General features: G+C 44.5%; 1 long non-coding RNA gene and 1 other non-coding gene across 3 annotated transcripts; both read right to left on the bottom strand.

Annotated features, from left to right (window-relative positions):
- Positions 1-24,712: 24,712 nt before the first annotated feature.
- On the bottom strand, positions 24,713-63,084 carry LOC123598512. 2 transcript variants are annotated; one of them, XR_006712658.1, is made up of 3 exons: positions 62,902-63,084; positions 58,824-58,974; positions 24,713-24,905 (listed from the first exon to the last, which is right to left on the bottom strand). It is a non-coding gene; the product is annotated as an uncharacterized LOC123598512 (long non-coding RNA). The 2 variants fall into 2 exon arrangements; XR_006712659.1 differs by lacking the exon at positions 24,713-24,905 and adding an exon at positions 49,401-49,557.
- LOC123600118 lies at positions 54,385-54,491 on the bottom strand. The gene has a single exon (XR_006713497.1). It is a non-coding gene; the product is annotated as a U6 spliceosomal RNA (small nuclear RNA).
- Positions 63,085-72,089: the final 9,005 nt, after the last annotated feature.

Here is a 72,089-nt window from a genome sequence, read left to right as displayed (position 1 = left end):
CAATCAATGCTCAACCAATGTGAAATGAATGCAATCTTCTTGGGAAGAGAAAAGCTATATAGGCACCAGTGAAAAGTCCATGCTAGGCAGGGCAAGTGTGGCACGCAGGGGGAGAACCCCAGGTGGTGAGTCAACCCACTTGGCTCTGATCCCAGCTCAGCCATTAACAGCTATGTAAACTTGGACAGGTTGCTTCCTCTCTCTGGACCTCGCCAGTCCAGGCACCCAAGCTTCCATGTCTGTCAAATCAAGGCCGGTAAAAGATTTTTGGACACTCTTCCCAAAAAAGGTTCACAGATGGGAGGGGTCCCTAAAGGTCACAAAGATGAGCACACTGCCTTCTGGTAGTTCCATTCTGAACTACACCCTTTGGAGGTAGGGTGTCCCCTCGAGATTCTGTCTCCTGGTTCCTTTGCCACCAGGAACTGAAGGGTCTCGGGTAGAGGAAACCTCTTAGCAAAGATCTGCCCCTATAGGCTTCTCTCCATATCTTACCTTGTACATCTTAAGAAAGAGGAGCACGTTTTCTGGTCTCTAAATCCTGAATAAATTTTTTCCCGCCATTTTGAAAATCAGGACATCCGCCCATCCCAAGTTTGGAAACACTTAAGATTCTATAATCTATCTGCAATTGTAGTCATCCCTTGGGACATAATTCAGCTGCCTCTGGGATTGTGGCTCATCTGGCCATATTACGTGTTCACTTACAGCTCTTCACCTCTCTTAGACCTCGGGCTCTGCCGTAACTGATTGTTCCACATTTTTCCTACGTGGAAAAATGGATGAGATGAACAAAAGAACAAAATGAACTAGAACGGAAAAGGAGTTGTTCTGGATTCTTTCTACCATCCATTAACATCTCACCAGAGATCCCAAGAAGTGGGCGGGGCCGGCAACCCCTTTGATCTTTCTTTTGTTCTGATCATAGTCTTAAAAGCAGCTCTTTTGTTCTTGTTCTCAGCACCGGCTGAGAGCTTCATCTCCTTTAACAATTTCAGAACTCTGACGCTCTTCTTAAAGATAAAATAGCCAGTTAGTTTATCAGCAAAATGAGTTTATTCAGGAAAAGCAAGGGAGTTGCAATTCGGGACAAGCAAACTATGGCGAACCTTAGCAAGTCTGAAGAGACAGAAAAGGTCAGCTTTTATTAGGTTTTAGGAAGAAATTACGGAAGTTCGTATTAAACAAATGTTCACTGGGGAAGAACAAGAGTTCAAGGTTGAGGTGGCTTCTCATGGGCTGCAAGCGTGCTTACTGAGTTGTTGCTGGCAGGGAGGGATCTCTTAAAAGCAGGAGGTGAAATTCCTATGTGAAGAATGTCCTCCCTTGTCAAGATAATCCTGATCTTCCTCCTTTCTGAAGTTCAGCAGATTGCCATGAGTGGTACCTGCGTGACAGCTCCCCCTTCAGGGCTCCCTGAATCCTTTTGAAAAGAGGTTTCTTTTATTCCCTCACTGCTAACCTTGGATTAGTCACTGCCTTCCGGTCTCCAGGATGTGCTTTTGGAAAGCTGAATTCAAGGAGAGCTCTGAAGGCAACTACATTATTGCTAAGGGCAATATTCTTCTTCAGCGGACTCCTTTGCAATTGAATAGTCCCAAATCTATTTCCAAGACTTTCCCGGACTTTTCAGTCTGCTTCCGCTTTACAGAGACCTGAGTTTACATCTGATTTTATATGGCATTCGTTTCCCTAAATCTAGGGAAGGTACCAGGGTTGCCGTCCTTGGCTACTTCTATCTAGGACTATTTCCCCCAATTTCTCTGTCATTTCCTTATCTTCAAAATCAGTCGTTTCTTTTTGATCACCTTTGAGTTCACAGACTGTGAGGACCTTCCCAAATTCAAAATAGTGTCAGTCTCTGGAGAAAGGGAGGGACATAGAACTGAGGTGGGGGGCAGGGGTAAAGAGTTTACTTCTATGAAAGTCTAGAGCAGGTATATTGAAGGAGTGACGTTTGTTAATTCTGGAGGGGAGTGGGTACATTCATTTCTGTTAGATTATTTTTGGTACTTTCCCATATTTGTCTTCAAAATAAAATAATACATTAAAAAAAAATTAAGTCCAGAATGACAGTTCACTGGACTGCTCCTTCCGTTTTCCAAGAGAGAAATGTGTGAAGTAATACCAGAATTTATCAGGTATTTCAGTTCACCTTTTAGGGTGGACCCTCACACCTGCTGTCTACACATAGTTCCAAAGGCACTGCTTTTATCCTGCTCTTTCTCCCCCTGTTGCCATCTTTCCCTCATTCACGCTGTCCTTGGCACACAATATCCCTGTCTTCCTTCTCAGAATACCCCTCTTCTGACCTCTGTCTTGCTGTATTCCTTCCACCTTGGTCAGTAAAAACCAAGGTAAGAGCCACATTAACAAAATTTATAAAGGAAGTTTTATGCGCGAGATGTGGAGCAAATGTGTTGTTGTCCAACAACAAATGCTCAGCCTGTCTCAGCAGGTGAGGAGAGGAGGGTTTGATATATGGCAGAAAGTAACCCTAAGTGATGGGGGAAGACAAAGGTAGCATCATTCAGCCCTGAGGTCATTGTGTCTTGTAGAACCTTATAAATCCTCTTTAACTGCACAGGCCATAGAAAGCAGGTGTTGTATATAGCATGCCATCAAAGCAGGAAATTTCACAGAAAAGATAGTCCAGCAAAGTCCCTCTTTCTTTAGTTCAGCATTACACAAATGCATGACAAACAGCAGGACCAGAGTGAAGACTGCAATAATAAAAGAGAAGGCAATCCTGTTTCTTAAACCAATCATAGGCAGAGACTCATAGGAGCACATTGTCCACAGTTAGCATAAACCCCCAGATTAGTCAAAGGCAGTGACCAGTATCTATGTGCCATCCTGAGTCAGTTTGACACGCAGAAAAGAACAACAGAGGTAGCAGCCCAAAACGAGAATCCACAAAAAAATGCTCCTTAATCATTTCTGGCTCAGTAGTTCACTGGTGTTCTACAGAGCAAGGATTTTTTTTTTTTTAAATAAGCAGCAGAACCAGAACTATACTACCTGTTGTTGTTGTTTTTTTTTTAATTTAGCATGTATGTGTTTTGGGGTACACACGCATGCACTCACCATGCTCTTACATGAACTGTTTAATAAATTCTATCTAGTTCACTCTATAGTATAGTTTCAGTTTCTATCAACCATCTTATTATTGCCCTTACTGAAAGTCAACATTAAAGAATTTGGGGGAGGGGGATGTTAAGAACTATTTGAAACGGATCCCACTGACATTTGCAGTGAAACCCTTATTGTTGGGAAAGGGAAGCTTGGTCAAGCTGCCACTCGTAGAGAATTCTAACTTAGGTGAGCCACATGTGGCCCTGGGCAGTATACCAAAACTTTCTAAAATTTGTTTCCCACTACGATGGCATTTACAGTATAATTAGAAGACAAGGAATTATTATCACATAAAATGCCACATGATAATAAGAGCTCAAAATAATAGTGGAGTTCTCATGAAACAATTCATGATTTATTGCTAAATGAATATTACTGATCCTAGTTGTTATATCAGAAAAGGGATAAAGAAATCAAAGAAGAATTAAATAAATGGAGGGATATCCTATGTTCCTGGAGAGAAAGACAATATTGTCAAGGTGTCAGTTCCTCCCAACTTGATCTATAGATTCAGTGCAATCCCAGTTAAAACCCTAACAAGTTATTTTATGGATATTGACAAATTTATTCTTAAGTTTATATGGAGAGGCAAAAGACCAGAAGAACCATTGCAATATTGAAGGAGAATAAAATTGTGGACTAATACTACCTGACTTCAGTACTTACGGTAAAGCTACAGTAATCAAGACAGTGTGGTGTTGACAAAAGAATGGACAACTAGATCAATGGAACCGAATAGAGAGCCCAGGAATACACTCCCATAAATACAGTCAACTGACGTTTGACAAAGGAGCAAGACAATAAAATGGAGCAAAGATGGTCTCTTCAACAGATGGTTCTGGAACAACTGGATCAAAAAGATGAATCTAAACATAGACCTTATACCCTTCACAAAAATTAATTCAAAACAGATCAGAGCCCTGTGTCTATAATGCAAAACTATAAAACTTCTAGAAGATAACATAGGAGAAAACCTTGGGTATGGTGATGACTTTTAGATACAACACCAAAGGCACAATCCATGAAAGAGATAATTGATAAGTGAGACTTTGTAAAATGAAAAACTTCTTCCCTGGCAAAGACAATATCAGGAGAATGAGGAGACAAGCCACAGACTGGGAGAACATATTTGCAAAACACACATCTGATAGAGAACTCTTATCCAAAATATACAAAGAACGCTTCAAACTCAACAGTAAAAAAAAAAGAACAACTCACTTAAAAAAAAAAAAATAGGCCAAAGACTTTAACAAACAGACACCTCACCACAGAAGATGTACACGTGGCAAATAAAGCATATGAAGAGATGCTCCACATCATATGTCATCAGGAAAATACAAATTAAAACAGCAAGATGCCACTGCACGCCCGTTAGAAGGGCCAAAATCCAGAACACTGACAGCACCAAATGCTGGTGGGGATGTGGAGCCACAGAAATTGCTGGCGAGTATGCAAAAGGGCACAGCCACCTAGAAGATATTTTTGACATTCTGGAAAACCACAACTATGGACACAATAAAAAGATCAGTGGTTTCCAGGGGTGCAGGAGGTGAGGGAGGGATGAATAGACAGAGCACAGAGGATTTTTAGGGCAGTGAAAATACTCTGTAGAGTATTATAATGATGGATCTATGTTCTTATGCACTAGTCCAAACCCATAAAAAGTAGAACGCCAATAGTGAAGCCTAAGGTAAACTGGGTGATTATGATGTGTCAATGTATGTTCATCCTTGGTAAAAAATGTAACATCCTGAGAAGTGATGTTGATCATAGGGGAGGTTATGCATGTGTGGGGGTGGAAGATGTGTGGGAAATCTCTGTACCTTCCTCCCAATTTTGTTGTAAACCCGAAACTGCTCTAAACAATGAAGTTTTGTGTTTTTTTTTTTAAAAGCTCATGCATTGAAAAATTAACAGAAGTTCATTGATTGCAATTCTTTTAAAAAGATCAATAAATTTCAGGGATGAACAATGAAATATCTGCAGTGTGTAAATAAAAAGCTAGGGGCACCTGGGTGGCTCAGTCGGTTGAGCGTCCGACTTCGGCTCAGGTCATGATCTCGCGATTCGTGAGTTCGAGCCCCTCATCGGTCTCTGTGCTGACAGTTCAGAGCCTGGAGCCTGCTTTGGATTCTGTGTTTCGCTCTCTCTCTGCCCCTCCCCTGCTCATGCTCTGTCTCCCCAAAATAAATAAATGTTAAAAAAAAAATTTAACAAAAGGAGCTAAATGTATGCATTTATAATTCGATTATAATGCTTGTAGTAGCGATAATAAATTCCCTCTAATTTACCTGGTTTGGGGACTTTAGGGCTTCTAACACCTACTTATTTACATTTCATTAGATATTCACAATATCCATGTACAGCAGGTAAGATCAGTGTTCTCTTTTTACACATGAGAAAACTAAGGTTCAGAATCGATTTCTTCTGACTCTTAATGCAGGGCTCTTTCAAGGGCAAAAGGGCCAAACTAATTTGACAACTTTTTTGATTAAATCCCTAGCCTTTTATTGCAACTTCGATACTCAAGGTCAAAAGGACTCACAAACTTGGCTCAGGAAATTTGGAAAATAATCAGGAGATACAGGTACAAGGCATAAAGTACAAATGTTCTGTAAATTAAAAAACTCAAGAAAATGTTAGTGGTGGTTGATATTCTCTGCTGGGCACCACTCCTCAAGTTTCTGAACGGAGATGGAAATGCCATTTCAGTCCCAACTACAGCACAGCCAATGAAACATCCCAGGCCTGCTGAGCAAGGAGTGGAGACCCTACCAGGGTGTCCCCTTCCTCCATCAATTCTGTTTGCCACCAGAGCCAGCGCAGAAGGGAGGAAATTGCAAGCGTCCTATTTTATGACCTTCATGTTGTGCTGAAGGATTTAAAACAGCCAGCCCCACCAGGGGAGGCTGGGTGCTCTGGGAAGCCTTTTCTTCATGTTTTATTTGCTTCTGTTGCAGTCTCTGTGGAAGTGATGAAGACAAGTCCCTCCTGGCAGTGGACATTGCTGGGCCCGCCAACCTGCTCCAGATCTGGGGTCAAAGGGGAGGGTGTGATTCCAAGGCAGGTGGACCCAGTCTAGGGTGGCAGGCTCACAATCGGCTTTCTGGAGAGCCTTACATATTAAGTATGTCATATAAACCACAGTGGCTAAGAGAACTTCAGGGTCAGCCAAGTCTAAATTCAAATCCGTGTTCAGCCACTGGCTAGCTGTACAACTGTGAAAAAATTATATAACTTTTCTAAGCCTCAGTTTCTTCCTCTGTCACGTGAGGATAATAACCCCACCTCATACCACTTCTGTACAGACTTAATGAGATAATGTGGGTATTTGGCATAGAGCCTCCCATAAAACAATAACTGCTAACCATTTCTATTATTGTTGTAATAACTATCACCAATTATTATTAAGGGTTCAATATGCCAACCAACTGGTCAGAGTTGAACGGAGTGAAAGACTTAAGAGAGTCTGGGTTTAGGATCTTTGGGTCAACAGATCAGAGCACTGGTTGTCCTTCCTTCTTTGGAATAGTTGGGAAAGATGGGTTTTGGGGGGTGTGGCGGGTGAATAAAGTGAGTTTATTTTCTTCTATATGTATTTTAAACAAAGAAAGAAAAGTCCTCCTTCCTTCCAGGACCCAAAGTCCACTGGGCTTAGAGGAGGTCAAGCCAGGGCCAGCCCCTTGGAGAAGATGTCACAGTAGAAGGCAATGGCATTGACCTTGTAGTCCATAGGGAGGAGGTGCCCCATGTGCCTGGGGCCTAGGCTGACACCACCAGAGTGCCACAGCCTCATCAGGGTGAAGCTAGACAAGGATTTCTGAACCTCGATTGCTCGGCCCCGGGCCAACGCCAAAGGAAACCGTCCTTCAGCGGCCACCTCTTCCACACTGGGCCCACACAGGACAGGGAGGCCAATCTGTGTGGGGAAGATGGTTCATTAAGCACCTCTGGTAGGTAGATTTTCTTACCTGTTTATGCAACCCTCACCACCGCGATAGTACTAATATTTTCATTGTACAGATGATAAAAGAGGGGTTCAGACAAAGACCAAGGTCAAGTAGTGTGCAGGATGCTAAAACTGAGCTCTAAGATTCCACAGGACCTCACCCAAATTCCAAGAAAGAGCTCCTGAATTTGGAAATCTGGAAAGTCGATTCTAGCTGTTGTTTTGCCCCAAACTAGCTGGATGACCTTGGACAAGGTCTTGCTTCTGGGAGCCAGGGATTCCTCAAGTGTAAAATGAAATGGTGGCCTTGTTGACTCGTAAGGAGCGAACATGCCTGCCTGCGTTCTAGGAGCGTGAGCCAGGGTGGTCATTCCAGGCCTAGTACACTGGGAGAGAAGTGTCCTCACCCATGGAGCACGAGTCGGCACAGGTGGAATCCACAGGGTACTGCAGGCTCCATCCCATCAGGACTTCCCAGATCCATCTGCTCAACCTGTTTCCCAGACCCTACACTTCAACTTCCCCTTCCTCTCGCATCCCTACACATGTAGTCCCCACCGCTGGGACAAAGGCCCACAGGTCCCTCTTCTCTAAGCCATACATTCAACAATATTTAAATGGACAGCGCCGAATTGAATAGTGTCCCTAGCTAACATTAAGTCAGGTTAGTTCCTACTTACTTTCTTTGAGATTTAGTTATTTATTATTAATTAAATTATTAATATTAATTAATCACAAGGAATCCCCAAATCCTTCAGTGTTCTGGGGCTCAGAAAGGCCTAATCTGGTGTTTGGCCTAGAGCTGTGGCCCCACCCCTTGCCCCCTCCCCATGCCCAACTCCGTCTGCTCAGCCACATAAGAAACTAAGCGACTCCAGGCTACACTTAGGAGAAGCAATTCCTTCAAAACCACACTCACCCTGATGACCTCTTAGATGGGCAAGTACAGCCTCTCGTTTTCTCTGTGAAGCTCTGAACTAATTCAAACCTGAGGTCCCAGCTTGACTGGAAGGAGCAAAGGACCAGGAGTCTGGGGAAACTCAGGATAACTGTCAACAGTTTACCATCTGCGAACTTTCCACCAGAGTCCCAGACCTGGGCCTGGGAAATACAGCTAGGAGGTATTAGCTGGTCCAATGCTACGAACCTTAGGGGAAAGGGAAGAAAAGGGGGACATTCACCCCAAGAATGCATTTCTAGGAAGACAGGGTGAACGTTTTAGGTGTACAGGGTGCTGCCCCAGAATGCGGAGGCTACAGGCACCTTCCTGAAGGGGCACAGTTCTGATTTGCATCCTGGCTCCTTTGCTTGCCAGCTGCGGGACCTCTGGAAAGTGATTCAATCCCTTTGTATCTCTTTGATCTTTTCTGATGTGTAAAATGGGGCTAATCACTTATCACATGAGGTCTTTGTAAGAAATGAAATAGTGCGAAGATCTCTTAGCACTATTAGATTATAACTATTATCATTTGGGCGACTCGTGGTGAGGTCTGCTGCAAAGCCAAGCTCTTTTGTTTGACAAATTCAGCCTATTGTATATAAACTTTTCTTAAATAAATCTTGAGACTCCAAGTCTCCCAGCAGAAGAAAGTTTGCTCTTTTAAAGGCATATTAGAGACAAATTGTATCTCTATATAAAAGAAATGGGTGAAATAGAGTCCAACTGGTTCTCCCAAAGAGTTCGAAAGTGCTCATCTCAGGAGAAGGATCTGGGGGGCAGAGACCCTGTGGGGAGAAGGGCTGAAGTTATGAGAGGGGGCGGGCACACAGGGACCGGAGATCCTTAACGGAAAGCATCTGCTCTAAGGTACCTTTCTGGCTAAAAAACATTCACTGTGACCACTCTCTGCCATTCTCACACACAGTGTCCCTTTGTCACCTGGTCCCTTTATGCTGCTCTACTCATTATGGAGGAGCACTGGCCTGGACAGAGCTAGCCAGTCACTTCTCACAAGAGATAAGGGACAAAGGGACCCACATAAATTCCTCATCATACCGGAGCTGCGCTATCCCACCACCTCTGTGGTCCTCTAAGACCTTGAAGCAGATTTAGGGGTGGAGAGGTGATGAACACATGGCAGTGTGGAAAGATGGGTGACAGTGGATGGTCATCACTGCCCTATAAGCTCGCCAGGAAGGTTTCCTCTTAGTGCCTACCTCATCCAGAAAATATAAACTGGCAGGAAAACAGACCAAAGAAATGTGCTGTGAGACTCTGGGGAAGATGGGAGCAAGGAATGATCAGGAGCAAGTAAAACTTTATTCCTTCCCAAAAGAACCAATAAGAAACTAGCAGATAGAACATATTCAAAAGAAAGAGGCAATCCACCAATGAATGAATGGATTGGGATTATTCCGGCTGGTAGAGGCAGCAGTGGAGAAAAGCAGAAGGGAGCCAGTTTGAAGGTTCTAGGGATCCATATGGATTTGTCTTAGACACACACCAGCCCCAGAACAGAAGCCATAGTGTCTGAACATTTGAAAAGTCCCACAGTGGAAAACCCCCAAAGAAAAGACCCTGTGGAGCCATCTGGCTCCAGGGCAACATATACCAGAATTACTTCCTGCACGGCCTTGTGTCCAACAAACACAAAAATGTGTTTGTTCTGTGAGACTGGCTCGTATAAATGACATGAACTAATCTCACCACATCCAGAAATGTTTGGAACAAAATAAAAACCTTAATTGGCCCTAGACCAACTCCAAACACTCAGAATGTTTAATCTCCGGGTTTTCAGCCACTCATGGGTAACACGGGCATTTACCAGCAAAACCCCCTCCCTGTGCTTGAACTCATCATCTTCCTTACCTCCCCTCCCCACATGGCCCTCCCTCCAGCCTCACAGACTGAAAGCTTTACGAGCATTGTTGACTCTTTTCCTTATTCCGATTCCAACATCTTTAGATCCTGCTAATTTTTCTTCTGAAAAGTATTCGCATTTGCTCTTGGTTTTCGACCTATGAGACTACAACCCCGGCCCAGGCCCTCATCCCCTTTGCACCTGTTTTATGACCCTCTTGCCACCCATGTCTTCCCTCCAATACTGTCTGCAGAAGGGGTCTTTTCTCATTCCATGGCCCCATGACATGTCAGTGACTCCCATCCCCACCAAGTTTTGTCTCCCCTTAGTCACACTCAACTCGTGAGCAGTGGGATCTGTTTGAATTCTGAAGCCCTCTGGCAGAGACTGCCCAGTCTTTATGCTTAGCTTGGGGGCCTTTCCTGACTCCCCCAAGGGCAAAAGTTCTATGTTACTTTGTTCATTCCTTTTACATAACACTTGTCATATTTTATCCTTTAAGTGGTAATTACAAAGCTAATCATTGGATACTTCTTTAGTCATCTCATTCAGCTCCCTTCCTGCCAGTTCCCTGCATAAAGCTGCTCACAACAGAAAACTCTGGATGAATGTGTGTTGAATTTATCTTCACTGCTGCAAGCCTGTCTACACATACCTACAGTCCATTATTTATGTTTACCCCAGTCCTCTCACCATCCCCTTCCTGATGTCCTATGCTTGTTTAAAATCTGCCCACTATTCAAGGCTCACCTGTTTCTAAACTTGTGCATGGAATCCCAAAGGACAAAGCACTTCCATCTCAATTTCCTCTCCTTCTAGGACAGTTTGATTCTAGACTGCATATCTAGAATATGGGTATATTAGGGAATCTGATTGGGTAGTGAATACGACTGCAGTAAATCATTTGACAAGCATTTCAAGATAGACTCCAAGCATGAAAACAAGGGCTGGATGCCAAGATATACTAGCTGGATAATACAATCAAGACAGTTAATAACTAATTGAATTACCATATTGGAAGGACGTGGTCCTCAGCCCTACACTTAAATTTTTCCAAAAATATTAGTTAAGTTCCATATTTTTATTAATGACTTAAATTAAGGTACACAAGTTATGCTTCATACCAATTGCCCAGATACAGGAAAGATGGTAGGAGGAGTTGGTCATGATTTATCAGCAACGGATTTGAAAAATATCTAAGTGTTTTGACTGGTATGAAACTCAATAAGTCAGAATGATAGAAGAAGGAAGAAAAGAAGGAGGGGAGAAGGGAGGGAAAGAAGAGGGAAAGAGGAAGAGAGGAAGACAGATAGAGGAAAAATAAATTATTTTAGGTGGCAGGGGTGAAAATTGAGCAGTGCTCTCCAAGGCTTTGGACCAGTAGGGTGTCTACGTGTAGATAACAGCTCTGTGGTCAAATTAGTTTACGAAACAGTAGGTTAGGGAAGGATCAAGAGGACTACTCAGGTCCTTCAGTACTCTGAAGCACATTCTGAAATCTCCAAGACTTTATGGTACTCCACAGGATTTCCCAAACATATCTGACTGCAACAAACTGACCCCCCGCCCCAAGCCCTGGCCCCAGGTCATGTCACAGAAGCTGAGATGAGTGGAAATCACTTTGAGAAGCAAAGGACTGCAGAGCCCATCTAGAGTATAGCATGTAGCTCCAGGCACCTCAAAGGAAGAGAAATAGAGATCAGTTGGACAAGATTAGGCACAGCAATTAGGTTGGCAAAAATACTCAAAACCATAATATCCAAGGAATGTTGGAAAAACTGACATGCTTTGCCTGGAGAAGAGCTGACTGGCAGGGGTGTGAGGTGATCACAGAAGGTTAAGGGCTTGATAATTGTAACGAAATATGTGAAGAGCTGGCATAGGAGGAAGGAATTAAACTTGTTCATGTGTGACCTCAAAAGATAAAACTGGGACCAATGGTTGGAATCTGAAATGAGTCATATTTTAGCTTATCTTCCACAGTTTCCTTTATACACATTACTTTTGGCTAAAATTCTGGTAAGGTGCTTACTTCCCAGCTAGGAGTATTACATTCAAGAGTTTCCAATTCCCCGGATTTTCATTCTTTTTTTTTTTTTTTTTTTTTTTTTTTTTTTTGCCTAACAACAGGAGTGGAGTCACGGGGGATCAAATGGGGCACTCAAATCCTAACTGAGGTAGTGAAAAAGAGATGAGTCCACGCATGGGTCCCAGCCAAGACCTTGAGGGAAAGCTAAGAGTCAAGCCAAGAAGAACAAAGAACAACCCTAAGTCCAGAGGACAGAAGACAGTGAAGAGGAGGTAGAGCCAAGAGTCGGGCCCAGGCAGAAAGAATATTGGGATGGTGAAGGTAAATAACCTGGTCTGGGATCGTTGCTGTGAACAGCAGCTTATCTGTAGGAAATTAGCATATAAGATGTCAGGCTGACATGAAGACACAGGATGGCAAGGGGTCCCAGACAGCCAAGTTGGGCAGCAGTGAGGAGTTTTTCTTAGTCTATTCCAGGTGGATACTCTACCATAGATCATAAGCAGTTAAGTGACACTCATACAAAACACCAATATTTGCAGAAATTCCACAAGTCTCCTTCAACGATCATCCAAAGATCAATACTTTAAGAATTTTTCCATCACTTTGAATTTCTTCTGGATTCGTGCTAATTGATCCAAACTTCTCATTTGTAAAATGCAGAAACAGCAGCCCAAAGAAGGGCAATGATTTGTCACAGGGACAAAACTTGATAAATTACAGAAGGGCAGAGCATGAACCATCATTCTCTGGATTTCCCAGCCCATTGTTCCTTTGTATTCATCATGGCACCCGATACAAGATCCACTCCCAGTCTTTGTCCCATAAACGTTGGTTGAGTTAAATTAAGTAGACAGTGGTGTGTCAATAACTAGTGTTATTAGTGTTCCATTAGTGTCAATGGAAGACTAAGGAGCAAATACAGCCTCTGCTTTGGATGTAGGTTGATGTCCCTATTTGGCACTGGCACTGACCTTGGGCATCTTCCCCATAAAAGTGCTGCCCTTCGCTCTAAGCACTGACCCAAGGAAGGTCCTGTGAACCCAGATACACCACATCAGATTCTGAGGTGATGCTGAAGAAGAGCTCTGGAGAGCCTTTGGTCCCTGGCTGCCTATAAATAAAGTGCAATATTAAGTTGAAATATGGGCTATAAGTTTATCCCTGCCTGGCATTTGGGAACTTCCCCAGGCCCCCAGAGTCATGCTGCCAGAAGAAGCCATTAACTCCCACAGCTCAGGGGTAAATGCTGCTTCCCAGCCAAGGCTCATAAAATTTCAAACAGAAACCCTCCGAACCCAGGAAGATCAGCCTCGTTGACAAGAAACACATGGGCAGAGCCAACACATGGAATGCATTTTGCTCTGAACGGCTTCTTTTGATGATGTTTCCAAGGTCTGAGACCACAGCTCTCTGCACCTTCATGGCATGTGCTCAAGTCTTACTTCTCTAGGCCTTGGCATCTTGTTAGAGCTCCCAGTCTCTAGAACTGTTGACTCTCAATGCGTTCATTGTGCCATAGGAGCAGCCCCTGGCCCTTTGGGCATGAACACATTGCACATTGTCAGTGTCTCAACCAGACCGTTTCCTCCACCACAGACTCAGAGCTGTGAGCATGGGCTCTCAACCATAGGGCAGACGTCAGATATGGAATGCTCATCCTTGCTTGTACTGACCATTTCCTTGCTTGTTCCACTTCCTTAAATGAGCCTCTAGGCCTATGTTGCATGGCTTCTTCGTCGGATTCCCAACTACACCCTGACGGTTACCATGATTCTTTTCTATTTTTCTAGCTTGCCCCCCGCTGTTATTACTGCCCTCATTACTGAGCACCCATTCCAGGCCCTAGGCCATGACCACCGGCCCCTTCACTCCACCTTCGAGCATTCTAGAGGCCTTCCTCCCAAACGGCATGCTTCGCCTCCTCTGCAGCCCTTCTCTTCTACCCCGAGCACTCCTCCAGAAAACCTGCTGTGTGGACCTCTCCTAGCCAGATCATTGTCCTTCCCCTTTCATTTGTAGCCCTCTGGTCTTCTAGTCACATTACAATGACTTATGTGCAAGTGGATGACAGTTTGGGAGCATGTTACCATGTTTATCTTCTAAAATTATCTCTGTAGTTAAAGTCTGTATGAGTGGATGGATGGATAGATGGATGGATTAAAGAAATACATAATAGCTTCCACCAGGCCCTGGACCTTGTCTAACCCTAAATGACCTATATTTGGTATGGAATCTTCAGCATAGTACTCTGAAAAGTACTCAAGAGGTATTTTTCTCTGACAATGAGGCCAGTTTTTCTACCCCAGAAAACTTCCCAACCTCAAGGTCCAAATCACAAAGTCTTCTCTTTCTTTAAGTCTTCTCTGTTCTGAGCAATCAGTGGTCCTGGTCCTGGTCCTGGTCTGTGTTCAGGTCATCATTCTCAGTAAGGCTGAGGACTAATTTAGGTCTTCTCCCTGGCAATCACCAGCTGCACCAAACACCCAATAATGGCCACAAAAAGCCTCCTGTCTTAGGTAGTTCAAGCTGTTATAACTAAGTACCATACACCAGGTGGATTATAAACAACAGAAATCTATTTCTCATAGTTCTGGAGGCTGGAAGCCCAAGATCAAGGCTTCAGCAGATTCAATGTCTGATGACAGCCTCCTTTCTGATTCATAGATGGTTACATTCTTGCTGTGTCCTCACATAGTGGAAGGGGTGAAGGAGCCCTCTTGGACCTCTTTCATAAGGACACAAATCTTATTCATGAGGACTCCACCCTCATGACCTAATAATCACTTCCCAAAGGCCCCATACCATCACGTTGGGGGGCAGGATTTCTGCATATAAATTTCAGGGGGACATAGACATTCCAAGCATAGCACCTCCCAAGTCTCATTTTACCCTTAAAAATTTTTTTTTATGTATATCTAACAGCAGTCAAACATGTTAAAGATTTTTCTGTTGGTGTTTTTTTTTGTTAAGAGTGAAGGGGAGTGGAGGTAGAACAATTCAACATCAGACATAAGCCATAACCATAAAGGAGAGCAGAGGGAAAAAAAAAAGCCCCTGCCCAGAGGGCTTGCCGTGTAAATTAGACACACAGAAGGAGTGCAACAAGACAGGGCAGGCACCCATAGAGAGACAGGTGGCAGTCAAGGATAACTGTCTTTGTTCCTGGCCAGACGAGCCTGTCATCTGCCACCTTTGAGGCAGCTCAGGGGAAGGCTCAAGAGAGAGACTGAGAGAGGAGAGAATAGTGATAAATTACTTCCAATAATAAGTGGAAATGAAGGCAGGGTTGAGAGGGGCCCAGACACGTAGCTCCTGGCTCCTGTCCTCCCTTATTGTCCTATGTGTGAGAGAGGGAGAAAGAAAGGACAGTGTTAATGAAACTGTTCCCCAACCCCCACAAGACTAAGAGGACCAAATGGAGGGTGTCCAGGATTTGACACTGGGTTTGCTCTCTCTGTGTGTGTGTGTGTGTGTGTGTGTGTGTGTGTGTGTTTACTGTTCCAGTGTTAGTTTATTCTTCTAACATGTGTTATTGTGCTGAACCCTGTGTGTGGGTGACATCTTCCAGTCTCGCCCATGCCATAACCCTGCAGTGTTCTCTCTTCATAAATTCCAGGGCTAGAGCCCAAAGGCATCTCAGTCGAACACATCTTGTCACACTGAAATAAAAGCAAAATTAAAGCCTAGACATCGTGGAATGCCTCATAAAGTTCCCCCAGCACACGATCCAGGCTCAGATTTCCCAACATCAAGCTCCTGCTACTGGGACGACCCTCTTAATATGCACGTGGAATATGTAGGTCAACAAGGATGGATTTTAATCCTTTTATTACAGGAAATCACATCAGGTCAAGGCACGGTACTGAAGGAGCATGTCTTGAGCAAAGTTGACGAAAGGTGGCAAAGTCTGTTCCATGTGGGACTCACCCTGGGTACACTGAGGACACACCAGGACTTTGCTGGAGACTCACAACATGCATCTCTATCCTGTGAACATCACATAAACTGTGACCCTCCCCCCACCTGGATCAACAACCTTGTAAAATAGAGGAGAAAAGTTGGAGGTCATGAGCACCCAAGTCCTGGTCCTTGAGTTCACCTGACTATTTAATTCCTTTGGAGACAGTCACCTCCATTTACGAAACGGCAACTCCCCCAATTACATAGCAGTAAATTACAACGTTGGTTGGAATTGAGTTCTTTGTATTTTTCACTGTCTTTGATGATTTCAAAACTTGTTGAAGATGAGTGTCTACAGTAAGCCAGCCAGAGGAAGGGAGGAAGAGATTCATAAGATTTGACAGTTCTGATGAATGAATAATTGGAATGTCAGAGGCTGATTCTTCAGGAACTGTGGAAATAGCTAGGAGCCAGAAAGATACAAAAGCCTTTCTTGGAGAGGAGAGACTCTCCCTGATTTGTAAGAGGGTGACAGCTTTCAGCCCCTTCCAAGGTCCCCTATGGCATCGGGGATGGGAAGTGCTAAGACTCAGGGAGAGAAAATGGCCTCCCTAGAAGAGCCTGGGCCCTGAGTGCTGGCTTCCAGAGCTGAGGTGTGGCTGACCGTGACACCCAAATCCTCAGTTCCTGAGGATTCTCCCCTGTTTGGGGGGAAAAGAAGATAGAGGCACCTTGAGCCTGAGGTTCATTTCTCTGCATGGAAGGTTTGGGGCAAGCCCTGATGTGAGCACTGAAAGCTGTCTTTCTGGATTTGCAAGTAGATTAATGAGGTTGAGTTTTACAGAAAACAGGTTTCCAAACACATCAGCCACAGGCCAAACATCTCGTCAGAGGAATTTTATTTTTAGAAGAGCCTTAAAAGTATTTCCTTTACAGTACCTGAGACTAAAATCAATCCCTGCGACTACCTGAAACTCCATTTACCATCGGCCTTTGGAGACAGTGGAGCCATTTGCCCAATCTTGCCAGAATGGGGTTGAACACTCTGTGGGCACGAGAGGAAACCTCGCTTGGGAGAGCCGGGAGCAGACAGGGTGGGAAACCCTCCTTCAGTTATGCTCGTCCATCACCTGCTCTTAAAGTTGGTCTGACAGAAAATACCAGATGGGAAGACCAAGCTCCTCTTTGGCTTTGTCACAATTTGGGGCATGTCACACATGTCATAACTTCTCTCAGTCTCAATTTTCCTGTTTAAGTAAGAAAGACTTCAATAAGAAATCATTTCCTCCTGAACCCAGGAATTGCTTACAGACCCACAAAGAGACACCTGACTTTTCCCCAGCTTTGCTAAACGCACATATTTATCTGCACAAATTTGAGTCGAATCGTATCTGGAGGCTTTACATTTCAAGGGGAAAACGTTTTCATGATTACTGTTTCAATTCTTCCAACAAACCTATAAAGCATGTCTTATGGACGAGGAGGTTGGGACTTAGAGAGAGTATGTGTGTTCTCAGTCCCAGAGCTATTAAGTGATAAAATGGTACAATTCATTTGTTTCTACTGCCGAAATTCCTCAATAGTTTCCAGCTGAATTCTGTGACTGGTCTCAAAGACGTTATCTGTCTCGAGAGTTTAGGATTGAACCATAATTATAATAGCTGCTACCAACTGAGATTCTACAATGAGCCATTGTATTTGGGCAGTTAGTTACACGGGTTAACCTTCACAGCAACTCTGCACGTAGGTGATATCATCCTCATTTTACAGAAGACAAATATAAATATAAACAGAGTAAGGATTCAGATCTGTTCCATGCCACTTTCCCCTCCACCATGAGGCGACAAAGAATCTCATTGGTGACCCTTTGGAAAGTCTAACGACCTTCCCAGGGTCACTAAGATCTTGGAGACTTACACTCGGGGTGCTGTTACCAAGGATAAATCTTTAAAACTCACCCAATTCTGTTTGCTGGTGACTGTGGAATAGCCAGAAGGTGTGATAACTTCCTAAGTCTTCCCTGAAGGCTTTCTACTTGAGCGGGGAAGCTCACTCTTGCCTTGGGGAAATCCAGCCCTGGCTAACCTTCCCCCTCTGACCATAGCACATTATGGCATTTTTCAAAAGCCATTATTTGTATATCTGCTAAAGGTATCACCCTGCTCATGAGATCAAAACCTTTGGGGGGACACAGCCGGGAGGTTATACTTTGTGTCCTCCTTGCCCCACAGAGAAGGTAAAGCAGGTACTCCAGAAATATAACCAGCTGAGGTGGTGAACGGGCTGATTGTTCTATGGGAAAATTTAGGGGAGACTCCAGTTTACGTCTCCAGAAATTTTCAAAAGGCTGCGTCAAGTAGGGCATGGGACGTGAAGCTACACTTGAAAAGAGCCCAAGTAAGCAAGGTGTAGACATTCTAATAGGCCAGGGAATTCAATGTTCTACCCAACCAGAAGGGGTAAAGGTAACATCAGAAACAAAGTCAGAATGAAAGGACTTCTCGCCTTCAGGTGTCTGGAAAATTGGAGCGTGCCGTCTCAAGGGGTGTCAAAGCACGGCTCTCAAGTCAAGGCTCATAAAACATGTGCTGCTGTGAGGGAGGCGGGGGGACTTCTGCCAAAGGTCTCCCAAGTCCGCCTGTGCTTTTCCCCCTGGAAAGCTCCCTTCCCAGGAGCACATCCACAAATGAATCATTCTGATCGCCAGCCACCTCCGGGACAAGGCTCATCCTCAGGGGCTCGAGAACCGACTTCGCACATACAAGAAAGCCCGCTCCACTCCTAGATCGCCGAGAGAATTAAGAGGAACAGAAGCTTAACGGAGAGTTTACATCATGTGCAATTTAAAGCGAATACTCAAGGGCAGTAAACACCTCATTACACACACGTGACTTCATTATTTCACAAATGCTCCACCCCATTTGCCATTGCAGGGTGACGGCCCCCTGTGCCCACAAACGCTGCAGAGTGTTCCGACACCTGTCATTAGTCAGCGAAGACTAGGGTGTGCTTATGCATTTTAATATCAACGAAAGCAAGCATGATACAGTTAAATATGTTCTTCTTGCCCCACCCGCCCCCCATACACACACACACTCTCTCTCTCTCCCTCTCTCTCTCTTTCTCTCTCCAAAAGCTAATTATATGTGATTTGGGGATTTTTCCAGAGCTAGGGATTATCTGCTTCACTGTTCCTCTAGAAGTCAACTGCACTGTGGCATATTCTATTATCCTGCTTAAAGAAGCAGGTCTGACATCTCACTCGGGGCTCTGTTCAAAAAGGAAAACCAGCAGGAATTTCACACAACTGGACCTGGCCTTCGGCAGCACAAATCTGGGACGTGTTAAGGATGTGAAAACAGCCCCGCATTTGCATGGCGCCTTCCGTTCTCCAAGCTCAGGATGCACCAGAGACTTCACGGGGGCCTCACTAGCAAAGTAGCATCCTCTCCCGCCCAGCAGCCCAGGCCTGACCACAAAAGGCCTCCCCGGGCCTCTGCAGGCAAGGTTGGACCTCGTCCCTTCAACGTTCCACTGTTCCAGGCCGAATTCCGAGCTGATAATCCAATCTCCATTTGTTTGCCTTCTGCAAAAAACTTTAAATGGGAGATAGGTTCCTCTTCACTTCCCGTCTCCCTCTCTGTTGACTTTTAAACCCTTTGCCACCTCCCACCCAGTGGGGGTGGATGCCCTCGGTGATCCTTGGTGCCACACCAAGCTGCCGTGCAAACTCCAGTCTGTGTGCCGAGAGACGGTGCGGGCGGGGACCGCAGGTGCTGTCTCCATTCAGAGTGAAGTGAGTCTAACCTGTCAAGATGGAATCTACTGGACCCAGAGGCTGACCCATTCTGACCTCGGGCTGGGGGCTCCTCTTGCCAGTGGCTCTGGTCCCCTCTCCACCCTGTACCGTCTCCCCTTCCCTGAAGATGCACAGCTTGGAGTCTCTGATGGTCTGTGCCAAGGAGGGGACAGGCATAATTTCCCTAATCGCACGTTTGCTGATCACAAACGTGATCACAAACGTTTGCGGGGGAGGTAGAGACACAGCCATCCACATTGTGCGAGATGAAGCGCACGCACGGAGTTCCATTCCCGCTTCCTGGAAGGCAGGCAGGCTTCTTTTTTGGTTTGAATTCCCAAGAGAAGCGGCTATTTTGAAACCAGCCTCGGGGATAGGAAGATAGCTGGCCATTCCCATTGTCCAAAAAGAGAGTGAGAATATCCAGAAGGTGAGAGGCCCTCTGTGGCTAGTTGGAACACATTCTTTAAGTTTTATGTTAAAGTTGATTCTTTTCCCATACTATTTCCATAATGTTCCGTTTCGTTATTTATTTTTCCATGAAAAGCTATCCTCCTATACTCTACTATGTGTGACTCTCAAGGCTTATTCAAAAATCTTGGGGAAAAAAAACAGAGAACTACCCCCTCCCCCCCGCCCCCCGGACCCCGCCAAGCATGTTATGCGTGTCCAGTAACCTGAAACCCGATACAAAACTGTAGCTTTGCGTTAGTTAAGTTTGTCTCCAACACTCAACATCCCCTCCACCCACACAACAACACACACACACTTTGCCGCCTCTCTCCCCACCTTGGTACTCCCTGAGCTTTCCTGGCAGCCTGGGAGCAGCACAACCCACATGCCCCCTTCCTGAGCAGCCCCGGTGCCCCAGTTGGCCTCTTGCCCCGTCACACAATTTCTCGAACAATTGCAGATGGATGCGTTAATGGCTGTTAATGGAAAATAACAATGACAAGGCTTTACATATGTACACAATGAAATAACTTTTCCAAGTGATGGACACTTTTCAAAACGTTTATGTTTGTTATTTCACCTGGTGATGTTTTTGATATTGCCTCCTCAGTTAGGTAGGGCTGAGATTTTCTTCTCCGTTTTGTGGATGAGGAAACTCGATGAGGTTCTTTGAGTTGAATTGTCCGGCCCAAAGTTACAGAGCTAGAAAGATGGGGAGTTGGGACTTGATCAGAGTGTTCCGGAACCTAGTTCCCACACTGGCCGGACAATTGCTCTGTCAGCCTGTGTGTGCCCTTTTTGAAGAGAACAGCTGGAATAGGCAATGCCTTAATTATTTCTCAAGGCAAAGACATGCTAGAACCATCGGGGTGCTTCTTTATAGAGCAGATTCTTAAAAAGCTCCACCCTAGACTTACTGAATCTGAATATTGGAGACTGGCCCAGAAACCTGTAATTTAACATCTTAATTTCTAGGACAATTCTTAGGCACACTAATGTCTCAGAACCTTTTCCTTGAGCCAAAGAACTAGATTTATTTTTTTAATGTTTACTATTTATTTTTGAGAGAGAGACACAGAGTGGGAACAGGGGAGGGGCAGAGAGAGAGAGACACACACACAGAATCCGAAGAAGGCTCCAGGCTCCGAGCTGTCAGCACAGAGCCTGACACGGGGCTCGAACTCACGAACCGCGAGATCATGACCTGAGCTGAAGTCAGAAGCTTAACCGATGGAGCCACCCAGGTGCCCCAAAAGAACTAGATTTCTAATTCAGATTTCAAAGAAAGAAAGATCAAAGAACTATTTGAGAAACAGAAACTCATGTTGAATGCCATTAACACTTCCTTTTTTAGAAAGTTTATCCATTTAGAGAGAGAGAGTGAGTGGGGGAGGGGCAGAGAGAGAGAGAGAGAGAGAGAGAGAGAATCCCAAGCAGACTTCCTGCTGTCAGCGCAGAGCCCAGCGCCAGCTCGAACCCACGAGCCGTGACAACCACCAAAATCAAGAGTCAGACGCTTAACCGACAGTCACCAAGGCGCCCCACCATCAACACTTTGTGAGCACACACCTACTGTGTGGTAGTCTGCACACTACACAATGGCAGACTCTGCTTAAGAGATGTTCCACCCCCCCACCCGCCACTTCAAGGCTGCTCTGTTACAACCAGAAGCACCCACTGCAGTCTGAAGGGAGGGGCATGTCTTAGGCTTCTTTCTGTCATGTCTCCTCTGTCTCCATGTTCTGCTTGATATTGTTAAACTCACAAAGGAAAAGAAAATGCAAAAGAGTACTGGGAAAACACCCTTTTCCTTCCTTTCAAGAACATTTTTCTCCACCATTTTGCAAGAATAATCCATTATTATCAAGGACCAAAGCCCCACTGTGGCTACATTCGTGTAAAATGCAAAAACATCTGGATAATTGATTGACTTTTTCTCTTTTTTATTTGAATGTGCTGCATTGTGTACAACCAGCCTGTGTGTTCCCCCATGGGAACTGCTGAGGATATAAATCCATCCCTCAGCTCTTTAATTAAAGTTACGAAAACATCAAGAGGGTCTCACCCTTGTAAACACAAGGAGCCTTTCCAGGAAATAGCTCTGCCTCTTGTGTTAACAGATGTCATGGGGCAGTTGGGTGGGAGAGTGTTGTTTTAAAATTCTCAATCTGCCTCAGAAGAGTTTTTTCCTTAGATGGTTCCTGGATAGCATCACATGCTTTTCTCCTTTCCACTCTCACATCACTTCGTGGAGCTTTTCTCTTCTGTCTCACTGCCATGGTGTGAGTGTTTATGTCCCCCCCGAAACTCATATGTTGATATCCTATGTTGAAACACCCAAGGCGATGGTGCTAGGAGCTGTGGCCTCTGAGACATGACTAGGTCATGAGAGCTGTGAGGTCATGAATGGGATCCATGCCCTTGTAAAGGAGACTCCACAGAGAGCCCTTGCACCTTCCACCATGTGAGGGCACAGCAAGAACTGGGCAACCTGCAGTCCATAAGAGACATTCCCCCAGAACCTGACCGTGCTGGCACCCTGATCTTGGACTTGCACCCTGCAGAACTGTGAGAAGTGGATTCCTGTGGTTTCTAAGCTTCCGAGCCTGTGGTATTTGTGTTATAGCTACCAGAATGGACCGAGACAGCCACCTTGAGTGTTTGTCAGGTGGACCAGAAAGAATCCAAAGGCCAGCTCCTTAGATCCATGAAAGTCATTATGGCTGATCTCCCTGGATTGAACCACATTGTTATTTGTGCCTTCTGATACTGAGATGGCGATCAGCTTTGTAGTTATACAACATTGGATGCGTCTTCCTGACTTTAAACACCTGGATGAAAAGTCAAAAATCTTTTCAGAAAATCAGGATGCTTAGCATGATGGTGACAAGGTTCCAGATACCAGACAGATTTGGTTATTGGTTTCAATGTCTTCTTGCAGGCTGCTTTGTCAATAGTAAGCAGCCTTCCAGTTGAGCATTCTTCTGTTCCAAGGAAGGGTGGCAAGCTCCTGGAAGGAAGTGTTGAGCACCTCCACCCTGGGGGGAAATCACCTCAGCACAGAGGAAACCTAAGAGAACATTTCACAGAAGCAGGCAAGTGAGAAGACTCAACATACAGGAGGCTGAACTCTTGAAGAAAAGCAATTCTGAGTTGAGCCATGGTGTAGCAACTATACCTAATATATGGCTGATGAGCAACTAAAGGGAACAGAGATAAAGGTCATTGGAACTGACTTCCTCAAAGAACTGACCTGGGAGGGCAGAGATGCCCCCATATGGATGCCAAAGTCCCTGGGATGAATACTTCCTAATACTGTGCTCAAGTCATCAAGAACCAGAGTATCCATAAGACATCAAATGATGAAAGCAAAAGCCAGTAAATAGAGTGGTATGAGAGGGTTGGCCTTCCAAAGAGGTGCTATGCCCAGAAGTTGAGAAATTGGGCCCTAGACCTGCCACCACTAATTTCCTGTTGACCCTAGGCAAGTCATTTAACATCTTTAAGCCTTGGCTTAACTCATTTGTAAGAGGAAGAGGGCTAGATTGGACGATCTCTATGGCTTCCTCTAGCTCTGACATCTAGTCCCATCTGGTTCAGGGAGGAGGGAGTTGAGGGAAGCACAGAGGCTCTAGATGATGGGTTATTGCTGCCAAAATCACCCTTTCCCCTCCCTCCTCCTGTTCTCTCATTGACATGCCCTTTATTATCTTGTTGTTGTTGATGTAGTGTTTTTTTCCCACAGAGCTCTGTGGGATAGGACAGCAGAGCACACACAGAGAAGATAGGAAAGGAGAACAGGAGTGGGAAAGGGGAGGAAGGGCCTCTCCAGGATTCCCAAAAGCCCTTGCTCTCCAGAGCTGCAGGCTGAGGAGGCGTGTCTTCCAGGCTGGGAATCTGAGAAGGTGAAGATCTCTCAACAGTCTCCAGCCCCTCCAAACTCTGCAACTTTTTCACTGATGTTCCCAGTTCCAGCACCAGATCACTGGCCATTGTTCTTCACAATGACCGCTTTCTTTCCAAGCTTCCTTGGGGGTCTGGCTCGTTCCCATAAAGGCCAAGATGCTGAATTGGGAGGATCTATAAAGTACGGTATACTTCTGGTAACAGATCATTTTTGCTACATAACAGAACATGACAAAATTTAGTGATTTAAAGCAACAACAATTTTATTTGCTCCAATCTTGTTGGTCCTTCTGGTCTGGGATGGCTTGTCTGTGGCTAAACAGTCTAGAATAGAGCTATCCAATAGAAGTGTAATACAAACCACATCTGAAATTTGAAATTTCTAGTAGCCACATTTAAAAAACCTAAAAGAAACAAGTGAAGTTTATTTTAAGTTAACACAGTATGTCCAAAATACTATTATTTCAATGTCTAATTAACATAAAAATTCTTAGTGAAATATTTTACATTCTTTCATCATACAAGTGTTTAAAGTCCAGTATGTATTTTTACACTTACAATACATTTCAATTCAGGGGCACCTGGGTGGCCCAGTCAGTTAAGCATCCAACTCTTGGTTTCAGTCCAGGTCATGATCTTGTAGTTCGTGGGTTCGAGCCCAGCATCAGGCTCTGCGCTGACAGTGTGGGGCCTGCTTGGGAGTCTCTCTCCCCCTCTCTCTGCTCCTCCCCGTCTTATACTCTCTCTCTCTCAAAATAAATAAATAAAAACTTAAAAAAACAACAATACATTTCAATTCATACTAGCCACATTTCACTAGTGGCTCAACAGCCACTGTCTAGAATCTCACTCATATGTCTATGGTGTCAGATGGGATGGCTGGAATGGCTGAGGGTTCTCTTCACATAGTATCTCATCCTCCAGATTTGTCTGCATGACAGAGGGAGAGTTCCTATTGGCAATAGAACGCCAATGCACAAGTGACTTTCAAACCCCCATCTGTTTCATGTTTGCTAAAGTCCCATCGGCCAGATTGAGACACATGAGCTAACCCCAGGGTCAGTGTGGGAGGGATTTACCTGAGGGTGTGGTTACCAGGAGGTAACTAAAGAGGAGGCCATTTCTCCCAAATCCTCAGGCTCAAGGGAAATATCCCACCACTGCTGCCAGCTTCTCCCTCCCTGCTTCTTAGAAAATTCAACACAGGGAAGGCACAAAAAAGAAAATTAAAATAATCTGTAATCCTGCTTCTTACAAACAACCAGAGATAATCCCATCTCCCACAAACAACCAGAGATAATCCCATCTCCCACAAACAACCAGAGATAATCCTATCTCCCACAAACAACCAGAGATAATCCTATCTCCCACAAACAACCAGAGATAATCCTATCTCCCACAGATACTGTTATTCCATTATTCCATTACTTTTTCAAAGCACATATATATAGTCATTTTGTAAATTGGCAATCAAATCAGGAAATACTAATGACTATCATTCTTAACATTTTCCCACATTATTAAAGATTCTTCTAAGAAGTGAATTTTAATGATTTCATAACATTCTATTGTATGGATATACCACAATCTATATAATCACTTAATGCTAAAGGATTATGTTTTTTCCTATTTTTCACACTCATAAATAATAAGAGATGGTTCACACACTTTTCATTCATTCAAGCCAATTTGTGAAGAATGGATTCCTAGAAATAGAATTTCTAGGCCAAAAAAAAAAATATCGTACATTTCAAAGTATTTGATTGACTAATAGATTCAACAAATAATTATTAAGCATGTATAATATCCAGACACTCTTAAAGGCACTGGGGATAGGGAAGTATGAAAACCAGACAAAACCCCTACTGTCATAGAGGAGGTTACCTTTCACTGGAGTGACCCTTTAATAAGGAAAGAAGTATATTACCTAGTATGTTAGAAAGTACTAAATGCTATGGAGAAAAGTAGATTGGAGATAGGGGCAGGAAGTGCCAGGGTGGGGACAAGGCTATAAATGTAAATAAGGAAGCCAACAAAGACCTCACTCATGTAATTTTGCTCCAAATATATTCTTTAGTTTCTTTCTTCAGGGTATATAAGATGAGGGGAGGGTAGGACACTGGGGAAAGTATTAAACAGGTGACCATGAAGGTCAGAGTCTAATTCATCTTCATCATAAGACTGGCCCAGACTATTCTATTTGCCTTCACCTGTGAGCAATTGTAGGATGACAACTAGACCCCAGGTAGTCAAGCTAGGGGTCCATGGGGGAGAAGTCCTATGCGTCTAGTCCTGTGGGGATACATACACAGTAGTACCCACATAACTGCTGGAAACAAACACAGTGAGGGAGATATTATGGGGGCAGTGGGGTCTTTGAGCCCCTGCCTCACCTCTTTGGTCAAGTGTTTCTTCTGATTGGCCAGAAACCTCCCAGAGGCTATAATCAGTGCCTTTTTTCTCAGAAAGCTCAGATCACAAATACATACCCTCTACCACTATCATAGCAAAGGCTTGCAAATACTGAACGTTGAGTATATATATTTGATGAAGGCATGGCAAATTAAATAATTGAGTGGATTTTTTGAGTTAAGAATAAAGAAACAGCTTTATTTGAGGAGGATAAAGAGAACTTCACTATTCACCCAGCAAGCCTGTGGCATTGAGGAGGCAGAGTGGGATTAGAAAAGTGAAAGTAGCCTCGTGAAAAAAGAACTTTGGCCCAGTTGTTATTCTACCATCGATGACTACATTCATGTCCTCGGACACAGTATTGGTTTCTAGAATTGCCATCTTTTTATCTGGACGTAGATAATACAAAGCAGTATACATCTCTGCCATTGAGCTGGGTCATAGAGGGCATCCAGAAACTTTCCTTTGCCACTACTTACAAAAGCATTCATTCATTCAACCAACAAATTTTTATGATGTGCGTGTTATATCCCAGGCATTATTCTAGGTGTTGAGAACAACTGTTCTGGGTTTCAGAGATAAACAAGAAAGACCAGTTCAGATCTACATTTTTGGGGGGAGGTAAACACACAAGTATATGAATACAACCAGGTAGTAATAGGTACTACAAAGAGAAATTTCAAAAGGGTTATGTGGGGTGCCTGAAGTTGGTTGAGCAGCCGACTCGATTTTGGCTCAGGTCATGACCTCACAGTTTGTGGGACTGAGCTGTGCTGACATCATAGAGCCTGCTTGGGATTTTCTCACCCCCCCTCTCTCTTCCCCTGCACACGCTCGCTCTCATGCTTTTTCTCTCTCTCTCAAAATAAATAAATAAACATTAAAAAAAAAAAGAAAGGGTGATATACTAGATGATGGTTTCTTCAAGTTGGGTGTTCAGGAAAGAGCTCTCTGAGGAAGTGACATTTAAGTTGAGATCTGAATGACAAGCAGGAGCCAGACATGTGGCAATGAGGGGCCACGGGGAGGCTCAAGTGCCCTGACTCATGTTCAAGAAACAGAGAGGATGCCAGAGTAACTGGAGCATAGTAGGTGATGGGAAAACGGTGTGAGATGAGGGTCAGATAAGGAAGCCCTGTAGGAGTTTGGGTATTAATCTAAAAGCCATTGAAGAGCTTTAGGTAAGACACTGCATGTCTGATTTGCGTACGAGGAATGGAGAAGGAGGTTGAAAGCAAGAGACTTCCAGCAAACAGACTACTGCTATAATCTAGGTGAGAGACAGAAGAAGAATTTGGCCAGTGGTAGTGGAAAAGAAAGAAGTGGGGACTGATTTTGCTATATTTTTCAGCAAGCTTCTGACAGATAAGACGTTGGCTTGCATTAGTGGATGAATGCTGAGACCATTTACAGAAGTGAACACAGCTACAGGCATAGCAAGTTTTGAGGCAAAACTTAAAAAGATCTGTTTTGTCCTGGTCAGGTTGGAGAGGCCTACTAGATGTCCAATGGCGATGGTGAGTCGACAGTTGGAAATGAGCCCAGAATTTCAGGTAGAGATTGGGCTGGCAAGTCACAAATGTAAACTGGCAGGACATGGATGTGGTTCAGGGTAATCTTTTGTTAAACTCCTCTCATGAATTTGTCAAGTGATAAAACGAATGAGTAGTCGTAAGGAGAGTAAAGAACACTCACTCAGCCGCACAGAACCAGAATCATCTGTCACTTACTGAGCAAGTCGCTTCTCCGTCTGTGAAGTGGGGTCACTGGTGGTGTATACCAGGAAGGGTTGTTTTAGGACCAAAAGAACAAACATTTGCAAAAATATCCAGTACAACATAGGCCTCTTTCAGCCAAGGACTGTCTGCTCTACTCAACCTGAAAAGCCTTCTAGAAAAATGCAAGGGAAAATACAGGCACCACCTTCAGAAGGAGTCTGCCCTTGCCTCACAGGCCCTTTTGTTGACAGCTTTGGTGAAGGCAAAATCAACACTATGCAGAGCTCTCGCTTGAATCCGAAATCAGCTGCTTCTGGGGGAAAAAAAAATGGTGATGAATCTCTTGACAGCCATGCTATTTGTCAGCTGATAACATATTTTTTCCCAGATTATTAGACTTGAGCCAAGGAAGCAACAGTTAAAAACGCATTCTACAAATATTATTATTGCTTCTGAGTGGAGTTTTGTTTTACTTTTCTCTCTCTCTCTCTCTCTCTCTCTCTCTTTTTTTCTTTAAGAAAGTGCCTGCGCAGAGCCTATTTTGGGGGCTGACTTGAGTTGTTTTCCTGGCTGTGCTCCAGGGAGGTTCATAGCAAGGGTTGCTCAAGCTGCAGATAGTGGTTTTGTGGGCTATTTGTTGCTGCTTTTAAGTGCCCCGAAGACCTCTCATTCCCACGTCTTCCTAGTTCAAAAAGGAGGTGCGGGACTCCTGACCACTAACAACTCCTCTGAAATCAAGGGGTTGGGGAAGGAAGGGGGAAGGGCTACTACTTAAGTCCCTGGTCATCGGCTCCCATCTCATGACAGTGGCAATTGTGCACTGGACCTGCTCCAGGATCCTGGTGGGAAAATCTGTAGATAAACTACCAGAGCAAACAGCACCCTTGGGGAATGTTCTTGTGGTGTTTCTGTCATAAAGGGGCCATTTGCGCTCAAGAGGTTTCCACAGAGGACACCATCCCAGCATGGTGTGTCACCAAGAGGGCACAGGGCACGGTCCTGCTGTGAACTGCCCAGGCTCTCCACACAGGAGGTGGAGGCAGGGCTGCTGCCGGAGCCACGGCAGGGCCTGGACAGCCTGTAAACAGAGACTGTTCCCTGGCCAGCTCAACGGGTGCCTACTTCTGGGTGAATAAATTAAGCCTTCACATGTCACAGATATGGCCTCTCCTAGAAGCCCCGGTACCAGCCCCCACTCTGAATTTGCTGGGAACATTATAACCTCCTCGGAGCTTCTGCCTGAATGGAGAGCATTTTCCCCCAAACTCTTTAGGAATGGGGCAGGTGAGGGGCATCTCCTGTTGGCCGCAAGTGGGGTAATAAGGAATAGGCAGGAATTCAGGAGCTTAACCAAAGCCAAGAGTCCTGGGCTCTTCTTCCTGGTAAAGCACGCTCCTCTCAAGTTCCCCTGATTTCACCAACGTTTCGTCAAGAACGCAGAATTACTGCCCCAGTTAATCCCATGAATGATATAGGTCCTGACCCATTCACACACAGGAAGGGAAGGAACTCCTCACCTTAGATTTCTACACCCTATGTTGCCCTGGGCAAGCCTCCCTGACCGCAGGGAATGGGGGAGGTTTCCGTTCTGGGACTGGATCCGACTCTGGGTGTCTCTGAGCAAACTTCATTCAGTTATTCAACAGATATAGACTAAGCTTCTTGCAAGTGCCAGAGATTTCCTGGAGGCAGTAATCCAAAGGCAATCTGCCTCCCGGGTTCATGGGTTAATGAAACACACAAATAAATAGCACCTCCCCGAGCCTCAGTTTTCCTACTGATGAAGTGTGGATGACAACAACAACATGAAAACACTGTAAACAACCAGCAGCAGATGAGTGCAACACTAGATTACGGTGTAAGCAGTGAAAACAGATGAGCTAGAACTACATTTGTCAATAGGGATGAGTAAGTGAAGTGAAAAAAGCACATTGGAGAAGGATACGTTTGCACGATCATTCATATAAGGGTTTAAAACACGCAAAACAGTAATAGATTATAAATACATTCCTTTGTAATGCTTTGTAATAAAAGCAAGAAATTATGCATGGGAATGCTATGTCAAATTTAGAAAAACTATTACCCCTGGGGAGGGAGATGCACTGGAAGGTACACTCAGGACTTTGCCAGAAGGTACGCTCAGGAGTTTCCATTGAACCTGAAATGTTTTATCCTTTCAATGAGCTGGTAGGTACCTGCGTGTTTGTTATATTACTTACGTTTTTGGTCTGCCCGAAATATATAGAAATAAACTAATTTAATACTACATTGAACTCATAAAAATAATTAATTTTTAAATCCCTATAATCAGTCAATTCTATGGTATGGAGAACCCAAACAACAGATAACCCTAAGCATATCTATTTGGGTATGGAACACCCCATTTGATTTCTGAGGAAAGGAAGATAAAAGCCTTCATTTGCTGATTTGTATTGATAATTATTATTATCAACATTTATCGAGTGCTTACTATGTGCCAGGCACACAATACAGCATCACTAAGGACTTTACATGCATTATTAGCATTTTAAGAGAGAGGTCGCTGAAGCTCATTGAAGTTAAGGAACTTGCCGACCTCACGAGACCATACATAGGGGATTCAGAATTCAAACCCAGGTCGCTTTGCCTGAGTATGCAGCAGTGGAGAAGTTGTAACTGGGAAGTAACTCCTCGGCAACTTGACACATTTCCCAATTCATTGATTGACATCAGCCAGGTCCCTCACCCACCCTGTCTATCCCAGCTTTCCCTCACTGCCTGGAATATGAGGATAGTAACAATCAGCTTCCTCCTGAATGGACCTTCTAACTGAAAGTGGCGAACAAGTAGACGGTGGCTGGATGATGCATGCATGGGACATAAATGGCAAATAAATGGGTGGTTGCTAGGTGGGTGGGTAATGGGTTGTGTACCGTAGAATCGTAGATGGGAGGCAGGTGGTAGGTACACGATGACTGGGTGATGAATGGCTGATGGTGAGATGATGGATGGCTACATCATAGAAGATGGTCACGTAAAAGGTGAAGGGTACATGGTAGATGGAGGAGAGATGAAAGCTGGGTGTTAGGCAGTGAGTGGTGTATGGTTAACGGATGGTTCAATGTATACACGGAGGACGATGGGTGGATGGCAAGTGGATGGTGAAAAGATGATGAATGCAAATGGATTTTGAATGAATATGATAGTGAATAATGGATGTGGGGGAAGAAAGAAAATGTTCAGACCTCTCTGTGGGCCTCGGACTGAGCAAGGGCCACACAGGTACCTACAGTGGTGAGGTTCAGTGCAAGTCTCCTGCGCGGTCCACTTTGGTACCCCTTCCATTACTCCCTCTCACGGCTGTCCCTTTGCTCAGGCTGACTCTCCCTGTGGACATTTCCACAAACAGCTCTGCAAAAGTGAGGCAGGTTCAAAAATGGCTTTTTAATTAGGCTATTACATCCCAGACTTACATCCCCAAACACTGTTTTGCCTTCTATAAATAACAAAATTTGGGTTTTGTTTACACTTAATTTCACGGATAACATATGAGTACATTTTTCAGAATAAAGCCAAATTCTTTATCAAAAATTATATACATAGCTTCAAATGCCAGGCTGACCTCCCCAGGGATAATGGTTTCCAGTTTGGTGGATATCCTAGACTTTCTCCGGTCATTCGCACACACCTGAGTGTGCCTATAAAATATGTGTGGTGGCATTTATAAAAATTGTAGGGGCGCCTGGGTGGCGCAGTCGGTTAAGCGTCCGACTTCAGCCAGGTCACGATCTCGCGGTCCGGGAGTTCGAGCCCAGCGTCAGGCTCTGGGCTGATGGCTCAGAGCCTGGAGCCTGTTTCCGATTCTGTGTCTCCCTCTCTCTCTGCCCCTCCCCCGTTCATGCTCTGTCTCTCTCTGTCCCAAAAATAAATAAACGTTGAAAAAAAAAAAATTAAAAAAAAAATTGTATCAGGCTATATCTATCAGTCTAGAACTCGCTCTTTTTTTTTTTTTTTCAACTTTTTACTATTAACCAAGCTATACAAGCACATAATTTAAAAAGTCAACTAGGACAATAAGGTTTATTAAGTCAAAGAGTGGTCCCCAGACTTCCCACTCCCATTTCTTCCTTCCCATGGGCAACCACTTGCTGATTTCCTCTGTCTGGTTCTTTCGGTACTGACTTCATACCTCTTGCTACTATATATATATATATATATATATATTTTTTTTTTTTTTTTTTTTTTTTTTTTAGTTTTAGAAATTATCAATTACTTTCCCACAGTAAAAGATGAAGTTTGGCTCCCTTTCCTCCCTCCCACTGCACCATCCCACAAGCATCCTTCCCACCCCTTCGTTCTCCCAATATACTTAGAGCACAATTTTGAATAGATCAATATTCAGGATACACAATGATAACCACTCTGCAATTCACAGCTGAGTTGTGTGCTAAGCTATAATTAAATTCCTTCCCTGCACAACTTTTTGTTTTTTCTGTATTTAATAATTTACCTTTTCCATTTTCCTTGTTTTCTAAATAACTATGATTAATGCAACAAGTTCATTGGCAACTGTTTAATTTTTCTCTCAGTATATTCAGATACTTCAGGTAGTCTGTCAATTACATTGTCTTGAAGAAGCCTCTCTGGGAGTCTTCCCACCTGCTCCTGTTTTCCTTGTAGCCAGGTGCCCCACTATTGTGGAGATCTCCCCCACAATAGTCCCGAGAATTCTTTTCGCCTTTCTCCTGTGTCCTATATTCTTTGTCTTCCTCCCGCTTAGTTTTCTCTCTCAACTTAATGAAGTACATTCTCTGGCTGCTTCCAGAGAAGGGATCTATGGAAAGCAAATTGGTTGAGAGTTTGTCTGAAATGGCTTTATTCTACACTGACCCTTGACTGATAGTTTGGTTAGGTATCAAATTCTAAGTTACAAATCACTTTGAAATGTTTGAAAGCATTACTCCACTGTCTTCGGATTTCCAATATTATTACTGAGAAATGCAAAGCCATTTTACTTCCTGATCTTGTGTATATGACCAGTTGCAAAGGACCATCTTTTTGTTTCCAATTATTGGTATGCAAAACATTAAGTATTGCACGTGCTTCCCTAGGTTTTCCAGCTTTGTCTACAATTGGATTAGGGCCAAGTGGCTAGAGTAGAAGTGACACATGTCACTTCCAAGCTAAGAAAGTTACCAACCAGTGTGCCTGGTTTGTAAAAGCCTATTTTCCCCTCCCACAACTACTTACCCCAGGAGACCCATGATCCAGGTGACATATTTATAAGGCAGAGTTGGACTACCTGAAATACTTTGCATAAATGACAAACTTCGGTTTTATTAAACCACTAAGATTTTTAAGGGCTGTATAAAAAGATGTATCTACAATCTATTATTGTTTTGCATGTTTTAAGCCTTTATATGAATGATCATTCAAATGTATCCTTCTCCAGTGTGCTTTTTTCACTTAAGTTACTTATCCCCATTGACAAATGTAGTTCTAGCTTATCTGTTTTCATTGATGTATAGAACTGTCAAGTTTATATCACAATCTAGTGATGCACTCATATGCTACTGGTCATTTACAGTATTTTCATGTTGCTGTTACCCACACTTAATCAACAGGAAAACTGAGGCTCAGGGAGGTGTACTTACCTGTGTGCCTCATTAACCCACGAACCCAGAACGCAGACTGCCTCTGGATTGCTGCCTCCAGGAAATTTCTGGCACATGCAAGAAGCTTAGTCTATCTCTGTTGATTAATTGAATGAAATGCAGACCTCCTGGTGCCTGATAAAACATTCCCTGTGGTCAGGGCGGATTGCCCAGGGCAACACACAGTGTAGAAATGTAAGGTGCGGAATTCTGAATGAAGACTTTAAAAACTCCATCTGTGATGTATATTTGGGTCTTCCTTTAGTTCTGTCAGTTTTTGCTTCATAGATATAAAAGCCCTGCTGTTAAGTGAGTACTCATTTATGATGAGGTTTTCCTGATTAAATCATAATGAAATGTTTCACATTTATCATTGTGAAATGGCTCTTTTTTTTCTACCCATTTAACTTGCTTCAAAGGGTTTTGTATATCTTCCTTTGTGAAGTGCCTATTAAAATCTTTACTAGGCTATCTTTTTATTATTCTATAAGAAGTCTTTATATATTCCAAAGAGAAGTCCTGTCAGATACATGTAAGACAGCCATTTTCTCCCAGGTCATGGCCTTCCTTTTTCATATGCTTAATGGTGACAAAGAGCAAAACTTTTTACTATTTATGAAAATTAAACAATTTTTAACAATTTTCATAGTTCTGTTTTTTTTCTTTGCTACATCTATAAAAGTTTTGCTTACTCCAATTTTGCGAGGATTTTCTGCTTTGCTCTCTTCAAGAAGTTTTTTAGTTTTAGCTTATACTTTTAGATCTATGATTACTTTCAAGATAATATACTTGTATAAGGAGGGAGTTAAGTGCTGAGGTTCATTTTTTTCCAAATGGATTGCCAACTGTTCTGAAAAAAATGTACTATTCCCATTGCATTACCTTGCACCTTGGTGGAAATCGATTGTCCATATATATGTGGGTCTTTTCTGAACTCTCTGTTTTGTCCCATTGATCTACATGTCTACCCTTACATAAGTACTACACTGTCTTATTTATTGTAGCTTCATAGTAAGTCTTAAAATCAAGCAGTTTAGTCCTCTCAATTTCTTCCTCTTTAAAAAAGTATTTTGGTCTAAGTCTTTTGCAATTACATAAAATATTAGAATTAGCCTGTATAATTTTTAATGATAAAACATGCTGGAATTCTTGTTAGGTTTCTGTTGCATCGATGGTTCCATTTAGGGAGGATTTTAGCAATATTGAGTCTTCTGATATGGGAACATGGTTTATCTCTCAATTTTATTTAGGTCTTCTTTAATTTCACTCAACTGTGTTTTGTAGTTTTCCTTGTACAAGTCTGGCACAAAATTGTCAAGTTTATCCCTAAGTATTTCTAGTTTTTTATATTCTTATAAATTGTATTGTTTTTAAACTTACCTTTCCAATTTTTCTTACTAAGGTATAGAATTAAAACTAATTTTTATATATTCTTTTTATCTTGTGTCCTGGCTAAACTCACTTTTTACTGTTATCATTTTTTTGTGAATTTTTTAGGATTTTTCATGTGCAAGATTATCATTCATGGCCTCCAGTAAAATGTCAAAAAGAAATAGTAAGAAGTTATGGTTCAAGATGGCAACATAGGAGGCTCCCAAACTCACCTCCTTCCACAAACACACCAAATCTCATCTACATATGGAGCAACTGGCCCTGAAAGAAATCCAGAAACTAGCTGAGTAAATCCCACACATGGGGCAAATGAGAAAAAAAAAGGACAAGAGAAGCTGAGACAGAATTTCTCCATAAACCCCACCCCTGGCATGGCAACACACATTCAAGAGGGAACTTACAAATCCCTGCTTCTCCCTGAGGAGTGATGGGTTTGGACTCAGTATCTACTGCTCCAATTTTTTTCCAACCAACCTGCATCTAGGTGCTGACTGAGATCCTCCCCTTTGAGACATTGACAGGTCTTGGCATACCCTTAACTGCTGGGAGCCACCAAGAACAAAGACAGCAGCTTCGACAATCACAGAAGTTTGTGAGTCAACCAGGAGCTCTGGACAGGCTTATTGACAAGGTTCAACTCATATATGAGACCAGTCTGTCAAGACTGGAAGAGGTAGCTGTGGTATCTAATGCACAGAAACCAACACAGAGAGCCAGGGAAAGTGAAGAACTAGGGGACTGCATTCCAAACAAAAGATAAATCTCTAGAAATCAATCTCAATGAAATGGAAATAAGTGATTTACCCAATAGAGTTCAATATAATGTTCATAAAGATGCTCACTAAGGCCAGGAGAGCAATGCATGAATAAAGTAAAAATTTCAAGAAAGACATAAAATACTGAAAAGTAACAAACAGAAATCATAGAGCTGAAGAATACAATAATTGAAATGAAAATTCAGTAAAGTGGTTTGACAAAAGATTAGGTCAAACAGAAGAAAGAATCAGCAAACTCAAAGACAGAGCAATGGAAGCCATCCAATCAGAGAAGCAAAAGAAAAAGGAAAGAAAGAGTAAAGATAGTTTAAAGGACTTATAGGACACTATCAAGAGGACCAATATATGCATTATGGAGACCTCAGAAGAGAGAGAAGGAAATGGGCAGAAGCTTATTCAAAGAAATAATGGCTGAAAGCTTCCCTAATCTTTCAGGGGAAAGAAACAGATACTCAGATCTAGAAAGCCCAAAGAGTACCAAATAAGGAGAACTAACGAGACTCACACCAAAACACATTACAATTAAATTGTCAAGTTAAAGACAAAGAGAGAATCTTAAAAGCAGCAAGAAAAAAGCAATTTGTTATATACAAGGAAACACCCCTAAGACTTAGCATATTTTTCAGCAGAAACCTCGCAGGATAGAAGGGAGTGGATGATATATTCAAAGTACTGAAAGAAAAGAACTACCAACCAAGAATACTCTACCCAGCAAAGCAGTACTTTAGAAGTGAAGGAGAAATAAAGGGTTTCCCACACAAACAAAAGCTGAAGGAATACTAGACTGGCCTTACCAAAAAAAAAAAAAGTTAAAAGGAGTTCTTCAAGCTGAAATGAAAGGATGCTAATTAGTAACATGAAACATATGAAAGTATAAAACTCACTGGTAAAGTTAAATTTAGAATACTCTAATATTGTGATGGTTGAAGGCAAATCATTTATAACTGTCATATAAAAGTTAAAACACAGAAGTATTAAAATAACTAAATTGCAATAATTTGTTAAGGTATATACGATATAAATAGATGTAAAGTGTAACATTAAAAACATAAAATGTGGGAGGAGGGGCACCTGGGTGGCTCAGTTGGTTGAGCATCCATCTTCAGTTCAGGTCATGATCTCACATGGCATGAGTTCGAGCCTCACATCTGGCTCTCTGCTATCAGCCTGTCAGTGCAAAGCCTGCTTTGGATCCTGTTTCCCTCTGTCTGCCCCTCCCCCACTTGTGCTCCCCCCCAAAAATAAATAAATATTTTTTAAAAAACACAAAATATGGGGGAGAGTATAAAAATGTAGAGTTTTTATATGCATTTGCAGTTCTTACCAGCTTAAAATAGACAGTTATAAGTATAGGAAGTTTTAAGTAAGCTTCATGTTAACCACAAAGCAAAAACCTATGGTAAATACACAAAAGAGAAAAAGAAGGAAAGCCAAGCATCCCACCACAGAAAATCATCAAAACCCAAAGGAAGATAGCAACAGAGGAAGAAAGGAACAAAAGGACTACAAAATAGCCAGAAAACAATTTTTTAAATGGCAATAATATACCTATCAATAATTACTTTAAATGTAAAAGGACTAAATTCTAAAATCAAAAGGCATGGTTGGATGTTTATTATAAATAAATGAATAAATAAATAAATAAATATTTAAAAAATTAAAAAAAACAAGATCTAACTATATGCAGACTACAAGAGATTTCAGCTTTAAGGACACACATAGACTGAAAGGGAAAAACATATTCCATGCAACTGGTAATCAAAACAAAGCAGGTTTCTGCACTACTTCCTGATATTCTGTAAGACCATTGTCCTAATACTTGAAGAAGTATAGAAAACTGTCCCCACGCTCTTGGTCTGTTTCCTTAAGGATAAAACCAAACCATCCCAGCACTTTCTATCCCCAGGCAAAGGACTGCACTAACTAGAATGAGTTCTTGCAAACTACTGCATCCCTTAGACTTGAATGTTTAACATTCCTCGTCTTTTATATTAGTACCAAAGTGCACTTTAAGGGAATGGCTGAGCAAGCTGCCATACCCAGCAATTTAAGCACATGCAGCCTCTATTGTCAAAGTAGAGAACATCATGAAGAGGGAATACAGACAATTTGACATAAACAGTGAATAACAATTCCTTTAAGTCTGTGGTCTACTGTGCCTACAGGATGCCAAACATCTGGATAGAAGATGCAACATTCCATCAAGAATTTCACTGTTCTTCCAGATAATTGAATAGACTTTTATTGTGAATTGTATAAACCTAGCAATTATAGCAGTTATGCTTATATTTCCATGATTTACAACTGCAGGGTACATATATGTATAAGTGTGTGTGTGTGTGTGTGTGTTTAACTTCATCTGATGACCATATCCTTAGGGAATAGGCTTAATTATCCAATTTTACAGATGAGGAAGTTGAGAGCCTTTCTTAAGCATGTTTGGATCTCATACTCTGTGACAGACACAATGCCTACAATAGAGATATAAAATAGTTTCTGCCCTAAAGGTGCCCACAGACCAAAGGAGGAGCTTAGAACTGAAGGAATTTGACTTGCCCAAGGTCACACAGCTATTTACTGTCAGATCTGGGACACCATCCAATTTTTCTGGCTGCAAGTTCGGTACTCTCTTCACAGCTGCCTCCAATAAAGCCCAGATGCACTAGTAGAGCAGGGAGTGAAAGGGGAAGGGGTGGAGGTGATGTTGGAGTTGGAAGAGCCTTGTTATTAACACCAAGATGAGAAATTAAGTATATGCCATTAAAGTTACAATTTTGAAGATTATGACCAGACATTAGAAAATGCTTTTGATGTAATGTTGGGTTAAAAAAAAAAAAAAAAAAAAACAGAGCACAAATAGCATGTCTACCCATGTTCACGTGATACACATATGGACAGTTACAGGACAAGAACATGGGCAAATTTAAACAGCTGGATTTTCTTCATGTAGCAGGATAGTTAGTGGCTAAAATTTCCTTTTCTTTCTTTCTTTCTTTCTTTCATCCTTCCTTCCTTCCTTCCTTCCTTTTTTTTCGTTCTTTCTCCTATTACTTTTGTTGGAATTACTAATTACTAACTAGTAATCACTAATTACTATTAGTTTTGTTGATGTTAAAATATAAGTTGTAGGTACGAAAAAAGAGATAGATGGGGCGCCTGGGTGGCTCAGTCGGTTAAGCGTCCGGCTTCGGCTCAGGTCATGATCTCACGGTTCGTGGGTTCCAGCCCCGCATCGGGCTCTGTGCTGACAGCTCAGAGCCCGGAGCCTGTTTCAGATTCTGTGTCTCCCTCTCTCTATGCCCTTCCCCACTCGCACTCTGTCTCCCTCTGTCTCAAAAATAAATAAACATTAAAAAAAAATTTTTTTTAAAGAGATAGATAACATGGAAAGATGAAAGGTTTTGCAGCTGGGCACACTTGGATTCATATCACAGTTTTGCCAGTGACTAGCTATACAATGTAGGGAAATTCATTTAACTTCTCTGTACATCAGGTTTTTTTGGCAAAGAATAATACTAATTTTGCAGGGTTATGTTGAGGATTAGTGATTATGTATTAGAACACCTAATACACGAAGACCAACCACTCAAACTGTGATTATTTTTATGATTATTATTACATAATATAAGCCAAGAAGTGTGTTGGAGAACAGACAGGACTTGCAGGGCCTGCTCTAAGGCACAGGTTTGGCCAAAAGTCTGCAATGCCATCTTTAAGCCAGAGAACAACAATGTGGAATCGTCCTTACCAGCAGTGAAAACACGTGCTGAGCCAGGTCCTCGGAATACAAATGTGTAAAACACCATCTGTCCTGAAGGGATTTACCATCTATCTTTTTGCCTACTCATAAACATTTATTATGTACCTGTTATAATTCGGAGGCCAAAGGAACAACTAGTAATATAAAGATACATAGGACTTAGTCCTTAGGATAATTTACTGGGAGAGAAATAATCCCGGAAACAAATACAATATAATGTAGAGAACATAATCACAAAGTTAGGCATTTGGAAACATAGATCAATAAACACTTAATCCAACCTGGTGAGGGAAAATGAGGGAAGTCTAGGAAGGATTTCTGGAAGCACTGGCCCCAGAACTGAGCCTTTAAGTATAAACAAGAGTTAGTTAGAAAAAAGGGGACTGTTTTTTCAACATGACTTTGGCTACTTAGGGTCTTTTGTGGTTCCATACAAATTTTAGGATTGTTTGTTCTAGTTCTGTGAAGAATGCTGGTGTTATTTTGATAGAGATTGCACTGAATGTGTAGATTGCTTTGGGTAGTATTGACATTTTAACAATATTTGTTCTTCCGATCCATGAGCGTGGAATGTTTTTCCATTTCTTTCTGTATTCTTCAATTTATTTCATAAGCTTTCTATAGTTTTCAGTGTACAAATCTTGCACCTCTTTGGTTAGGTTAATTCCTAGGTGTTTTATGGGTTTTGGTGCAATTATAAATGGGATTGATTCCTCGATTTCTCTTTCTGTTGCTTCATTATTGGTGTATAGAAATGCAACCAATTTCTGTATACTAACTTTATATCCTGCAACTTTGCTGAATTCAACCTAACTTTACACCTAACAGAGTTAGAAAAGGAGCAGCATATAAAGCCCAAGGCCAGCAACAGAAGGGAAATAAGAAAGATTAGAGCAGAAATAAATGATACAGAATCACAAAAAAAAAAAAGACAGCAGAAACGATCATTGAAACTAAGAGCTGTTTTTGAAAGAATAAAGACAGTTGATAAACTCCTAGCCAGACTTCTCAAAAAGAAAAGACAGAGGACCCAAATAGATAAAGTCATGAATGAAAGAGGAGAGATCACAACCAACACCACAGAAATACAAACAATTAGAAGAGAACATTATGAAAAATTATATGCCAACAAACTGGACAATCTAGAAGAAATGGACAAATTCCTAGACACTTACACACTACCAAAACTCGAACAGGAAGAAATAGAAAATTTGAACAGACCCATAACCAGCAAAGAAATTGAATCAATTATCAAAAATCTCCCAAATTCTATTGGAAATTTAAAGCAGAGTTAATGCCTATTCTTCTCAAACTGTTCCAGAAACTAGAAATGGAAGGAAAGCTTCCAAAGTCATTCTATGAAGGCAGCATTACCTTGATTCCAAAACCAGACAAAGACTCCACTAAAAAGAAGAATTATGGGTCAATATCCCTGTTGAATCTGGATGCAAAAGTTCTCATCAAGATACTAGCAAATCGAATTCAACAGTACATTTAAAGAATTATTCACCATGATCAAGTGGGATTCATTCCTGGGCTGCAGGGCAGTTCAATATTTGCAAATCAATCAACGTGATACACCACATTAATAGAAGAAAAGCTAAGAACCATATGATCCTGTCAATAGACGAAAAAAGGCATTTGATAAAATACAGCATCCTTTCTTGATAAAAACCCTCAAGAAAATTAGGATAGAAGGAACATACTTTAACATCATCAAGATAAAAACCTTCTGCATAGCAAAGGAAACAATCAACAAAACTAAAAGGCAACTGACAGAATGGAAGAAGATATTTGCAAATGATATATCAGATAAAGGGTTAGTATCCAAAATCTATAAAGAACTTACCAAACTCAACACCCCCAAAACAAATAATCCAGTGAAGAAATGGGCAGAAGACATGAACAGACCCTTTTCCAGAGAAAATATCCAGATGGCAAACAGATACATGAAAAAATTCTCAGTATCACTCATCATCAGGGGAATACAAATCAAAACCACAATTAGATACCACCTCATATCAGTCAGAATGGTTAAAATTAACTCAGGAAACAACAGATGTTGGTGAGGATGTGGAGAAAAATGATCTCTTTTGCACTGCTGGTGGGAATGCAAACTGGTGCAGCCACTCTGGAAAACAGTATGGAGGTTCCTCAGAAAATTAAAAATAGAACTACTCTATGAGCCAGCAACTTCACTACCAAGAATTTATCCAAAGGATACAAAAATGCTGATTCAAAGGGGTGTATGCACCCCAATGTTTATGGAAGCACTATCAACAATAGCCAAATTATGGAGAGAGCACAAATGTCCATAGACTGATGAATGGATTAAGAGGATGTGATATATATATATGCAATGGAATACTACTTGGCAATGAAAAAGAATGAAGTCTATCCATTTGCAACAACATGGATGAAACTAGAATGTATTATGCTAAGCAAAATAAATCCATCAGAGAAAGAAAACATATGATTTCACTCATATGTGGAATTTGAGAAACTCAACAAATGAACATAGGGGAAGGGAAGGAAAAATAAGATAAAAACAGGGAGGAAGGCAAACCATAAGAGACTCTTAAATACAGAGAACAAACTGAGGGCTGCTGGAGGTAGGGGGGGATGGCCTAAATGAGTGACGGACATCAAGGAGGGCACTTCTCAGGATGAGCATTGGGTGTCATATGTAAGAGATGAATCACTGGGTTCTACTCCTGAAGCCAAGACTATACTATATGTTAACTAACTTGAATATAAATTTTAAAAAGGAGGGTAGTGGGTGGAATGGCAGAAAAACATCCTAGACAGAGAGGAAGATGTAAGGAATGGTGTATTAGATAATGATTAATTTGGTTTTTCCAGAGCATGGAATTTGAAGCAGGAGATGAGATTGGAGAGGAAGATGGGAACCAGCTCAAATGAGGCTTCATACACCTTCTCCAGAGGGCAGTGAAGGGTTTGAAGCAGGTGTCAAGGTGGTCAGCTTTACAGGTCAGACAGATGCTCCAGAGCCTATAGAGGAAGGGTGTAAATGGGACAGTGGGTTGCAGTTTAGGGCCACCTCTAGGGGTTCAGGAGAAAGATGAGTCTGCACTGGAACAGAGATCATGGACACAGAGATCAGGGTGATGGAAACCAGACAGCAAGACAGTCCCGAACAATCCCAAGAGCCCAGTGAAAAGTAGAAGAGAAGTACTTTCCTAAGACTTGAGAAAAAATTTTGTAACAGACAGCCTGGAAAAGCTTAGTAGAGCAGAGAGGACACGAGCAGCTCTTGAAAGAAGGAGAAGACACAGGTGGAGAAAGGGGGCAGATCCCAGGGGAAGAAAAGGAATTAACAAAGGCAAAGAAACCATAATATGTAGATTGTGTTCACAGAAGAAGTCAGTCAGTTGACAGTAAGAATGTGTAACCTTTGACAGGCCCTCTACATTGTAAATTCTCATCCCCATACAGGGAATGCATTTGTGCAGGACAGATTGTTTCCTCCCCAAACCCCTGCTTTCCTAAGGCATAAAGAGGTTACCATGAGCTAAACATAGAGAAAAATTCAGGAATTCTTCTAGACTATAATCCAGAAAGGAAAAGACGGAGTCCTCCTGATGGCACGAAAGCTCTGGTGGTCTTTTGGTGACTCCAGGCTGTGGCCAGACAAGGGGAGAACCTCCTCTCCCTGCTCTGGCTTTCTCATTCCCCACCTCCAGTCCCACTCCCTGCCATCCAGGGACTGACTGATGAGCTGTGCCAATGAACAAAGAAGAGTAAGATGGGAAGGGGTAGGGAAGAAAGTGTTAAAATGACTGAGGGGTCAAGGGCAAAGGAGAGAAAGGCAGTGTCCGGGGCAAGAGGTCCCCTTACCAATCTGAATATCATAGGAGTGCACAGGGTCAGACAGGAAATATTAGACTTTGTGGGACATTCAGTCTCCGTCTTAACCACTCACTTCTGCCCCTTGGCACTTAGCATGTTGTGCCATTTAGCACAATAGGTAAATAAAGAAGAGTAGCTATTTTTTCAGCAAAACTTTGTTTATGGAGGCTGAGATTTAGATTTCGTAAAATATTCACATGTCACAAAACATTCGCCTTTGATTGCTTCAATCAGTTAAAAATGTAAAAACCATTCTCAACTCACATACCAACATAACCAATGGGCTGGGTTTGGTTTGTGGAGTGTGGTTTGCCATCCCTGGTTTAGAATAAAGGTCCCGTATAGATGAAGAGCTGGGACAGGTCAAGGAGCACAGAGAAGCCATTCCCAAACCTATACTCCTGTGGGTTCCAGATGGGATGGGATATAGGGCAGAAAGTGAAAAACAGAACTGTTTCTACACTTTCATGGGGGACTTCCCTGGCTAATGATAAGTTGTTTAGGAATGGGCCATACCACTCCTTTTCCCACAATCAAGGATATAGCGATGAGGTTTTACATTGCTTTTATATTAATTAAATTTTGAAATCCTGCTTCCTATATTTCTATAAACCATATTATGGTATTCAAGAAAACCCATAACGAAACAACAGCCATGCGTATTTTGACTATGATATGCTCCTCTGGCTACCAAGAAAGCCAGGTAATGCCTAGCGGTGTGCCTGTGAACAACTGGGCCTCACTGTGGCCCCAACTGCCCATCTGGGTAATGGCAGCACATCCTATACAAGTCTGAGACCTGTTCTTGCCCAATGGGCTGCTTCCACTTGTAAGGCTCTCAGATGTTCTGCGGACACACAGTGTGTTATTTACTCTCCCAAGGCTCAATCTCTTCACCTATTAGATACTAAATGATCTTTTTAGATTCCAAACATTTATGTGGTCTTTCTTGGAAAATACTTAAGAATCCTCGAGCTTTGCCTTCTCTCCCAGCAGCATAGCTGAGGGGTAGCTGCACATCAACATAACGTGATTAGGAAGACTGACGTACAAGATTCTTGACAAAGAGCCCAGCCATTTTCCTTGGCCTGGGCACAAGTCTCCAGATTTCCTTAAAGTTAATCATCAATATCATGTCCAATTCAGACTCTAAAACCCACTCAATCTCCCCTCCCCCTGACCCGTTGCACCCAGAATAAAAGGATTCATGTTGTTACATTTTCCTTCTTTTCTGCTCTCTGGAAGCAGGCATTGCTCCTTATTAGAGAAGATGTTTGAGATGCTCCCGCTGACCTATTGCCTTGTCTATGTTCCAAGAACTCGAACTCCCCAGGCACCACCCCAGACTCTTTCTCCTCTGACACTCGTAATCATTGAGAGGTGAAGACAAAGAGAAGGAGTCAGGGAAGAAGACAAGCCCTGGAGAAAACGAGGATGCATGTTGAGGATTCTTGTTCCTGACACTCCTGCTGCCCTCAACCAAGCCATGATGGGGGCGGGGGGGGGGGGGGGCGGGTAATGGATCCAGCCACTAAATCCACCCAGGACCCAAAAGTAATGATCCACAGAACTCGAATCCAAAAGGACCCCCACAAAGAGATTTCATAGAACCAACGATGGAAAACTCGGTTGTGTACATTTCCAGCAAATCCAAGCTCACAGGACTCGCTTGGTTGGTAGTGGAGAGCCCTCCCCTCGCTGCTAGGGTGTGGGGAAGGTGGATACACTTTTCCCAACACCCCGGATACAGCCAAAAACCCACTTTCTGCCGCAAGTCACAAGGTTGGTTCGGCTGGCTTCCCACAAATCTGGTTCTGAAGGAGGCAGACAGCTCCTCTGAAAACATATTCATTCTCTTCTCCCATTTGATCTTTCTTCCACATGCTTTTTGGATTAACACTGGCATTTTGTTTCCATCTGTTTTCAACTCTTGCTTAGAAACGTCCAAGTCAGCCTCTAGCCTCTACATGGCTGGGGGCGGGGTGGGGGGGTCCTCTGCAGGGCACTGCTCCCCAGCAGGGTCCATGAAAGATCACCTGCTCATCCTGCTTCAAGTCCACAAACACTGAGTGAGCGCCCCCTGTGTGCCAGGCATGGCGCTATCTATCAGGCGCACCAAGGTGCCATGTCACGCCGCTGGGCAAAATTCAGTACAGCCTCCTGTGCACTTGAGCAAAAGCTCACATCATTACAGTGACCTGTAAGCTGTAAGATACCCCCTTCCCCCCCCCCCACAGCCCTCTGACCTCACCTCCTGCACCTCTCCCTCTGAACCCCCAAAGCCACCCTGGCCTTGCTGCTGTGCCGTGACCACGCCTGCCCCCTTCTGGCTTGATGCCTTGCTGTTCCCTCCTTTCCCCACCCCGGAATGTCCTTTCCCCAGAGTGGCTAACTTCCTCACCTTCGAGCCTTTGTTCAAATATCACCTTTCCACAAGGCTGATACTGACAATCCTGTTGGAAGCTGCCACCCTTCACCAGCACACCTGACCCCCCTTTTTACCCGCTCTAAATGTTCTTTCTCTGCCGCACTTATCACCCTACTTCCTTGGCCCGGTTCCCTAGAAAATGTAATTTAAAGGAATACGATCCAGGGAAGTGGATATGAGGGAAAAGGGGGTAGAGCACAAAAGCAGGGAGAATAAACCTGAGGGAAAATGTTTCCAAATGCCCACAGTGTTGTAAAAAGTGAGGGCTGGGTCGCACAGGACAGCTTCAGAGAGTCTGGATGAAGCAATGCATCTCCAAACAATCTGCCCAAGAGAGAAGAACGTGGCCTTCAGTCTCTGTCTCTCATTGGTCAAAGTCCACCCTGTGGGTCTGAACACCCTCATACATCCAAGCGATGTGAAAGCAGATGAGCCCAGAGGGGGCTCCTCACCTTCATGGGAACAGGAAGCCGCAGAGTGGAAGGTGGGAGTTGAAAGATGCAGGACAGGCACCGGGCGAGTGCCTATGGGGCGTGCCTGGAAGCAACCTGAGGGACACTCCTTGCAACTGGCCCCGGAGCTGTAGGAGTGGCAGCAGTGGGTGGCCCCAGGACTGCCTCAAAATGCAGGCACCAGTGGCCCCAGGCTGGCAGGCACAGACCAAGCCGTTGCCAGGGCAGTCCATGGATCCTGACTGTGCATAAGCTGAATCCTGCATAACCTTCCAATATGGCATCCATCTCCCCCAACTAGAAATTGAGCTCCACAAAGGCAAGATCTCTGTCTGCTTGTGTTCCCTGATACACCCCAGAAGTCTAGGAAAAGGCCTGGTGCAGGATAGTCCTCAGCATACTGTTGAAAGAATGAAAGGGCAGTGATAGTGAAGGAGGTACAGACCCTGCCTTCAATGAGCTTGCAGAGCCCGGGGGACATAGACAAGCCAATGGCTCAGCGCGGTACAAAACAGGAGTGCAATTCGGGTGGCTGCAGGAACACTTAGAGCTGTGGGCAACTGATCTCTGAGACCTGGTGATTTGACTTTAGAGGCGACAGGTTATGCCCAGCCTGGTGTATCCCATAAAACAAGGACACTGGAATAGAAAGTTGAGATCTGGGCTCTAAGCCCAACCTCGGCTGTGAATCGGCTGTAGGACCTTTCAAGAGTAATCACTATTTATCAAGTACTCACTTTCTGCCAGATCATAGTAGGAGTAATTTACTGTCTCAGTCCATTTGGGCTGCTCTAACAGAGTACCATAGACTGGCTGGCTTATAAACAACAGAAATTTATTTCTCACAGTTCCAGAGGCTGGGAAGCCCAAGGTCAAGGCGCCAGCAGATTCGGTGTCTGGTCTGTAAATGGCCGTCTTTGTGCTGTGTCCTCACAAGGCAGAAGGGATGAGGGAGCTCCCTGGGTTCCCTTTATAAGAGCATTAATCAGGTACAAGAGGGCAGAGCCCTAATGGGCTTAAAGGCCCCACCCACTGACACCAACACTTTGAGGGGTAGGTTTAATAATATATGAATATGGGAGGAGAGGAGGCCCAAATATTTAGTCCATGGCATTTACAAGCATCTTTTATTTCATTCTTACAACAATTCCTTGAGAGAGATATGATGATCCTCATTTAATTAGACAGGCATCTAAACTGAACCCAGAAATGTTCAACTAACCTACCCAAGTTCTCCTGGCTAAGAAGTGGCAGAGCTAGGATTTGAACTTGCAACTTCTGCTGCCAACATCTAAAGCTCATAAAAACCGCCCTCTCACCCCATACGGCTGAGTCTTGATGCCCTCTTTTGTCAAATGGAAAGATTAGACTACCTAATCTTTAAAGTCCTTTCCTGCTGAGCTGCATCCTAAACATGTCAAGGTCAAAGAGAAGTGATCCAGCCCAGACTTGGTGGCAAGCGATTGGATACTGCCTAGGACAAACATACTCATGGTATACTGGGGGCCTGCAGCCAGGTCTGAGTCACCAGCAGCCTCCGTCCAGCCCCAGGCCAGTGAGCACGAGGCTCTCTATGCCACACACGAGGACATGCACAGGACATCAGCCTGGCCAGGGAAGAGGGATCACCTGAGAAACTTGACTCGATGTGGCATCCTGAAGGTACACATGAAGACAGAGTGTCTCCGCAGTTCCAAGTTATGGAACGTGATTGTTGAAAGCCTACCTACTCATCACGGCAGAGCCTTAACATTTGCAGGCTACCAGCGCAAGTGCAGACAAAGCCTGTGACTCGGCTAATGCATCTCAAAGTCTCCATCATCGGTCCAGATGACCACCGTCCCACAGAAATGTTACGTGAGCCACATATGTCATTTTACATGATCTCGTGGCCACACTTTAAAAAGAGGTGAAATTAATATGGATAACATATTTAGTTTAACCCAATCTATCCACGATATTATCAATGCGGTGTGTAATCCATATAAAAGCATATTGAGACATGTTACGCTTTATTTTTCATACTAAATCTTTGACATCGAGTGCGTCTTTTACTGAGAGCACCTCTCCGTTCAGAAGCCACATTTCAAGCGCACAGTACGAATCAACATGAACCACGTGAATTACGGCCTGCTGAATTGGACAGTGCGAGCCCGGCGTCCTTTGGTGCTGATGGGGAACACATACATGCATGCACACACTCATGCCAGAGCAGCACAAATAACAAGGAACTTGACCTGGGGGCAGAGCTGGGAGCAGGGGAGGCCCAGGAGAAAGACACCGACCTGAATTCACGCACACAGAACGCAGACAAATGAGAGGAAACCAGCCCTTCGTGGGGACAGAAGACATCTGGCTTGCTGCCCTTTGAAGTTCAATTCACCTTCGGATCTCAAGAGTAGCAGGCCAAGAAAAAAATACCAGAGGCCCTCAAACGACTGAGGCAAGAGGTCAGAGTTCCTTGGTCAGTTCCTTGGAAAATGAGATTCATATGAGATTCGGGAGAGGGGAGAAATTTGTCAAAAAATCATAAAGTTAACAATTTGTATATTTAAATGGTGTCAAACCACAGGAGCCTGGCGTCCTGACACATTAATGAAAGCCTCAGCTCCATACTCATTTACACAGAAAGTAATTGCTGCTCGAAACAGATCCACAGAAGCAAAGGGTAGCAGACAAAATGTGTGTTTTTCAAAACCGAAGGACTCGGAGACTGCTGGGGGGATTGTGGTTTTCCAGGAATGGGATGGAATGGAACGGATTTTTAAAAGAGAAAGAAAGAAAAGAAAACGTTTCCAACCGTCCTTTGTAGCCTCCCCCACTCCACCCCACCACGCAAAGCACTGAAGGAAGGGTCCGCCACCTCCTGTCCGCCACCAGGAGAAGGGAAAAGGCTGGTAGCTCCCAGGGCAGACGCCCCCCGGGGCCCAGCCTCCCGGCCTCTCCCCCTTCAAGAGCGAACCACAAGGGCGACGCCTCAGAACTGCACTTGGAGAGTGTTTACTCGCTGCGTTTGTGAGGCCGAGACTGGAGCCACATGGAAGGCACATGCAGGATGTGCTGTAATCATCTTCTGTTTATAATTCTGACAGAAGGATGGCAGAGTCGAGGATGGGATTGATCCGGTTCCAAATCTATTTCCTGGAGTCAGATTTAAAAGAGAGATGTTAAGGGCAGAGTCTCTAACGATGTGGGTGCGTCGCGACAAGTTACAAGTTTATTTCTATTGGTGTTTGTACAGATTTTTTAAATCTGTTGCTTTCTTCTCACACGTTCAGCCCAGCCCCGCCAGAGCCCATGGAACTCTGCAAACTGCCTCCTCTAATACATTCTTATCAAATTCAGAAAAATCTGATTTTCTAAGAGTTCATTTACAGGACAACAGTCCCCTTTCGCTGTAATGCCTTTATTGTCTTTTTATTGTTATTGTTCAGATTTTAAGTGTTACCATCTGACAATCTTGTTCATTCTCAGTGATGTTAAACACCCATCCAATCATAGTCTGGTTTCCAAGTTTCTCCCTGAACGACCAAAGCTTACAATGGGTCTGCTCACATTCTCTGGCACACCCATGTAAGAAGACGTTTTGAGGTCTGAGGAGTCTCCTGTCTGAGCTGGCCGCTCCCCTGGAGCTGCCTCTGAGTCATTGTTCCTCTTTGTCTCTCTCGATTAGGATGGGATGTTTTACAGCTCTTGCTGGGAAGTAGATTTTCTGGGCTCCCTAGCATGGCATTTAAATTCTAGTCACATGCCCCAGGTAGGAAAGCTGCCAGGCTATGAAGAAAACAGGTGAGCTGGAAAACCAACTCTAGGGACGACTGAGGGTAATTACTACCATTGCCACAGCACTTTACAGTTTACAGAGTGATTTCGTACTTGGTATCTCGTTTACCCTCACAACCATCCCAACGATATAGGGTCTTAACCTTCTTTTTACAGTGAGGAAACTGAGGCTGGGATTGCTGACACATCTCCCTAGGGTCACACACGTAGCTCACGTTGGAGCTGGGAATGGAAATAGCTCTTCAGACAAGAAACCCAACCCAGCTCCGTCCATGGATCTTCTCCTGTAGGCATCAGCAAGTAATCCAGACCGCAGCGTGTGAGACGTGTTTAATCACAATGAACACTGCCCCTCTTTTGCTTAATGTATCTCGAAGTCTCTTCCCTCATTGCCTTTTGATGGTGTGTAGGTAAAACCATTCCACTCTTCATCCAAAATGAATACAACGAGAGGGAAAAAATAGAACTTCAACCAACTATGTATTGAGGGTCCACTGTGTGAGAGAAAACGTGATGCTTACTGTCAAGAAATTTTTATTGCATGAGCAGAAGAGCTATGGATTGTGGAGGGTTAGATAGCAACACAGAGAACCACAACCAGAGTCGTCACCAGGTCAAGGCGTTCGATGCAGCCTGGGCTGGGGGAGAACCGTGGAGATTTTGTGGAGAAGGAACATGAGTAAGCCCTGGGTGGGGACTCCCCAGCTTCCCTAAAGACAAGTCACTAGGAGTGCTTGTAAAAGCACTTGCATCCAGAAGGCAGGAGAAAGGCCTGATAAACCTGTGCCCCAGATGATCCCTAACATAGGGAAGGCTCTGAGCCCTGGGAAGCCTGAGTCAGCTCCACAGGCTTCGCCGCGGGAAGGGCTGGGGGAAGGGCAGAAAATGTGGTGAAAGATGGAGACAAGGTGAGATGTACAACTTAAGACAAATACGAAAAGAAGACTTAATTCCACCGTGAGGGCAGGGATGGCAAGAAGTTGGCAGACAGAAGGGCAGATGGAGGGAGGGGAGGCTGGGCTCAAGGAAAGGACTCCTCGCACCTGGCCCTGACACCACAGCTGGGTAGGGCCCTCCCTTCAGGTGCGTCACTTGATAGACCTGTACTGGAAGCCCGTCCTGGGGACCATGGCCAGTGCTTGTCTTCTCGTTTCCAGCTGAGGAGCCAGCAAGGAAGAATGATGTAAATTGCTGAATGAACATATGATTTTGCTCAATACCTGAATTGCTTTTTCTTTTTCACTGCCATGTATCCGTGACCGAGCCCTAGGAGACCCCAGGGATATGGTCCCAAAGGAAGCGTTCTAGCAGCCATGGTGAAGGTAGAAAGGTTCTTGGTCTAGGGAAACTCTGTGGATTTGAAGCCCAGTTCCAGGAGAACGTCACAGGGCAAAATCATGTTTTGGTCCTTGGGTTCTTCCTCAATTAAATAATAATAATAATACCTAACCCTTATATAGCACTTACTACATGCCTAGCATTGTTCTTTGTATTTTTACATGTTTTAGGCCTTTTAATTCTCACAACAACCATGTAAGGAAGGTTCTGCTATTGTCCCTGCTTTCTAGACAAGAAAACTGAAGCACAGAGAATTTGTCAGGTGCCCAACAAGTAATTGACAGAGGCAAGATTCAAACTCAAGCGGTGTGGCTCCAGAGCCCAAACTTACCCACCGTCCCCACCTCCTCTCTCAGAGGAACAAAGTCTAGCCAACACAGAGAGAACAGGTGTAACTATAAGTGAGCGTGTCAGGTGCGTGTACGGGGGACGTATGAGAGAGGAGAGATTGGGTGGTGAGTGGTACCACAGTAGATTCTAAGGCAGAAGATGACTCTGGGCTAGGGTGCATTAGGAAGGCTTCGTGAAACAAGTCTATCCACCTGCCGGAGAAAGCCCAGAGGAGTGAAGAAGGTGCCTCTGGATGGCAGATAGGGGATTTGGGGTGAAAATGCTGAGCACACAGTGGGTTCATTCATTCGATTTGGCAGCCGTTTAGTGAGTTCCTGGCATATGCGAGGCCCCAGTGCAGACACAGGAGACACAATGGTGAGGCACCCTCCCTGCCTTCGTGGGGCTTACGGTCTAGCAGAGGAGACGGCCAAAAAAGAAAGCCAACAAATGAAAAGCGATGAATGGCATGGAGAATAAGAGTCAGGTGACTCTTTTAGCTGGGGTGGACGGGAAGGCCTGTCTGAGGATGGGTTGGCCCAGCTGTAACCTGACAGGGCCTGGTGGGTGCAGGAAGTGAAAGACCAGCGTGATTAGGGAGCACTGGATGGGCAGAGGTGACGGAAGGGAGGGCGGGAGACAGACAGCACCCCGAGGTCCCCAAGAGGAGACTGGAGAGCGGCGCTGTGGGGAGACATTGAAGCGTCTAAGCAGGAAACAGACATTATCCAATTTATGTTTTAAGAAAAGATTCTCTGACTGCCTGTGTGGAGAGTTAGCCTGCAGGGACCCAGTTAGGAGGGTACCGGGGAGGGTAGTGGCCCGCCAGGTGGCGCCTGAGGGGGGTGGAGAGAAGGAACGTGACTGGAAGCCTATTTTAGAAGTAGAACCCACAGGCGCTTTGCTCCCACCCCCATGGAAGGCAGGTTGCATAGACAGCAGCATGATTTAGACCCCGCGTGGATGCCTTATTTACCAAGCCTAAGTCCAAAGAGGAAGGCGAGAAAGACCACACGCTTGCACGGTTTGTGCCAGTGGGAAGGACAAACAAAGGTTCACCCTGTTTTGGAAGAAGTGGGTCTATGCCACTCTCCAGGTACACACCACAACTCTGAAAAGTGGATGCGAGACGACAGATCCTCTCAAGCACTTTCCAACGAACCGAATTTAGGGCAACGATCCAAACGGAAACAATGGGTGTTCTGTGCAGAGCTGAGCAAGGTCCCCATGCTTGGCGCTCAGGCAGACAGACAGCTGTGGTGACTGAGTGTGTCCCGGGCCATGGCGCCAAGCCAGGAGACCCTGGGCAGCAAGCCGACTCACAGAGCCTCGGAGAGGAGGTGGCCATCAGGGACGACATGGCCTCCTGAGAGCACGGCACAAGGGATGGGTGCTTGGGGCTCCGAGGGGAAAGGGAAGTCCAGGGGCAGCTCCGTCTGTGGCCATGGACTAACCACCAGGGACAAGGTCTTCTGAAAGTGGAGGAAAGCTGCCATCAGACTTAAAATTCTTAGTGTTATATTTCATTGTGAATAGAATTTTCCTTTAAAATTTTTTTTATTCTTATTTTTTAGAGAGAAAAAGAGAGTGAATGGGGGAGAGGGGCAAGCAGGGAGAGAGAGAGTGAAGGACAGAGAGAGTGAGGGAGAGAGAGAGTGAGGGAGAGAGAGAGAGAGAGAGAGAGAGAGAGAGAGAGAGAACCTCAAGTAGGCTCCATGCTCAGCACAGAGCCCGACATGGGGCTCGATCCCACAACCCTGCCATCATGACCTGAGCCGAAATCAAGAGTCAGGCGCTCAACTGACTGAGCCACCCAGGCACCCCAAATGTTCCCTTTAAATAAAACCAGTAGGTCTTAGCAAATTATTTTGCTAGCTTCCTAATTCTTACTCCTTCATTTATTGACAACAGAGCTTCTCGCACTTTAACGTGCACATGAATCACCTGGGCAACTGGTTAAGCTTCAGACTCTGGTTCAGTAGGTCTGGGGTGTGGCCTGAGATTCTATATTTTTTTTAATATAATTTATTGTCAAATTGGCTAACATACAGTGTATACAGTGTGCTCTTGGTTTTGGGGTGGATTCCCATGATTCATTGCTTACATACAACACCCTGTGCTCCTCCCACCAAGTGCCCTTCTCAATGCCCATCACGCATTTTCCCCTCTCCCCCCCCCCCCCACCAACCCTCAGATTGTTCTCTGTATTTAAGAGTCTCTTATGGTTTGCCTCCCTCCCTCTCTGTAACTATTTTTCCCCCTTCCCTTCCCCCATGGTCTTCTGTTAAGTTTCTCAAGTTCCACGTATGAGTGAAAACATATGATATCTGTCTTTCTCTGGCTGACTTCTTTCACTTGGCATAATATCCTCCAGTTCCATCCACGTTGCTGCAAATGGCAAGATTTCATTCTTTCTCATTGCCAAGTAGTATTCCATTGTATATATAAACCACATCTTCTTTATCCATTCATCAGTTGAGGGACATTTAGGCTCTTTCCATAACTTGGTTATTATTGAAAAAATATGGAAGCTTCACGAATTTGTGTGTCATCTTTGTGCAAGGGCCACGCTAATCTTCTCTGTATCGTTCCAGTTTTAGTATATGTGCTGCTGAAACCAGCACAAGAGATTCTGTATCTTTTAATGTTTACTTATTTATTTTGAGAGAGAGAGAGAGACTGAGCAGGGAAGGGGCAGAGGGAGAGAAGGAGAGAGACCATCCCAAGCAGGCTCCGCACCATCAACACAGAGCCCGACTCTGGGTTTGATCTCATCCACTGTGAGATCACGACCTGAGCCAAAATCAAGAGTCCTGCTGTTTAACCGACTGAGCCACCCAGGCACCCCAAGATTCTGCATTTTTATTAGTTCTCTGGTGACCCATGCACTACACTTTGAGTAGGGAGGCTCTGGCCCAGTCAGATGTCCCTTTCACTGCCCTTGAATCCCTTCCTCACACCACTTTGACTTCAAAATAAAATTAGTTCATTCACTATTTATTGGAGTATCAGTATATACAAAGCATGGGTTGAGTGTTGAGAGAGATACAGAAATAAACATAATACAGTGTTCCCTTAAGCAAACTGCAAACAGCCGTGGTGGAGAGATGGTTACCAACATAGAGTATAAGGCCTGCCCTCCCCCAGGCCTCCTCCTACATTGGAGTTATAACGCATTGCCCCATGTAATCCCCACTGCACCCTGAAATAGAAACTGTCTCTATCTTACATACAAGGAAAACCAGGCTAGGAAAAGTTAAGTTGATTTTTCAAGCTCACACAACCACTGAAAAGTTGGATTTGGATTTAAATTTGGATCTGTCTGGCCCCAAAGTTCAAATTCTTTCCATGAAGCCATACCAAGGACATAGATCTAAGTATAAATACCCCCAAACACTGGGCCTTATGTGATGCATGTAAAAGAAGAAACACAAAGACCTTGCTGGAGGGGCTCAGCAGGTGAGGTGGTAGGTGACAGAAATATGGAACTATAGTGTATTCACTGAGTTGGACTGGGTTACAAGAAAAAAAAAGGCAGTAATAAAGACTTCACATTGAGAATATTTTTTAATGTTGCAGAAGAGAGATCAGTTTCCTTGTTTGTTCATAAATTCTCCTTTTATGGACTGCAGTTCCAAAGTCCGGGAAGCCACTTGCCCAGCCAAGAGAAGCTGGCATCTCTGGCTCATGGTTCCAGATGCTCCCAGATGTTTTGTGTGCAAGCACCCAGAGAGAGGGCTGCCCATCCCAGGAGCAATCTTCTATTTCACATCCGCCTCGGGCCCAACAGATTGCCAAGCTCAGCCTGGAAACCCAAGATGTGAACGTGCTTGGTACCCAGCCCTGTCCGGCTAAATCGGCACCCACATCACGGTGGGGTTTCCTTCCATAGTCACAATCCCTTTTCAGGGCCTCTTGCTCCAAGTTTTGCCCTCTTATGTACACACAGATTGCTCGCTCTCCGTGCCCGCCAGCCACTGCTGGACTGACCACTAACGAGGAGCCCCCCAGGGCGGCCTGTCTGGGATTCAGAAATGACTCCACCTTCTCTGCCGCTTAGTCATTGTTATTGGGACGGGGACAGGAAGACCAAAAGCCATGAAAATGCAAGTCGCTATTGCGAGAGCCTCTCTTTACACCGCCACCCTCGGGGCTCCACCTGAGCCCAGCGCTCCTGAACGGCGCCAAAATGTTCCGTGTCATCTTTGGAACAGGAAGGGCAAAGAGAAACAAGATGGTGTGTCATTAAACACTGAAATACCTGGAAGTCAGCACCAGAATTAGGAGAAGGTTTAGTCACATTCTGTATTTCCTGGACACTAATGCAGGCTTTCTATTTACTGCATGGGACGCAGTGAACTGAAATGCGTTAATTAGGGAAAGTGTCCTATGGACGCTCCCAGATAGGCATTGCTTCCCAAAAGCAGAGGGCAGCTTCCTCTCTGGACCTGTCGCTATCCCTGTTCCCCATTCTGGGGACAGAAACCACAGCAGGTCAACCAGCGCAAAAAGGCAGCTTGCGTGGGGGCCTTCGCACATCCTGGATCACCCTCAGCCCCAGGGACGAGGACGGGGCCTCCCAGAGCTATTTTTGTTCAGTCACACACGCTCCCAGGTGCCAACAGTATGTTTTGTCATTAAGTAAATGTAAGAGGGACCTGAGCACCAGCATTGCTTTTGCCAAACATTGTGGAGACACTTTCTGGAATCGCTGAAATCCCATTTCTTTCCACCAGCTGCTGACTACAGGGGCCAAGGATGACACTTTAATACAAATTGAGCCCCTTCCATAATGAAACGAGTTGGGTTTTAGGGGTGATTTGTTTAAAAGCCACATCGTAAATCAGCTGTCAGTTCTTCTTTATTCCAGGCCTGGCAGGCTCACCTTTACACTGAATTAATCGCATCTGAAACTTGACCTCCTAGCCCCAGAGCCTGCTGGAAACAACATGTGCTCAACGACTTCCAGTCAAGGCAGCAAGAACTTAAACTGTTCCACATTTTTAATAAATGGGCCAGGAACTCACGGGGTGACTCCCATTGACCTGGGTGCTCAACATATTGATCAGATGAAGGGGACAGAGACAGGTCTGCAACAGCCAGATCTGGGCGAACATTTGCTAACATTGGACAACGCCAATTCATGTTCTTAAGTACAACCAGAGTGAGTCTAAGCCTGAAGAGAGGCCCAGAAACATTACATGAATTGCCAATAACCACTCAGCTAGGTGTTGGGCGGGGGGCGAGTGGAAGTGCTGAGGAGGGAGGGAAGGTATTGCAGGACCACCTGCCAGGGAAAGAGGAGGGAGCTGGAACTTTCTGTGAGGAGATGGGCCTCAGGGACCCCTTCCAGCTTCTTAGTGCTCTGATGCTAAAAGAGAAATCTGATTATCCAGGAAGAAGGAGCTTTGGAGCTCACTGCAACAGGGCCTCAGAGTCGATGCCGTAAGCCAGCCTTGATGAGGCACTCTCGTGAGCCAGGCCTGTGCTAACCACTGCAGACATGAAGATAATGAAGACAAGCTCCCTCCTCGCAATGAAAATGGATGTGATGGTTTAATACGATGAGCAACTACTACAGGCCTGGGCTGGTTCAGAGATACAATAAGGAACAAGATATATGGCCCCTTCCCCTGAGATGCGCACCGTCCAGCAGGGACAAAGAGATGAAAGCAGATAGCGACCACTCAGTATGTGTGACAGGGACCATGACAAGGTGTCCTTGAAGCCCACAGGAGGGCCACCCAGACGTGGGTGCTCAGGGACATCTTTTCGGAGCAGGGGGTGTTCAACAGACTCCCAACGATGAGCAGGGGCTCACCACACGGGGGTGGGACACAGGGGAGGGGCACACAATGCTGTCACAGAACTGAGAGGAGGCCCCGCACTTTGTAAAACTATAGGGAACACAGTAAGGCTCGAGTATAAAATGCGGGTACAGGTGAGACAGAAAGCGGATAGTAGGCAGGGCCTCCGTGCACAGCGCACAACAGATGCGTCATAGCGGTGTGAGAGGAGCATTATGGGTACGCAGAGAAGAGAGCCATGGAATTCGCTTAGGATGGCCCAGAGAAGTTTGTACAAACACACACATACACACATACACACACACACACACACTCACCCCTCCTAAATGATGGCTAGACATTTACCAGAGGAGATGAGAAGACAAAAACTGTTCCAGGCAGAGGAAACAGCATGTACAGTATGGGGACACTTTGAAAATAAACCCTATTCTCTCCCCCAATCCCAGGTGGGGTCCAGAATGAGCAACACACCATGGACCAAATTCTGTGCTGCAAGGTCATATCAAGGTCAAGATTATGAATCCTCAAGCTCCAGAAAAAGTGGAGGGGACTGACAACAAGCAATGCTTGCTTACATAGGCCAGGGTCCTCACGCAAAGGGACCCTCTTGCTGAGAAGAGCCTCTATTTCCGAAATCAGAAACATGGCCCAGCCAACTGGAAACATTTCAGGGGGACCTTCAAGGAATAACTTGAGGGGGAATCACTTCTTTGGGGAGGTTCCTACAAGAAGATGTTGCCTCATAAACAAAATAAAAATACCCTTGAAACAAGGACCCTCCAAAATTATGCCAATTTGACCCGCAGCACTCACTCCATACTAGGCACTGCACAAAATGCTCCCAAGGCTATCTCGTTTCATTGCTCATCAGCCCGACAAAGGGTTCAGGCTTCCTGTCACTTTATAGAGGAAAAAACTGAAGATAATGTCCTGCCCAAAGTCTCAGGACCACCGGCAAATGGCATCTGGGGAAGGACCAGGGCCCTCCAGCCACACTTCCTCCCATTCTGGCCTACTTCTCCCCACAGACAGGTAACAGCACCCCAAACCGTCTCCCACCACGTCACTGGAGAAAAACACACAGAGACCAGCAAGAGAACGATTATGTCATAAATATGTGGGTACCAAAGAGATCACTGTGGGGTTTACCTGAAGTTTAAGCCTTTTTACCTTCGCAAGCAGTGAATGGCAGCCAACTGTCCTCAATCTGTTGAAGACGAAGGGGCATCTGGACCATCTTGCGTGTGAGATGCCTTCATTCTCCTTTCCTTGCGTGTTCCTCAAGATGCCCGTCTTACAGCTGAGGAAATCAAGATTCGAAGCTGTTGAGTATCTTTTCCAAAGTCTCACTGCCATTCAAGTGCTCAGGTCGGGACTCAGAGTAGGTTCAGGAACGAAGCCCGCCTGCAGCACCTGCCACCTCAAGGCAGAATGGAAAGGAACTGCGGATCTTCCCAGAAGGAGAGTCCTCGGAGCCCGTGAAAGAAAGCTAAGCACCCACTATGCAAGGCCTTTCACTAAGAGAAGCTGTAGTTTACAAGGATGCTGACAGGCCTATGCTGCCAAACACAGGTTCTTCCACAAAAGAAAAAAAAAAAAAAAAAAAAAACAGTCATGAGTGCCAAAAGAGCGAGAAAGAGGACGTCTGCAGATGAACAGAATGCTTGCTCTTCCAGCCAAACTTATGGTTCAACTTTCCACTCTCGAATGCCATTGTTGGAAAGTAACTTACACCGAGGATCTTTACAATAGAAGACAACATAAATAAAGTGTGGGGAAGGATGGGCCCCATGGGGACCTGGGGTGGAAAGCAAGACGTCACTGGGGGAGGGGAGGTCTGAGGAAGGAGGAGCCCATCTGTGTAGACTTGCATGGATGAAAGTTGCATTGTAGTTCATGCCCTACTGCACAGACTTTAGAGCTTCCTGTAAATCTTGGTCAGAGTGCTGAAAGGTGATGTCAGAGAAAGAGCACCAGACAGAAAGGAGGCCTGGGTTCAAGTCCCAGGCCTACTACCATTCCAGGAGCTATGGAATCTCCTCAGTCCTTCATTTTCTTTGTCCGATACGTGCGAGCATTGAGAGCAATGGGTTCTGGGCAGACCAGGAGTGTCTCTTTATAAGCTGTGTGATCAATGGGATTTCACCTCTCTTAGCCTAAGTTTGTTGGGATGAAAGACAATGATGATGATACTATGAACTGATGACAAACAGTCTTTCTCATAGAGTCATTGTGATTATCAAATACATGCAAAACCTTAAGGCTCAGTCAATGAAGCAAGTGCTGCTCCCAGGGCAAGACCATGGGCAGTGACCAAGTGTCTAGGAGCAGGGCTAGGGGCTAGTGTGTGTGTGTGTGGGGGGGGGGGGGGTTCTGTACACATTCCCAGCCTTTTGCCTACAAAAGAGTCCCAAATTGCTACACATTTGATGGAAGGAAGAGGAATCACTCTCTTCAGGTGGCAAGAAATATGAAGTAGGTACATGGGAAAGGATTCAGCCACTTGGGCCAGACTAGAGATGCCACCAGTCACTACCCAGAAGCAAGAGCTCCATGGAGCTATGGAGACAGGGGCGTTTGAAGAGGTATCTCTTTCCTGACTGGACCAACTTCCACAGAAAGTGAGTCAGGACAACCCCCCTAAGGAGGTCATAGCTCCCTGAGGCGGGGGTCATTTCTTGTGCACGGCTGGATCCCCAGCACCCAGCAGGGAGCTGGCGCATCGTGGACTCTGATTAAATATTTGTTGACTGACTGAATGATGAGAAATGGAAAGGCTGAGGGAACAGAAATCCCAGTGAGCAAGTGAATGAGGGGGCTGAGGACCTGACGTGGCTGGATTGGCCTCCACACCAAGGATGCCCTAGAGGTTGGGGTGATCAGGAGAACTAAGGGTAGCACTGAGAAAAACCAGACCAGAGAGGAAAGGGTCAGTCTGTGAGTCACCTGTCCTTCAAACCCAGGCCCTGTTGGAGGAGGGAGCTGAGGAGTGTAAAACTGTGAGTCAGCAGGTTATCTGTGTTGCTACCTTCTGAGTCACCTCCTGACCCCCTGTGGACCTGCCCTCCCATGTGAGAGGGTATGGGGGCATGTGTATGTCCGTGTGTTTATGTCTATACCAACACACTCAGCAGACAACAGCAGCCAGGATGAGTCAAGAGCTTCTCTCACGTTTTATTCAAGCTGTGTTACTGGGCTGCCCTGTCAGTGACTCACTGCTTACCTGCCCTCCCCCAGGAGAAATGCCTTCCAACAGAGGTGAAGCTTGGCGGGCCTCACAGTATGTCAGGGGCCACGAGATCTGCTTACGAGCCAGGTTCTGAGTCTCCAGGAGCCACATGCTTCCTCCAGGCCCTCTGTGGGCACCCCAATGAAAAGGAGGTCCAGGCCCAAGGCTGAGCACATTGCTTACCCTAAGCCCTACCAGGAACTCTCTCCCCTTCCTCAAAAAGTCCTCCCTAGTCTGCCCCTCTCTTCCCCTTACCGCAACCTGCTTCTGTATCATCTCCTAGGGTACAGTTGTAGAAAAAGCAGCTCTTCCATGGCCATTGCAATCTATTACCAGAGAATTCTTGAAGGCCCCAATGCCTTCAAATTCCCTTCCCCCATTCTGCTAGAAGAATGCCTAGTAAATCATTCTTCTCACCACTGAGATCATTCCTGACATTACTACCGGATTAACCTTCCTCACATGTAGCTTGCTGCTCAAAAACTTTCATCTCATACCAAATTCAGTCAAAATGTGTCTTCCTAACACTGTAGGTAGTTTGTTGCCAGCCACATGTAGGGTGGGAAGAACGAACTTCTGGCAGCTATGTCTATGCCATGTGGCCCTGGCCACAGCCAAGTGTTCAGGGGTGAGCCCCTGACCTAACCTGGGCCAGTCTGAATCTCTTCTGTGAAATTCTGAATAGGGGCTCAGAAATGCCAATCTCAGTCTGGACCAAAGGCTTGAGCAAGGAAGATGTAAAGACTCAGGAGTGGTGGGGGGGACCAATTTTCCCATGATGTGACCAGTAAAGCTTAGAAAGCATCTCCACAGTGACAGCAGGATAAAGCTAACATGTGTGGAGAAGCCGAGGGGAGAGGAAAATAATATTGCCCTGTCCCTTCCAGTCCCTAGCTCCCAAGTCCAGTGCTACCCAAAAGCACTTTCTCCATTTCAATGTATAAACATGGAGGGTGGTGAAGGAAATAGCTAAAAGTTCACTCATAGTAGAAAATTTAATTAGAAAAATATTAAAACTTACATGGTATATAAAATAATATTTTAGAAAAATGTTTCCAAGGAAGGAAGAAATTCATTCAAACTAATTTTATTGAGCACCTACTATGGGCCAAGCATTAGAATTTTTCATTAGAATTTTTCACTAGAATTTCCAAAATCAGGTAGGCATGAGCCACACATGAAGAACAAGCAAGTAAGCAAGCAAGAAAGAGGGAGAGGGGGAGAGAGAGAGAGAGAGAGAGAGAGAGAGGCAGGGAGGAAAAAAGAAAAGAAATTTATAGTGTCTGAAATGTTATTTATTCTTCTCTTTAATTTTTTTAAGTTTATTTATTTTGAGAGAGAGAGAGAGAGAGAGAGAGAGCGAGCAGGGGAGGAGCAGAGAGAGGGAGAGAGAGAATCCCAAGCAGGCTCCGTATTGTCAGCTCGAACTCACGAACTGTGAGATCATAACCTGAGCCGAAACCAAGAGTCGGATGCTTAACCGACTGAGCCACCCAGGCGCCCCATTGTTTATCACTCTTCTTATAGGTGATGATTCTTGATCTGAAAATGACCTTCAAAGGCCTTGTTTACAATTACACCCATCACTTGCACTTCTTGCCCTGACTTCTTGTACGAAAGGCAGGATTTCGCAGGCATAGTAACCTACCAACTGGATTTAACTCTACCTGGGAATCTTTTTTTAAAATTTTTTTCAACATTTATTTATTTTGGGGAGACAGAGACAGAGCATGAGTGAGGGAGGGGCAGAGAGAGAGGGAGACACAGAATCTGAAGCAGGCTCCAGGCTCCGAGCTGTCCGCAGAGAGCCCAGCCCGGGGCTCGAACTCATGAACTGCGAGATCGTGACCTAAGCTGAAGTCGGATGCTTAACCGACTGAGTCAGCCAGGCGCCCCTCCCTGGGAATCTTAACAGTGGTTCATAATTTTTGCATTAATTAAAATTTACATATTTTTTTAAGTTGTTAATTGCCTTAGAACATAACAAAACTGGCTTACCATGGACAAAGAAGCTCCCAGCCAAGTTGAGAGGATCTCTGGAAGCATCCATCATCTGTCTGTCTCTGTCTGTGTCTCTGTCTCTTTCTATCTCTCTCTCTCATGTTTTTGGTTCCCAGATGTAGACTCCTATTAGGAAAGGAAAGTGGGGGGAGACCAGAGGAGGGAAAGAGAGCAAATGGATGTTCTCTGAGAAGTGCTTTTATAATAGCCACAAAAAAATAGCTAGCATCTATTGAGCACTTACTGTAGGTCACTCACTGAGCTAGTGCTTTCCAAATTTCTCTTATGCAATCCTCACAAACAGCCTGAAAGGTGGGCATCCTCACACTCCCACAGAGAGAGAAGCAGAGGTCTGAGTCCACTCAGCTAGTAAGTGGCAGGATCACTAAATTCACAGCCTGGGCCCTTAATCGCCAACTGCACTGACTCCTAGGACCCAAATGGATGTCTGGCCTCAGCTGAGCTATGGCCAAATCACACGGTCCGCGTCGATTAGCCAATCCAAAATCCAGGCCAGGCAGCGGAGGAGGAGGAGTCGCCGCTGTGGTTTGAGACGAAAAGAAAGCACATCACCACCCCAGGCTAAAGGCCTAGGAGCTCAGACCCAAGCAACTTTCCCGCCATCCTTTCGTCAGGCCCACTGCGCTCAGGCACTGAGCTCAGCAGCACCCTCAAATCAGGATCCTGGAGTCCTGAGCTCTCAGGAAAGTCCCAAATGGAAAAGGAGCTGTCAACCAGGTCATTGTCCCAAAAGCCTAGGCCTAAATGTAAATGGGTTAAGTTGCTCTTGAGAAGCCAGAAACCAAAGAGACAGGGTCCCCTCATACTCCTATTCCCAGAGGCCCCTAAACGTCCCCAGGGAAGCAAAAAAGGAGCCATTGCACCCAAGCATCTTGTTTTGATTGTACTGAAAATATCCGCGTCACAGCTCAGACCCCGTGAAGACGAAAGGAGCATTCTCTACTCTGCGGGCAGAGCACAGAGCCCGCTCGCTGCACTCGAGGCTATGACAGTCAAGAATGCTTTCATACTGGCACTTGGCTGCCTGATTCCTTCTGGAATGTACGGACTTTTTCCCTTTGATCTTTAATATGGCTGCCTGGAGGGACCAGGATCCGGCCATTTGCAGCTACTCCTGTCTTCTGATTGTGCCTCCACCCCAAGTTTTTGGACACACTTCTGTGGGTCTGCACTCGGTAGTCAGTCCCTCCTCCTTCCCTCTCATCTCCCCCCACTCCTAAGAGTGTGCCCTCCACTCCAGACCCTTGACATCCTGCCATCAGGCCACCTGCGACCTTCCTCCTCTTCTCAAGACTGCCTCCACCCCCAATACAAGGACCCAACATCTAGATGCTTGGAAACAAGCAACTGGTTAACTGGCTGGGTTTTTTGTTTGTTTGTTTCATTTGTTTTAGCTTTTCATCCAGATGTTGGTGTCACATAAAACCAGCCTGGAAGTCCTGTGTTTTTTATTCCAATTCAGAGTATGTCACAATCACTAGAAGAAATAAGGCACTGTTTGTCCTTTGCAGCACCGTACCCAAGAACAAGACCTGGGGGCCTAACCTGCCCAAAGAAATTCAGTTGTGGACACACCAGTCTCTTTTTTAAAGGGAGAAAGGAGGAGGAAAAAGAGGTAAAAGCAAGATTTTGGAGACTGCTTAACAGTGGGATGAGTGGTGGCCCCAGAGATACCAGGTCTGCATCTCTGTAACCTAGAATGTAACATTGGAAAAGGTGTCTTTGCAGATGTAAGTAAGTTAAGGACGTTGAGATGGAGATGCCATCCTGGATTACCTGGGTGAGTGCCAAGGACCATCATATGTGTCCTTATAAAAGGGAGGCGGAGGGAGACCTGACACACACAGAAGCAGAAAAAGCTAGGAGAAGACGGAGGAAGAGGTTGGAGTAAGGCAGAGACAAGCCAAGAAATGAAGCAGCCACCAGAAGCTGGAACAGGCAAGGAGAGAGCCTCAGGAGAAGTACGCCCTGCTGACTTGGTGTTAGACTTTTGGCTTCCAGAACTGTGAGAGAATACATTTCTGTTGTTAATCCACCAACTTTGTGATAATTTGTTAACAGCAATCACAGGCAACTAATGCGATGCTCCTTTTTCCAAGAGCTACTGCAGACAAGCCTGGAGATGGAGGTTGAAAAAAAAAAAAAAAAGGAATAGGGAGAATGGACAGTAAGATCGTCTACACGTGGATCTGGGTGACGTAGGGGCTCTTATTGCGGTCCTGACAATGGGTCCAGCGGTTCTCGAGACCTGCTGTGGCTCAGCCAGCCCTCCTTCCTGTGGGTTCCTAAGAGAGACAGGAGCATGAGGGAAAATAGCACATACGTGGTCAACATACCTCTATCTAAACATCTAACTGGGTTTGGGCCTGAAACTCCATTGGACAACCCCTAATAAGTTGACACACTGCCCCAATTTCATGGCTGAAGGGTCTTACCACCTTCTGGCCAGCTGTAGAAGGCCAAAGAGATGAGCTCCCACAAACCGGTGTGGGTTGCTAAACACACCAGCCCATTGTCCTCAAAGTCCTACCCATGAGTAAAAATGGCTCAGTGTTCTGAACTGTGACTAACCTAATTAACAACTCATCCTCCCTGTCAGACACAAGAAGGGAAGTGGAAAGAGAGCTAGGCTCATCCTCCCGTACAAATAGGAACAATTTGGGAACCACAACCTCCCCGAGACTGTTGATTGAAATCTCTATTTTGGGACACAGGTGATGGGAGTGAATCACCATTCTGTCCATTTTAGCTTCCTTCTCTCATCTCCACCAAGGGAAGGAGATACTGAGCCAACTTTCCCTGGATGCCTACCTTATGCCATGTGCTATTCTAGGCACTGGGGATACAGTATTAACAGGACAGACACAGTCCCTGCCTCCACAAAGGACCAGAAATTCCCTTCTGGGCTTACTAAGCCTTCACCACTCCAAAACACAGTCCAAGGGAATTCACCCCAAGCTTAGTCTCTCCCAACTTCCAGTACCCTGCAGACATGCTCCCCACCCAGTGCCACGCTGGTCTGCAAACCCGAGAACTAGAACTCTACAAAGAACCATGGCGGCTTAAGGGTATGAGAACCAGATAAAATAAACTTCTGTGAGGAGCACGAAACACTGTAAAACTACAAGGCATTTTTAATTGTAATCTATAACCAGTCAGGTCAGAGGATCAGAAAATCGTGCTGCTGAGGCCAAAACTTTGTGGTCTCATTAACTGCATTTATTCTCATGTCACATCCCAGACTTAAACTCCGAACGGCTGATTAAAACCAGTAGAAATCAGCTGACTCCCATCCATCTTTTTTGAGGACCAGCCAATAGCCCTGGCTTCCTTTACAGAGGATGGCATGTTATTTTTGAAACATGAAAAAAGAACAAAAAAAGGACATTGTGCAAGGCCCAGGGAAATCCAAGTGTAGGAACAAGCAAGCTATATATCTAGAGGTAAAGGAGGAGGGAAGGAGGAGAGGGAAGGGGAGGGCGAGGGGAAGGGGAGGGCAAGGGGGAGGAGGCAAATATTTTTAAGTATGCAAAGGTTTGTTATGATTATTATGAATTAGAGCCGGGAGCTCTGTGAGTGACCATTAAGGGAGACTTTTTTCTCTGTTTGATCAGCCTGTCCATGAGCAAACACTAAACCTGAAGGTAGTTCAGAAACCAAAATAATTGTTCCAATTTACATTCGTTGTTTTTTTGAAATTTGAAAATTCAGTCGAATGGTTCAGTGCCAGTCAAAACAAATCCGTTCTGACAAATTCCACGGGAAGTGGCACGAAGCTTTCCCATCTAGGATCTGTGGTTACCTGGGTGGCACGCATCCAGAACCGAACATCTCTGTGCTCCTTCAGCCCAAGCTCGTCACTGACGCTCAAGAAACTTCCCACTAGACCACAACTCACTAGGAAGAACAACCATTGCTTGGGTCAAAATGAGTGGAAAGGGAACCGCGGTAGGAGAAACAACAATAGAGAGAAAAAAGAAGGGAGAGAAGAGGATGTGACGGAGATAAAAACAGAGCAGAACCTGTAATTTGAAGAAGAAAGTGGGGACATGCCACTTCGGAGGTTTGGTCGAACCGAATGAACTGAAGACAAAGGCCAGTGAAATGTTCCCATTCCCCGGGGCTTCATCTGGGTTAATTACGTCCTGACAGAACAGCCCGTCCAAGAGTTCACTTGGGTCTTTCCCAATCACACATTTGCTTGCTCGTTCATTCAACAACAATGTAGAATGTGCAGGGCCCTGGGCTCACTTCTAAAGAGGTAGAAAGGTGAGCTGAGGGCAAAATCTTGTAGAGACACGAGACATGAAGGTAAATGTACATAATACTAGTGTGACCATCCTGTGGGAAGAATGGAGCTTGAGGGGGTGCGTTTTTAAATTTTTTTTTTTTCAACGTTTATTTATTTTTGGGACAGAGAGAGACAGAGCATGAACGGGGGAGGGGCAGAGAGAGAGGGAGACACAGAATCGGAAACAGGCTCCAGGCTCTGAGCCATCAGCCCAGAGCCCGACGCGGGGCTCGAACTCACGGACCGCGAGATCTTGACCTGGCTGAAGTCGGACGCTTAACCGACTGCGCCACCCAGGCGCCCCAGAGGGGGTGCGTTTTTAAAAATAAATGTTGTAGGGGCACCTGGGTGGCTCAGTCGGTTGAGCGTCCAACTTCAGCTCTGGTCAGGATCTCCTGGTGTGTGAGTTCGAGCCCCGTGTCGGGCTCTGTGCTGACAGCTGGGAGCCTGGAGCCTGCTTTGGATTCTGTGTCTCCTCCTCTCTCTGCCCCTTCCCTGCTCATGCTCTGTCTCTCTCTGTCTCTCAAAAATGAATAAACGTTTAAAAAATAATTTTAAATAAATGCTGTATTTTACAATACTTTTAAGATTTACAGAAAAATGGTGAAGAGAGCACAGAGTTCGCATATATCTGACACCCAAGTACCTCACTTTAACATCTTACAGTAGTGTGGCACATGTATCACAACTAATGAAGCAATACTGATCAATTATTGTTAACAAAAGTGCATACTTTATTCGGGTTTCCTTCATTTTTAACCAAATGTCTTTTTTCTATTCCAGGGTCCTAGCTGGGACCACATTGCATTCAGTCACTATGTCTCCTTAGGGTCCTCATGACTGTGACAGGTGAGAGCATGCATTTTTAAAACACCTGCAGTTTTTCTTATGCTGTCTCTCCAAACAGGCTTAATGAATTGGTCATTTCTCTGTGCCTACATGAACCGTGAGCTGGCCCCAAAACTTCTTCAGTCTCTCTCAAATAATAGGTCCTATCAAATATAAGATACCATGTCTAGCCCACTGTAGTAATTGATCAGAATTAGGGGCGGGGGCAGTAGAAGAATAAACAGAGAAGAAACACGCAGAAAAGCTTGAGAACCCAGGAAAGTAGAGTATCATGGAAGCCAAAAAAGAGGGAATCTTAAGAAAAAAGGAGCAATCAGATGCTGAAGAGAGGCTCTGACAGAGGAGGAGAAGAAAAGGACTCGGCTCTCAGGAGTTCTCTTAGAACCTTTAAGAGAACAGCTGTGTAGAGTGGCAAGAGTGGAAGCCACCATGGAATATGTTAAGGAGTGAGTATGTGGCCATAAAATGGGTCCACCAATTTAGACCCCTCCCTTGAGAAGCTGAGTGGTAAATATAAGGAGAAAAATAGATTGCCATCCTAAATGGGTAGCAGCAGATTTAAGGAAAAGGATTTAGGGTTGGGGTATATGGTAGTCAGCTTCTAAAAGGCTCCCCCAAATCCCTCCTACTGATACTCACCCCCATTTAATCCCATCCCTGTGTATATGGGCTGGACCGGTGATTCACTTCTAACAACCAGAATGCAGGAAAAGTGAGGGGATGTCTTGTCTGAGATTAAGATACAGAAGCCTATGATTTTGTTTTACTTGCACTCTGTCTTCCCCTGGCTTTTCTCAGTTTGCTTACTCTGACAAAGCAAGCTGCCATGTTACAAGCCACCCATGGAGAGACCCACATGGCAAGAATCTGAGAACGACCTCCAGCCAACAGCCAGCAAGGAACTAAGGCCCTGAGGCCAACAGTCCTTGAGGAACTGAGTGTTGTTAACAATGACACAAATGCTCTTGAAGCAGATCCTTCCATGACTGAGTCTTGATGTGGACAGCAGCCCCAGCCAACATTCTGCAGCCTCTGAGAGACCCCAAAGCACAAGGCTCAGCTAAGCCACATCCTGAGTCCTAACCTACAGAAAACTGTGAGATAAGCAATGCTGCTGTAAGCCACTAAATTTAGGATAATTTTCCTACACAGCAATACGGATCTAACACAGAATGGGTATGGTTTTTTTTTAATGTTTATTTATTTATTTTGATGGGGGGGGTAGCATTTGCACATGCATGTGAGTGGGGAAGAGACAGAGAGAGAGGAGAAAAAGAATCCCAAGCAGACTCCACGCTGTTAGCACAGAGCCCAATACGGGGCTCAATCCCACAAACCATGAGATCATGACCTGAGCTGAAATCAAGAGTATGATACTTAACTAACTGAGCCACCCAGGTACCTCAGAATGGGTATCTTTGATAAGGGATGCTTGCACATGACTCTAGTTTCAAAATTTGTTGTCCTTAAGAATTACCTTGTCATCTGTCAAAATGCAGATTCTGGGCACCAGACCCCAAAATGTTTATTTAGGCACTGGGGATATAGTACTAACTGGACAGCACTCTTTGGAAAAGGACCCAAGAAATCACACCTGTGAAATACTGGGAATGATTCTGATACAAATGGGGAAGGAAAGGCTACATCCAGTGGGAAAACAAAAACAAAAACAAAAACAAAAACAAAACACCAGGAGATGCAATTCAGAGATGGGGGTCTTGAGGTCCTAGAGCAGACACAGCAAGAATCCATGAGAAAGGTAGCCTTCAAGTCTTGATTTCTTCCTCCGAAAAAGCAAGGAAGAACAAAACTATGGGGAAAGACACACAGAAATTTTGAGATGGGAAGGAAGAAAAGTCTCAGTCATCTCTGAAGGAAGGACACGGAGCCATCTACAAAGACTGAAGAAGCAGAAATATTGTAGAAGGTTTAAAGAGAGAAGAAAGGATTGGGAAGAACTAGATTCCTTGAGGAAGCTTTGGTGATTCAGTAATGATTTTTTACATAATAGATAGCAAGGACCAGAGGATGACTAATGCGCATAATTTGGAGGAAAATGAGCACACTCACTTCACTCTCCTCACTCTATGAGCCATTCCTAGTGGGACGAGGAAGGTCTCTGTTGGAGAAAGTTGCGGGAACAGTATCCGGGGAAAAGGCCACTTTCTGCTGTGATAAGGAGGCAGAAAGAAGGCTTTAAGAAAAGGTGAGGGAGGAGCTTGTCCTCAACAATACAAGGGTTCTCCTGGACTCGGTAGAAGAGTCCCATAGAAGCAAAGCAAAGGGGCCCTGGGTAGGCCTGGGACTGACCTGGATAGAAAAAGAGGAGGACAGGAGGCACTGCCTGAGGAGGTGAAGGCTGAAGATGGGCTACAGATTCCCGATCGTAATGGGAGGACAGAGCAGATACCAGATACATTCACTGAATTAACTTGTCCCCATAATCTGAGTTAAATATTGATCCATCATCAACGTCCTTGACTCCTCTAAGAGCAGGTCCAAGAAGAGGGCTGACAGTGCATGCCCCTCGCAGGGAGGCCTGCCTCTGAGATCTAGTTCAGGTCTCAGGAGAGCATTGAAACTGTCCAGACTCAAAATGTTTCAAGTCCTATATCTATTATTTACAACATCCCCACACATCTCATACAGGTACCTGCCTGTAGTTAAACTGATAGGGAGGAAAGCTCCCTGGCTGAGGGTTTAGAGACCTGAGTCCTTGTCCCAGCTCCAGCCCGACAAGCTATGTGACCTTAAAAAGCTATTCACCTCTGACACCATTTGTGGAGTGGAGGGGGGCTGAACCAGATGTTCCCTCAACTCCCTTCCAGCTCCAACATTCTAGGAGCCCGAAAACACGCAAACCTAAACCAGGTCTAGGAATCATGTGGTTTCGTTTTTGGAAATTTAGCTTAAAAAAAAAAAAAAAAAAAAAAAAAGGAAAAAGTTTTAGCCCTTATCTGTAACCTCCTGGAGACTTTCTATCTATTGGTAGGAATCCCTGTGGGGGATGTTTTGAAATAGTGGACATTCCATGAAATGAAATTCTGGGGATTCATCTGCAATAGGGGCTGAAAATTTTCTGAGTGAGCTTTCCCAAATGTATGAGAAATCTTTATCCAATTGGATATGGGGCAGATTCTCCTCTGAAGCATCCTGTTTGCATTGTCAAGGCAGGGTTTGGTAGGAAAAAAGCACTGAGGCCCAGATATCTTGCCACTTACTCATAAAGCTGTAGGGGAAGATGCACTGACAATGATTGGTGAATCACGTCTGGGTCATCTCATGTCTAAGGTTTTAAAGCATCTCCAAGTATTGCCACACACACATCCACACACACCTCACACCACCAGAACCATAAGGCGGATTGTGAAAGAGCTTCCATCACATGGCAGAAGTGAAAGTGGGACTTTCTCCTGACCTCCAGCATCCCTGAGGAATGCTCTCTCTCGCCACCACTTACTTCTCTGATGGAAACCCTGAGGTCATTTAGTTCCATCTTACATCTTGGAAACTCAGGATAACCCAATAGATGTCCCAACTCATATCCCCAAACTTTACATGAAAGAAGGGATGAAAAACAGACGTGGAAACTTCTTTTGATTTCCAAATGCAGGAATTTTGATTACCCTGGCCAGGCCCTTGGGACTCTGTTTACTTTTTCACAATATATTACCTGTAAAAATCAAAACACCCTTTACAATGGTACACTGCATTTTTTAAAAATATTTTATCCTTTTTTTTTCAATCATTCAACAAATACATATTTAGCACTGTGCTAGGTGCTGGGAGGGAACTCAGTATTGAAACTATGAATTAACTACAATGCAGTGAAATAAATTCTACAATAGTGGCATCTGAAAAGGGGTTTGTAACTAATTCTGCCTCAGGGCAGGGAAGCTGAGGAAGGCGAGTCTTAAACAGTGAGTAAGAATTTGAAGATGAGTCAGAACTAGCCAGGTGATGAATGAGACTGAAGGGCATTCAAGGCAAGAGAAATAGGGGGAAGAAAAAAAAAAGACACAGA

This window comes from Leopardus geoffroyi, chromosome C1 (assembly GCF_018350155.1).
Source record: "Leopardus geoffroyi isolate Oge1 chromosome C1, O.geoffroyi_Oge1_pat1.0, whole genome shotgun sequence".
In the NCBI taxonomy this organism is placed as follows: domain Eukaryota; kingdom Metazoa; phylum Chordata; class Mammalia; order Carnivora; family Felidae; genus Leopardus; species Leopardus geoffroyi.
The sequence above is the reverse complement of the archived record's forward strand: the minus strand, read 5'-3'. Positions and strand labels throughout refer to the sequence as shown.